The 72089-nt window shown below is 34.0% G+C and overlaps 3 protein-coding genes and 2 long non-coding RNA genes across 10 annotated transcripts; 2 read left to right on the top strand and 3 right to left on the bottom strand.

The window, feature by feature from the left end:
- Positions 1-9252: 9252 nt before the first annotated feature.
- Positions 9253-12486, top strand: LOC148787856 (uncharacterized). 2 transcript variants are annotated; one of them, XR_016065755.1, is made up of 4 exons: positions 9253-9635; positions 9845-9953; positions 12065-12204; positions 12340-12486. It is a non-coding gene; the product is annotated as an uncharacterized LOC148787856 (long non-coding RNA). The 2 variants fall into 2 exon arrangements; XR_016065754.1 differs by having other exon boundaries at positions 9253-9953.
- Positions 12487-12627: 141 nt separating this feature from the next.
- On the bottom strand, positions 12628-18609 carry LOC105164391 (heavy metal-associated isoprenylated plant protein 30). Its single transcript, XM_011083035.3, has 3 exons — positions 18280-18609; positions 14604-14679; positions 12628-13107 (listed from the first exon to the last, which is right to left on the bottom strand). Exons 1-3 carry the CDS (start codon positions 18427-18429, stop codon positions 12785-12787), a joined length of 549 nt encoding a protein of 182 aa, XP_011081337.1. The 5' UTR covers positions 18430-18609; the 3' UTR covers positions 12628-12784.
- A 4366-nt stretch (positions 18610-22975) lies between these two features.
- On the top strand, positions 22976-27613 carry LOC105164392 (uncharacterized). Of its 3 annotated transcripts, none has more exons than XR_848022.3 (3): positions 23125-23619; positions 24032-24235; positions 24978-27613. It is a non-coding gene; the product is annotated as an uncharacterized LOC105164392 (long non-coding RNA). The 3 variants fall into 3 exon arrangements; XR_848021.3 differs by lacking the exon at positions 24032-24235 and having other exon boundaries at positions 23214-23619; positions 24978-26316; positions 26396-27613; XR_002287310.2 differs by lacking the exon at positions 24032-24235 and having other exon boundaries at positions 22976-23619.
- Positions 27614-45573: 17960 nt separating this feature from the next.
- LOC105164393 (uncharacterized) lies at positions 45574-46135 on the bottom strand. The gene has a single exon (XM_011083036.3). It carries the CDS (start codon positions 45890-45892, stop codon positions 45689-45691), a length of 204 nt encoding a protein of 67 aa, XP_011081338.1. The 5' UTR covers positions 45893-46135; the 3' UTR covers positions 45574-45688.
- A 15266-nt stretch (positions 46136-61401) lies between these two features.
- Positions 61402-70298, bottom strand: LOC105164394 (protein NTM1-like 9). 3 transcript variants are annotated; one of them, XM_088881910.1, is made up of 6 exons: positions 69594-70298; positions 67982-68286; positions 63329-63628; positions 62822-63217; positions 62202-62552; positions 61402-61984 (listed from the first exon to the last, which is right to left on the bottom strand). In XM_088881910.1, exons 1-6 carry the CDS (start codon positions 69748-69750, stop codon positions 61727-61729), a joined length of 1767 nt encoding a protein of 588 aa, XP_088738036.1. In that variant the 5' UTR covers positions 69751-70298; the 3' UTR covers positions 61402-61726. The 3 variants fall into 3 exon arrangements, with proteins under 3 accessions (XP_088738036.1, XP_011081339.1, XP_011081341.1); XM_011083037.3 differs by having other exon boundaries at positions 63314-63628; positions 69594-70288; XM_011083039.3 differs by lacking the exon at positions 67982-68286 and having other exon boundaries at positions 63314-63628; positions 69594-70289.
- Positions 70299-72089: the final 1791 nt, after the last annotated feature.

The raw sequence follows: 72089 nt of genomic DNA, 5'->3' as shown, positions 1-72089 counted from the left end.
TTTTCTAACGATTAGTTTTCAACGGTTACAAAGGCCGTTACAAAAGCCATTACAAAAAAACTTATATATATTCATTTCATTTGTTATAAAAATTCTTATACTAACCGCACATACTCCCAACACTTTGATTTTCGTGTATATACATTTAATTAGCTTGTAGATTATTACTCGAATTTTGGACCATCAACTAGTGCTAATCATACTTAAGTTGGTTGGTCAGGTGACAGAGACTAATTTAATACTTTTTGTGTTTAATTAAATTAATTGTAGTTTATTTTATTTTAGTTTTATAATTTTTTTATTAATCTTATATCATATTAATTATATGTATTATCCTAAATAGTGTAGTACTATAATATTTATAAATTTGTAGGTCGTCAAATTAGAAAATTAATTAAAGATATATATGTATGTGTGAATACAACGATATATATATCATCATGTTACGAGAATTGAGGAGATAGATATATAATAAGAACCTCTCAGGGAGAGCAGGTCTGACACCAAAGTTTGAGGATGGGTTTAAGATTTTCATAGAATGAGCAAAGGGTATGGATGGAGATAAAATAGGAGCTCTTAACGAAATGAAAAACACGAAGTTCAGAACACCCGATGATGTCAGTTATCACTTGTGTATTCGAAGGTTTTTGCGAAGGTGCAGGAGTACTTTGACGCTGTGATTGTCCTCCAGTGCTGGAGGAGCAAACCCCAGTTGCGCATTTTCCTCCCCTTTTTAATCGGTAAGTTTCCCTTTTTTTTTTTCATATTTTGTTGAATTTATTTGTTGGGGTAATTTCTAAATATATTTGTTGGATAATTTATAGGGATGGAAATTCAACCCAAACCCGAAAAAACCCGCCCCATTTCGCTTAATTACGGGTCGGGTAGTGAACCCCGACGGGTCCGTGAGGACCCACCCCGAGCCCACGCCATATATTAAATTTAATGTGTATATATGTTTATTTTTTATTTTCGTTCTTTTTCCTTTGTCTTTATTCTTTCCCCTTCACCAGTCACCACTCACATCTCTCACTCCTCATTTCTGTCACTCTCTCTCTACCCTTCTTCTCTTCTACTTTGTTGTCTTCTTCTATATTTATTTGATTATTGTTGTTGCCGTTTGCCGTTGCTAATCTCCCTCCTCGCTCGCCTCACTGCTGCCGCTCTCTTCCTTCTCCCGCCTTGCTCGCCTCACTGTTGCCGCTCTCTTCCTTCTCTCGCCTCGTCGTCGCCATTCTCTGGTTCGCTGCTCGCCTTGTCATCGTCGTTCTCTGGCCCCTGCTCGTGTTTCTCTCTTCCCTTTTTCTTGTCTTTATCTTTTTTTTTTTCAAAATATATGTAGGAATCGGGCCTATCGAGTTTTTGACTAGCCCTAATAGGTTTTGTAGCTGGGCTTCGTAGGTCTTGGGTCCGAAGGTGTCATGAAGGTCTTAGAAATGTGTCCTCCATATGGAGGAGTAAGCCTGAATTTATAGGGGGTATTGCCCTACAAAGGGGGGCTCTTCACCTTTTTTTCATTCTCAGGGAGGAATGGATAAATGTCATTTGGATAAGCCATGATCTGCTTTTATCTTCCGTTAAGTGTGTTTTTCAATGCTTATCTCCGAGTTGGGGGGACTCTTTATCAGTAAGGAATCCTAAGCATTAGGGAGTCCTAGCCGCCAAGGAGTCCAAGGCTTTGAGGGGACCTCTCTTGTGTGCGAAGAGTCCCAGCCGTCGGGGATATCTTCCTTGCTATGGTTGATATGGTTCTAGGGTGGTTGTTCACCTCTGAGCTGATGAGGTGCCACGTAAGAGAGTAGGCCGCCACGTGTGTAGGCCTTTTGGGTCGAATGTTTTAGCGGGCTTTAATCATAGTTCGAGTTGGGGGATGTCATCGGCCTCCTCTCTTTGCCAATCTGTTTTTGGAGGACACCTGCCAGGTCCTCTTGGGCATGCATCCTAGGATGTTAGAGGAATCTTGTTTCTTTCTTCTTTTTGGATCGCTTGGGCTTGTTTGGACCAGCTTATTTTTATGTACATTAGTAGTCCCCCGCTCTAATAAGTGTAGATTTCAACACTTATTAGACTAAATGTCTTTAGAGGTGAAGCCTAGACAGTGAGCCCTTTTCTTTTGGAATTCCTACAGAGAATGTTAGTAGCATAGGCATGTTTTGAAAGAAGACTTACTTTGTGCCTACTTCGGTGTAGGGCTTTATTTTTCAACAAGAGAATATTAAATAATATATATATATTATGAATAGGTTTTGCACGGAGCAAAATTATTGTGCCTCCTTGGAGGAGGGCTTATTTGAGGGGGACCTCCTTCGAACAACATGTAGGAACTTCGCTAGAGGAAGAATAAGGTGTCCGCCGGAAGCAGGGCTTAGATGCCTTTGCAATGGAGGACTTAGGTGCTTGCAGGGGCAGAGCTTACAAGTTCCCTAAAGAAGGACCTAATTGCCTACCTGAAAGAGGGCTGGGGTGCTTCAATAGAGGACGACCTTTGTGCCTGTGTGGAAGACATGACTTTTTGAGATAGGGTGCCTGCCTGTGGGTAGGGCTTTAATTTGAGAAGTTTGGAAAGGATGCCTCCCTCATGAAATTCCTACAAGAAGGCACATGTTAACACATTGAAGGTTATTAAGTTCAAATGTTAAAGATACTCCTTGAGGGATCGAAGCTGTATATGAAGATCTATTCGCTGAGGGATTGTCTGCCTAGGAACAAGTCTTATTCCATGAATGATGTCTGCCTGGGGATAGGGCTTATTTTCTAAGGAGGACCTCTTGCTCTTCCAAGGAGACGTCCTGCGCATTAAAAAATTGAATTAATAGGAATATTAGAATCAAGTAATAATAATGATGGGGCCGATAAAGTTGGGCCTTGAATAGAGGTAGTAATCATGCGTGGATTGTCCTCCAAGGAGGTGTGGACTTCTTCTATTGTTCTCACGTGTTAGATTTGTGTCCCCACATACGGCGTCAATGATGCATCCAATAATGCACAAGTCCAATGAATCTGGACAATTATTTAAAGATTTGGACAAAAGCAAATACAAATGCTGTAGGGAGACCTGCAAAAGGCGTTAGCACTCCGATGCCAAGTTAATATTGAATTTGAGATTGGATAAAGGCAACAAGTAAATAAGTGCGATTAAAAATTGAGATATGGTGAATAAAATTGGTGAAAAGTGCAAGAACACGTGATCATGTGCTTAGAGAAAGTTTAGAGAGTAAGTGAGGTGTCAGGGACGTGAGGGATGTCGTCTAGAGTGTGAGAAAGGTGTTGGGAAGGTGTCATGGAGGTCTTAGGAATGTGACCTCCGTATGGACGAATAAGCCTATATTTATAGGGGGTGTCCCCCTACAAAGAGGGCTCTGCACGTTTATTTCATTATCAGGGAGAAATAGAAAAGGCCGTTTGGATAAGCCACGATCTGTCTCTATCTTCTGTTAGGTGCGTTTTTGAATGCTTATCTCCTAGGTTGGGGGACTCTTCATTAGAGATGACTCCTAACTACTAGGGAATCCTAGCCGCTAAGGAGTCCAGGGCTTTGGGGGGGGGGGGGGGGACCTCCATCGTCTACAGGGAGTCCCAGCCGTCAGGGATGTCCTTCTAATTGCTAGGGCTGATGTGGTTCCAAGGTGGATGCTGACCTTTGAGCTGATGAGGTGTTACGTGGAAGAGTGGACCGCCACGTGTGTTGGATTTTTGGGCCGAACATTTTGGCGGACTTTAATCATGGTCCGAGTCGATTGATGTTCTGGGCCTCCTGCCTTTTCCGATTCTGTTTTTTTAGGAACATCCGCCAAGGTCGCCTACCAGGTTTTCTTGGGCTTCCTAGGATGTTACGGACCTCTCGTTTCTTTCTTCTTTTGGATCGCTTAGACCTTTTTGGGTCAACTTATTTTTATGCACATCAATATTAATTAAGTTTTTATTAATTAATATACCTTCGAGCATACTTATTCTTACACAAGCTTATCTTTTTTAATCAATAATTTTATAATCATGCACATTTTAAAATAACAAAAACAATATTTTACAAATAACCAGTTTGATCGATTTATTTATTTATTTATTTTTGATTCTCTTTTGTATAACTAAGTACAAAGAAATTTAGATTATGAACACACATTCAATGCTCTTCCATAGCTATTATATATATACAACACATTCAGAAAATACATCACATAACTATACTCATTATATTTTTATTTCAAATTCAACGATATACTAAAAAACCCTTTTAAAAAGACTCATTTCATCATATTAGGAAATCAAATTACAAGCAATCGCAGTGTATAATAGGTGGGATGCAACTGTATACATAGATGTATGTATAGCATTTAAGAAAGACAGTGCAAAGAAGTGGCAGCAGATCCCAGAAAACAACGAAAGCAATAATAACGAGGGAAATGTATGTGGGGTGGGGGTTGAAAGCAACAGGTCAATAGGGATATAGCAGCACAATCCTCCACAACTGCCGTAAAGATGATGCATTATTTGTGAAGAAAGGGAAGCAAGAAAGAGGGAGTAGTACTGTGTAGTGGATATTGATTTCATTGATTGAATTGTCCCAATTGAACCCACTATCAGAGTTTGCAGCTTTCTCTCCCTCATTTAATGCTGAGTTCACACCTCTCATTCCCCACTTTTATCACCTCCCAAACCTCAGTGCTCCGTCGCTCTCTCCATCCCCATCCCCTCTTTCTCTCCCTTTTCGTCTCTTCTTTTTCCCACTTTTGTCTTCATCCATCCCCTAACCCCTTTCTATTATCACTTGCTTCAGTGTTTTCTTCATTTCATTATACGTTTAATTCTATCCTTATACTCATTTGATATTTTAATCTTATAATTTATTAATATTATAAAATAATTCTTCATTTTTTTTATTTTGCGATTTCATAATAGAATTGGGGTAAAATTATATTTTTTTTCCTGTAACTTTAGTTCGTTTGTACTTTGGATCCTATAGCTTACTCCATATACACATTTAGTTCTTTATTTGACGAATTCCGTCCTGAATATTTCACATTTGATTTTTTTTTTTGGAAAAATTTCGTCCTATATTGACAGTTTAAGTCGTTATGATCCATAGTTACAAGATAAAAAATTAGATTTATTACAGTGTGAAGGTGAGAAAAATTGTCAACACGGAATGTGAGATGTTGAGAAATAAATCTGTAAAAAGAACGACTAAATGTGTAAGTGGAGTAAGTTACAGGATCAACAGTCCTCACGACCTAAAGTTACAGGACCAAAAATATAATTTTACCTATAATTGACCAGAATTTTTAAAGTTGAACAGGGGTGACATCATAATTCTGGCGCGAATTTAGAAAAGATGAATGACCATTTTATAACCTAACAAATTACAGAACTAAAATTAATTATAGAGTTATAAATGCAATTAAGTGTATTTGCTTTAACACCTTCACATTACACACTTATATTATATCTACATGTGTATTGTATACTACTTCACTTTTAAATAATAATTAAGTTTAAACATTCTTTTTAATTTTACAAAAGTATCCATACATTTTCGTGTGACACCAATATATGAATATGTGATACGAAAGTGTGATAAAAGTTCAAAAATTACTACTGTTGGGCAAGGATTTTCTTTCACATCACACACTGATGTTACGTTTATTCGTGTATTATATGCAGCTCGACTTTTAAATAATAATCTAATTTTATTATATTTTTAATTTTAAAAAGAACACGTTCAATCATATATTAATATATAATATATAATATAAAAATATAATGGAAGATTCAAATCATTACTGTTCTATTATATTTAATTCCTAATGTTGAGTACCAGAAACTCTGTTTTCTTACTAATTTACTTTTTTTTTAGGGGAAAATCAAAGTGCATCAAGACGAAATGTTGAAATCATAAAAGTGATAAAAGTTGGTATCATTTGCCGTAAAAGAAGTGCCTTCAGTGAAGGCACCTGCAGATCACCTAAATTATGAGCAAACTTATATATGTAAAATCTCTATAAATTAATACTTTATAAATTAATAAATTTTTTAAAATAATAAAATTTTTCGATTCCAACTTGAACTTTTGTAAAAAATCATCAAATTCAATAAAATAATAAGATAATAATTTTTCAGAAAATTCCCTTATAAATATTAGATACCATTAAAACTCTAAATTAATAATTCATAAATATTATAATTATAAATATTATGATAATTTGCTAAAATATGAAGTCTGTAGTGCTTTACGCATTTGATCATTCATAGATGATTTTGCGATGCCTTTTAGATGAAAAGACATGGTTGGGTATTATGAATTATTTTTTTTTTCATATTGAGATTTATATAGTATATGTTCATTCATCACGCATGAATATATTTAATTGGCTATAATAGTTATTTAAGTGCAACGAATTAATGTAAACATGTATATTTAAGTAATTTCAATGAATTGATACATGCGTCTATGAATATAATACTTAATTGTATACAATGAATTGATATTATACATGAACATATTTAATTAGTTACAAAAAATTGATTGATGCATGAATATAATCAATGAAACATATATGAATTCATTTATTTTCAATACATATGTACTAAATTTGCTGAATTTAAAAAGTCTTTCTTTTAATTACTAAAATATTAATTTATCGATAAATTAATATCTCTCTAAATTAATAAAATTTCATGATCCCGAAATTATTAATTTATAGAGGTTTTACTGTACTAGAAAGATAGGATTTCGGTGAAAGTTTGTTAACAAGTAGTATTAGTGCTGGCTAAATTTGAATAATGTACAAAATTAGGGGAAATTAACATTTCTTGACTCATAAGTTAGGCTCGTTTCACTTTGGTCTTATTTATTTCAGGATTAACACTTTTAGTCCCGTAACTTAAAAAAATTAGCATTTTTGGTTCTCCTCCACTTTTTTGTCTACAATTTAAAGGTGTAGCGCACGTGTTTAGCATGTGATCGACCATCCTAACTTGAGCTCTGATGGGGATAAAATGCGAACAAATGAAGCTACAGTCGGCGGGCCTCCGCCCGCACACCACAGAATTATGTTTGTAAATTTTATTTGTGAATAGGTGATGTATAATTACAAATGCAATCTTATAGGATGTATTTGTAATTTATAAAAGTAGGGGGAAAAATGCAAACACCCCCTTGTGATATTACAATGAGCAAATTATCCTTTTATAAAAAAAATTAACCAATTTGCCCCATATTTTTTAAAATGAAGCAATTTACCTCCCTGTTTAGGGGGATAAATTGCTTCATTTTAAAAAATAAGGGGTAAATTGCTATTATTTTTTTTCATAAAAGGGTAATTTATTTATTTTCAATACTATGGAATGTAAATTACATTAAACCCTAAAAGCAGGAGGTGCTTATGTAATTACATTAACTATCTCAAAAGTGTCAGTGTAATTTATCTTATATATTTTATGAACACGCCGCACGAGTTATAAGAGGGTGTTTGACTAAATATTTTTATAATATCTTGTAAATTCATATATTGTATAAAATGTTTATATATCTTCTAAAATATTAGATCCTAATATAATAAGTACTTGAAGTGTTTGTATAAAATAAGAGGAATAACAATTTATAATTAATGTGATCATTAAAAATTGTAAGAGTTTGTTAATATCTTCAAAATTAGTTGGAAACTACACTTATGTTATAGCCATCAAGTATCTTATAAACTGTCATGAAAAACTTATAAGTTCAACCAAACACACTATCAATTGTGTCAAGGTGGGTTAAGACTATAATGTATTTTATAGCAGTGATGAAAGAGTATGCTGGATATTATCTATTAGATTGATTGTTGATCATTTGAGCATTGGAGGGCTTGCGTTGAAATAACCGAATATCCTCCCCCACAATATTATTTCATCATATAAAAGCATGCAAAAATGTAAGAAAAGAACTAGCAAAGTACCTAAAAGAATATTAGTCTTCACTGGGTCAAAACCTGGTTAAACTGGTGAATATCGGCCAATGTAGCATCAAAATTGATTTTCATATATATATATATATATATATATAGAGAGAGAGAGAGAGAGAGAGGAAGTTGGTGGTGGAGGGGAAAAAGAAGGAAATGGGAGGTGGAAAGATGGAAAGGGAGGCGGTGGTAGAGAGAAGGAAAAGGGGTGGCGGAGGGTGGGGGTGAAGAAAGAAAGTGGGTAGGTGGGGAGTGGAGAAGGAAAGAGGGTTGGTGGGGGAGATATTGGATGAGTATTGTGTATCATTGGCGGCAGATATTAAACATCTATACTATTTTAATGGGTTGGTTACAAAGTATGAAATCGATTGAAATGACTTGTCTGTCTCAGACTTGAGAAACCATGATTGTTACATACGTACAATGGTTGTATCTCGGATGTGGCGAGAGATGATCGTGTCATAAACATGATCATATGTTGTAAACCTGGTCCAGTGCAGTCAGAATGTATTGAGAGGGCGGCGGATTTTGATAAGAGGATCTATTCCATATCAGTATATGATAGCAGTATCTCCTATGCACTTGGAGATACATTCATGCTTTTAAAACCTATAGCCACGAGGATTGGTTAAATAGGAAATGGTTTCCCATGTCGATTAATGGAGCGAACGTAGTCTTGAGTACTAAGCGTAGATGTCTAGTCCAAAATAGGAACTAACTCTCAATTCTATGCCCTAAACTAAGGCTAGAATACGGTAGACCAAAGGACCATATCCATATGGGACTCCAGAGCCTAAATATTTATACAAATATTCACCTAGTAAGTGTTATGGACCTTTGCTAAACGACCATTCATGATAATGTATGTTCCTGATTAATGGTTGATCAGGAATAATTAATTAAATTAGATTTAGTTAGTCAATTGTATTAGACACTAGCTAGTCCAAGTTTAGCTGAGAGTAAGCTTAAAGAGCCATACACAAATCACTGAAAAAATGGAGGAATTAATTTTAAAAGACATAAATTAACTTAATTGATTGAATTGGATTTATTTTGATTAATAAATTAGATTTATTGATTAAGAGGAAACGGGCTTATGTCTTTAATTGGATTAATTGACATAGACTATCCTTAGTTGAGTTTTAATTAAATTAAATTTGAATTAAATCAATTGGACTTTGGACTTATTTTAATTTATTTAAATTAAAATCCAATTCAGTACTAAAATAGGACCCAATACCATAGTTGACTTCTTTATATGGAAAGGAGAAGTTAGACACTTCCTTGTAAGAAAACTAGAGTTGGCCAAGTTGTGCTCTTATAAAGCACAACTCTGCCATATGGGATGTTTCTTCCATATCGTGTGATTTACATCATATCATATAGAAGATTGTATAATTAAGGAATTGAATTTTGACTGATTAGGTTATTCATATTCTTCCATGATACACAACACAATTGCTCCCCTCACACACTACTCTACTCGCCCGTTCCCTCTGTCTCTCACTATCTCACTGTCTTGTTGTCTTCTTTGATCTAAGATCAAGTGAGGAACTTGAAAAGATAAAAGAAAATACACTAATTCATAGTGTGATTCCTTAGATCATATTTTTTTTAAGGATTGATTTCTTCTAACAAGGAGATCACAAACCTTTCTCGGTATGGTGTGGATCGTCTTTGGAGGATCTCTATGTTGAGGTCTAGACCATACATTTATGTATATTGCAACTCTCGTTTATATTCATCTATAGCCTCGATTATGTGGATTCTATGTTGTATGTTTAATGATGCATATGTTGCACTGAACACCCAGGAACAATCAAGGGAACACTCCTTGGTCGGATTTTATGAGTTTTTATTATGTATGTTTTTATTGTTTCACGCTTCCACCGTGTATTCCTGGACAGATCGACACCCTTCAAACTAAGAGGGGTTCTATTCTTGTACCCTCCGTGAAAGAGATTTGAATTTGGAGAAAGGAGCAATGCTTGTAGCCGATTCCAAGAAAACGTCAAGGTAACCCTTGGTTTGGATTATGCCCTTCTCATTTTATTTTATCCATAGCCCACGCATGAATAATGCTTGTTTATAATCTCCGCGTTTTATACATCGATAGCTTGAGAACATCAAGGGTACACCCCTTTATTCAATTTTTAAAAATTTTTATTTCATACTTCGCCCGATTCTCAGGCCAATCCACTCCCTTCACCAAAATCGTCGAAAACTTGTATTAACAACGAAATTTCGCCAGAAACTCCATCCCAACAAAGGCTTTTTCTTTTTTCTCTTTTTGTAGTGATATATCTATAGTATTTAGTAAGTGTGAGGGGTAATAGTAATTTGGTCGAAAAAGTATCTATTAACCAAAATACCCTGAAGGATATTTCTTTTTACACCAAATGATCATAAATTTAAGTTCTTTTTTAATAATATTTTACTAATGTACCTTTAAAATTAATTATTTGGGAAAATATCAATTATGATGATCAGTTATTTAATTATTTTTTTCTTTCTTTAATAGAATTAAATAAAAATAATATAATCTTAAATTATGGACACACATCGAATATGCTCTGGTCGCTAATATATATATATATATATATGGTTACAATTTCTAGGCTCTATTTATTCTAGGCTTAGTCCAAATTTCCCGACCAAGAGCAACATGAATTCCAAGTGAATATCCACTGGGGCTAGGCTGTGGCCCAACATACACAGAAGTGAGCCATTTAATCTGTGCGAAGGGCCTTAAAAAGGCATGATTTTTCATCATCATGCTCAGGTATTGTTACAAAGTTGGGAACAAAAGTATGTGATGCGGGCTGCATGTCTTTAGCCCAATTGACCCGTTGTGCCGAGGTAGGTATTTGTAGCCCAATTTGAGTCTTGGCCCATGACCTTTGTCCATAGTTTTTTTCTGATGGTGGAAAGCCCATTTGAGTACCTTATTTATCCCAATAGATTCAAGGGGTGTTCGCAGTAATTTTTATTTTAGTGGTGAGAATAATAATTATTTTATTAACTGTAGATTTGATATGATCTGCTTATAACTTCTAATTTAAAAGAATATTTATAATAGTTTTTTTTTTTTTCCGAGGGAATAAGGTATAAAGAAAGTTATAAATTAAGGACTAGTAAAAGTTTGAAATGTTCGAAAACATTTTAAAAGTAAGAAAAAATTGAAGTTGAAGTTGAATTGTTTGAAAAAATAATTTAAATGGATTTATGGCAGAAGTTGGTTGGAATTTGCTTATAATTTTTAACTTAAATCTCAATTAATAAAACTAAATAATTCAGAAGTGTAAGTTGTAAAACAAAATCACTCTTTTGAGCCCATTTTATGCAGTAAGTTGTGTTGTTCCGAAAAACAGCAGTAAGGTCTCTGGCCTATTTTAATGGGTGTTTAAGGTATCTGTTGCTCCGAATACTTCAAATGATCTCTTAGAAATGTTTTGGATCCTGCAAAACAAAATAGCATTAGGGCCTTATCAAAAGGGATTCTGGCGATGGCTCTTCAAGGCTCATATAAGTCACAAGTTTAAGCTCTTTGAGAAAAAAACTGTAGAACATTGGGGTAGCAATAATTATACGATATATGTCGGTTAGGTTGTACGATTTCATGTGCATTCTTAATCTAAAACATCATCTATGGTATATAGTGGGCCGTACATACTAGAAATGAACAATGGCAAATGGTGGTCCCCCAAGACAAGCAAGTGCTTTTTTTATTCAAGAATGTCTGCCCTTTTCACCAAGTACGGAGGTCTCATAGATTCTTTGGGTACTTAGTGAAATAATTATATATGTAAAGTCCTTTGATAAGGTTTTCGAACATACTGTTGCTGAAGGTCTCCTGGAGAATACTTTATGATATTTCTTTAGGTATTAAAAATTTTTGGTTAATATTCAAGGTGTCTAATGTGCCATTATAAATATCCACACATCAAGTTGATTGGTAAGCGCTTATTTTAAACCTTTGTGTATACTCGCTAAATTAGGTTATGTAGTGTTTGGATTGAAGGAATTGTGATGGGGGATTATTGTTGTTATTGAGGGAAATAACATAAATACCTCTAAGGAGTGTTTATTACAATTTTATGTTGAAGAGTGGCGCCCTCCTGATTCAGGTCAGGTCGGACAACCCAGCTCAAGAGACCCATTTCTTTGAGCTATTGATTTGCCTGACAACACATAAGGCGAGATCACAACACGTGGCTCAAGCAAGCAGACTCTTTCAGACCCTATAAATACACTTCATTTAGGCAAGGTATTTATTACAACTAGACTCGTATTAAATACATTCATATCATTTTCTTCTATCTCGATTCCAAAATTAACTTGAGCATCAAATGATCTTAGATGGGGGCTTCTCAGCAAACCTAAAGATTTGCTCTTTTCTCAGGTCCCAAGTATTATTCCGAAGACGATCGAAGTGACGAACGACCTCAACCCGAATCAAATTGGACCTAAGGATGTCAAATCAATCAAACCTGTTTGGATAAATTCATGCAACAAAAGATTTCGAATCCTCAAACTTTCATTTTAAACTATATTTTCTGATATTATGATGGAATCCAAATATATTTAATATGGAGTTATTTGAATTCCTTATTTCAAAATCCTCCTATTAAATCCAAATCCTTTCACTTAAATGTAGCCTTAATTTAAACAGTTCAAAAATAAAAAAATATAAATTATAACATATTTTTTTCCGCTTATTTTTATAATATATGTTGAAAACCCGCACGTTAAGCCAATTGAGGCATAGGGGTAGCCATGTTAACCACAACTCAAATTGATGAAGACGCTCATGATACACACTTTATCTACATGAACATTAGATTAGATTACATGAGGCGACAAGCATTGACATTATCGTCGTTGAAGAAGTTGCTAACTTTGTCATCCCCGCGGTGGGTGACGTGAAGAGAGCCGTGCCTGTCCGCGGTGTTGTAGCCGTGGCGCCAATAGTTGTAGCTCTCTTTGTATTCACTCGTCATGTCCTTGAAGTAGTGGCTCGACGACGTGAAGTAGAGCGGCGGGTTTGGATACGGCCAGAACTCCGCCCTCTTCCCCGCCCGCCTCACCGCCTTCAACACCTTGTTACGATCAACGTATCCGATCACTCTCACCTTCTCCATCTCCAAGTCCACCTCCACCGAGTCGATCCCTATTAATTCAATCATCAATCACGTGTGTATATATAGTCTGATTTCGTGTGATTAGACATAATAAAATTGTCTATCATATATAATCACACGTCTGATTCACCTCATTGTAGCAATCCTAATTTATGGCATAGTGTATCCCGCATACAAAGTGGGATACACTATCTCATCAGTTAGTTTAAGGTAAAATTACGAAATTTCTTTATATGCCGTTTCACTCTTCACATTAATTTTTTCTTGCTAGTGAAAATACATGCATGTTTGAAAATTTTACTTCAAATTATGACAATTTAATAATAAAATATAATAAAACAATAATACCGCATTTTTTTTTATACTTTTGAGAAATATTTGAATTTTGATTAGATGTTAAGTTTAAGAAAGTAGAATTTTTTATACTTTTATAATTTTTTTCAAAATTATTAAACCTTCATATCTCTCTTTTTGTTATTGAATGTCTATTTTAAACGTCTGTTATATATGACTAAAGATTAAAAAAATATATATATATTCCACAACAATTATTATTGTTAAAATTATATTTCAATAAATAAGAGTTTCTTTTTCTTTTGTATTAATTATTCACAAGCAATGGAGTAGAAATGAAATAACTTAAAAAAAACAACAAGAAAGTATGATATTAGTAGCAAAATATCAATTGACAATTTTAAAGTTATCACTAAAATTATATATTAAGTGAAAAAAAAATTATTATATCACTATATAATTATTAATGACAAACATTATGTATAAAATTGTCAGTAAATATAATTAGTGACACGTCTATAGTGACAACACCATACAGCGACAATTATTATTTGTTTTCACTAGGTTGTCATTATATACAATATGTGTTACTAATTGTATTTAGTGACTTTGTGCACATTTTTTTATTACTAATTCTTGCTAATAACAATTTTTAAAAAATAATAGTAACTATTAAAAAATCATGAAATTCATTATTGTGACAAAATAAATATTCTTGTAGCTAAGTATATACAATTAGAGACAATATTAAAATTGTCACTTGATTTTTTTCACTAATGTTCTTTCTTTTTGTAGTGAAATAACGTATTTAATCATGCTTTATAATCATTTCAATCAAATACCATATCAGATTATCATATGGGACATCACACATATACAATACGTGAAACCAAATACTATATAATGAATGATTGGATTAATTATCCGTCAATATTTCATCCCATCTAATCCTATCATACCTAATTCTATCACACGAAATTGATTGAGAAAACCACGGATAAGCCATGTGACCATCTTTATTTCAGAACAGAGGAAAACAACCACGCATATTGTCGTCAATTTCCTAATAGAAGTTGGTAGTAGAACTGAAAGTGAGAATTTTATAAGTTACAGGATTTTTTAAAAAATTACATGAGAAGTGGAATTAAAAGTATACAAAATTTAAATTATGGGATGAAAAATATAAAAAATTTTCATATATATTTAATTAGAATAAAAGTAAGTAAGGTACCTCTAAGTTTGCGAATGGCATTTTTGACAACTCTTTCGCAGCCTGTGCAACACATCCTGACTTTGAGGTCCACAGTCTGTGAAACATAACTAGGCAGTATTTAGTGGAAGGAAAGTAATAATTTATATGTATTTATATAATACATAGATATATGTATATATATATATATTGTAGATGGTTTGGTATGATGGTAAAAAAAATAAATAAATAAAATACCTCGTTGTGTTTGATACGGACAAAAGAAATTACGAAAAATGAATTAAATTTTTATAATTTTACAAACTAAGTCTTTCATCGTCACTATTTTGTATTAAAAATTAAAAAAAATTCTAAATAATTATAAATTACTAAAAATATTAGAATTAAGACTGGAAAAGTCATTAATAAATATACATCAAATAAGAGGTTTTTTAAAGACTATTATTTCAATTGAAGGGAGCATTTTTTTATAGATAAATTATTTTTATATATAGGTAATATAATAAATAAAAATAAGATTTATAGTTTTGACCTTTTTAACCTTATATTTCTACTAAATTGGACGAAAATAAACTTGGGTTTTCGAGGATTCCACATATATATATATATATATATTCCAGTTTTACTACCCTTTTAAATTGTTCTCTCTAATTAAAATATATATCTTATTTTAATTATATATTTATTTTTACTTTGCATCAATTTCTCATCTTAACACAACAAGCTCTTAGTATTTTATCCAATAAATATATGAATGACTTCCACATATGTCTTATTTTAAAAAAATAAAAATATCAATTATCTAACTATTCAGACAATAATATAAAACCAAAGATGCTGTCCACTAAAGTGAACAAACATAATTACATATGTATATGCTAATATGCCTCCAGCTTTCTTCTTATTCCATTTGCATTTGTTCCTTTTGCATTTTGGATTAATTCTCTACTACTACTATATTACATACCTTTTTTAATTAATTAATATTATAATTACCCTACCCAGCCCTTGAGCTATGCATGGCATATATATATATATATATGTTAGATGCTTTTATCTACCTAGCTCCTATATATACATATAAAGATGCATATATACGATGTTATGGCATGAGGTCTCTGTGCGCATATAATAAATAATCTTTTACGTATTAAAATAATATAAATAAAAATAAAATATATAAACAAACACACCACAAAAAGGAAAAAATACAAGCAACCCCTTGTGATATTGCAGATGAGCAAATTACCCCTCTATGAAAAAAAAATAGCAATTTACCTCCCTGTGTTTTAAAAAAATGCAGCAATTTACCCCTGTATATAATTTTTAAAATAAAGGATTTACCTCTTTAGACAGAGAGATAAATTGCATCATTTTAAAAAACAGAGGGGGATAGATTGCTATTATTTTTTCATAAAAGAATAATTTGCTCATTTATAATACCACATAGAGGTAAATTGGATTAAACCATGTTTCAAAAAAAAAAAACTGACTTAAAAATATTATCAACACAATGAAAAAAATTGATACGACAGTGCCTCAAGTTATTATTTAAATGTAAAAAATATTTTTTTTATATTAGTATAAATATATTCTAATCTCCCATCACCAAGGAATTGAATACCATCTTTGCCATGCCATCTTTCAAATTCTGCGTGCCATGAAAATGTATCTATCCCACTCTATTCGGATTTTCATAATTTTAAGATGGTGCGACACATATAATCACATAATGCATGTGTATACAATACCTTCTTCGTATGTAAATGGCATATAATTTATATACAACATTGTTATATATGTAGAAGGCTTTATTGCAATTTCGGTTCTATATTTATACGGTATTTAATTTGACGCTTTGATCCTTAAAAAAATGAAACTTGTCATTTGGTCGATTTCGTGATTTAAGAACATATTTTGCTGAAAATATTTAATTTTATAGTATTGCCATGTGCAATTCATATGTCAACTTCAGTTTGAAGGCATACGTAACTTAAAAATATGGTTTTTTGGCTGACTTTTAATTTTCTGTAAAAATATGTCCTCAAATCGTGGAATTTACAAAAATAATGGACCAAATCGTAAGTTTTATTTCTTAAGGATCAAAACACTTAATACCTATAATTACAAGACAGAAAATACAACAAACCATATGTAAAATGCAATATAAGATGAAAACCAATTTACAAGATAGAGGATATTGGGATTGTTAATGCAATTAAAGCTACAAGTAGATTATAGTGAAAGAGGGAAAAAAACTCACAAAACACAAAAGAACGTAATTAATTAAGCGTCTGAACTCTGAGAACAGACGCACGGTTTCTTCTTTATAATACACACACATTCATCTCTACTCAAGCAAACATTCAAAATTTGAACTCAAAATCTCAAAAGAGATCTTGCGATTTGATTGGATTATTCCCTTGCGCCTTGTTTACTGGGACGGATTTGATATGTTCATTTATTTTTTTCTGGCCTGCTTGACAAAAGTCAGACCGGTCTAGTATAAACAAGAAAAATAGGTGGATTTAAATCCCACCAAAGGTGGTGGGATTTAAATTCAGAGGGGCTCACTTATTTTGGATAAATATTTTATTTCCATTTGTGCCATCAATGCTCCATTTTTGACAATTTTTTTTTAAACTTGGCAAATTTGCAAGCTTTCATATTCTTCCTATTCTCACCATCGTCGGCGCCGTTGACACCTCTCCCATCCCATTCATCTCCCATTGTCGCCACCTCCCTCGCCTCGCCTGGCAGTCCATCTCCATCTTCCCCGTTTCCTACCTTGCTCGCTCATCCGCCACTGCCCTCCATCTCCCCACTCCTCCCTAGTTCCGCCACCTCCCTTGCCTCCTGGCGTCGCCCACCTCACTCCTCCATTTTCAACCACAGCACCCCTCTCCTCCGGTCCGCCATCTCTCTCTCTCTCTCTCTCTCTCTCTCTCTCTCTCTCTAAATATATATATTTATATATAACTTTTACATAAATTATATTATATATTACATATTTAACTTTTATAATTCATATAATTGTGTATATAAATTTATATATTTGTGTACATGAAAAGTGCCAGTTAATGTATATTGTATATAAAAATTAATATTGCATTTTAACCAAAAAGTTAATATAAACAAATTTATAAAATAAAATATATTTAGTATGGTATTTTTTAACAAAAAAAATTAATTATGAACAGTCTTAGTAAAATAATGTCAGGATTTTCTTAGAAAATACAAATTAGTTCACATCTCAATCTCAAATTGGTCTAGACTAAATATTATATTAGTCATACCCATTATTTTATCAATACACATAAACAAAAAAAAAAAAAAATTGTAGCACTTAAAATAATTAATTTTAACTCAATCCCAATACGTAGTCCACTCTTATCCTATCACACATGAATCCCATCTCCCATAGTAAACACCGCGAAACAAAACAAGTATCTCTAAGCATAAAAATATGAAAATCTAACTTATACTTAAATTACTATGCATGTGTTCACACACACATACAAAGTACACTGATACCTACGTCGTCTTGAAAAACATCATGTGTGTCAGAAGTTGACACATTTCATCTTGGACTATTAGCTATGAAATATAACAAGAAAAACAAGAAGTTGAAACTTCAAGTAGAGTAGAAAGTAATTACGTCAAATATCAGGAGAGCAGAAGATGAAAGTAATACTACCTGCAACGACAGCGGACGGTGGGACGTAGGAGCGCGGTGGTGGTAGTTGTGTTTCGGCCTTTTGGTGGCGCTATGATCTTGATAGCCAAAGAAACAATATGCTAGAGCCGTTACCAAAGATCCAAATAGTCTCTCGAGTAGTTTAACCATTTTTGTTTTCAATATGAACGACAGAGAAGGAGAGAAGTGATGAAAGAAAGAGTGGTAATTGTTGCAGTTCAAGAAATGGTAGTAATAGGGATCCTCTTAGCTCCCTTCACTTCTAATGTCTTTCCTCAACATATATTCCTCACTAAGGTACCTCCTTCTCTGTACTCTGCTATATAATATAACTATATGTGCACTGTTCTTTTTAGATATTTTCTTCTTGCCCCTTTTCTTCCTTTCTTATTCTTTGAAGCGAACTCTAGTCTGAACCCGATTCGACTAAAATCTAAATAAATTATATGATAAGTGTAATACACTTACTTCGTGATTAGTGTGCAGTTGAGGAAAAGTGACCAATCACATAGCAAATGTGATACACTTTCTTTGGATAAGAATTTTTCATACTGGGATTAAAAAAATTACTGAAGAAATTAAGTACTGGCGTAGAAAGTATTGGGAGTGTTTGCAACTGCACTTATCAACTTATTAATGAGAATGACGAAGTTTGTGTTTTTAACTTATAACTTCTTTTGAACTGTTCAAATTAAGCCACAAGTTATAAGCAGCTCATTACTCTGCATGTGATTGGAAAAATTGTCTGCACTAAGTTATTTTTACTAACACTTAAACTTAACTTTCTTTTTTTTTTTAATTTTCATTTCTACTTTTCCAACAATACTGCTAACCTTCTCTGTTGTTTAAACTTTGTATAAAACTTATTCCCACCATAAAAGTAGGAGCTGCTGAAAAATTCTAACTCGAACCTTACTCGATCAAACTTGAACCAATCATATGGCAAAGTACAATACACTTGCTGTGTGATTGATGTACAGTTCAGATAAAGTGATCAATACACTTACTTTGTAATTAATTTGATCCGATCAAGCCTAGTTTGGGCAAGAATTTTCTGAACTACTGTAAATAACTTTTAAGTTTTTCAATATATTCTTTCCCATTATCTTAATTTGAATTTGGACAACCAAATAAAATGACCCCTTTTGTAAGAGTAAGGGAATGGCATCAAAGAGCCAATGCATCGATGCTTATTGTGATGTGTATCAAACCCAAATGGCTGCTGACAGTGAAAACATGCGAATATTAATGTTGGAAGGACTTAAGGAATTAAAGATGATGAGTACTTAAATGCAAAGGAACCAAATATTCTGAAAAATCTGCTTTTTCCCACCATCTTTCTTCATCGTCTAAGTATTATTGTACCATCCATATGCAAAGATATATTCCCACACGCAATTAATACGCTCTTCTCTTATCTCTATTTGATGTTATTGACCAATCATGATTTCTGCAAATTAACTCCATTGGGGCTTGTTTGGTTCTATGATTAATTTTTTTTTAATATATATATAGATCGAAAGATAAGTCGAAATATGTGTGTGTTTTTTGAGATATTTTTAATTTTGTACTTTGTATTAATGTAAATTAAAGAAGGTAAGTTTGAATTCTGGAAAAATCTAAGCAACCACATGTGATACTGTAAAAAGCAATTAACCTCCCTATATTTTTTAAAATGAAGCAATTTACCTTCCTAGACAGTGGGGTACGTAAATTACTTCAATTTAAAAAGCACTGGGAATAAATTACTATTTTTTTCATAAAGAGATAATTTATTCATTTATAATATTACAGGAATTAAATTGCATTGAATCCAATTAAATTCATTAAAATGAGGATTTTGTAAGAATATAAATAAATATTTAAGAATGTCTTTAGTTATGTTTTGGACAATGAGAAAATGAAAACAAAGAGAGCCTTTTTGAGTTCCCATCGTCCAGACACATGTCACATGCTCTTCAGGACGATATTCTATCTATTTATATCTAAACAAAATAATTCAATACATATATTATGTCTTCAACTTGTGATTTTTTTTTTCTCTCTCTCTCTAAAAGACTTTTGAAAATAAGATTTTATTTTTCAAAAATATTATTTTCAAAAGTAGCCTCTCAATAATTTAAGTAATGATACGAAACACTAACTTTCCGGCACTTCTTTCCGAATTATAATTAATAACGTAAAGATATACAGAACTTTTATTTTTCTAAATTACATTTGAAATACTCCAAATCTCACCTACCGATAGTCTTTTAATATTGTCACGATATTAAATTTTAAATCTTTTTTCATTATAAAAAAATTAAATTTTAAATAAAATGGTCGTTTACCATTACTGTTTATTTATAAAAGAAAAGTTTCACGTGAAAAATTTGGACTTGAAAGAGGTGTATTAAGATGTTAAAAATTAAGGATTAAATGTAATTTACCCCTCCCTGCCCCCTCGATGATATGTTAAATGGACAAATACCTCCTTATGAAAATAGAATTAGCAAATTACCTTATAAAAAATGAAGCAAATTAATTAACTCCCTATTAATGATTTAGGTAGGGGGTAATTTATTTTATTTTTCAAAACACAAGCGGTAATTTGCTATTTTATTTTTCACAGAGTTTTTTACTCATTTCTCATATCACAAAGGGTAAACTGCAATTTTCCCTAAAAATTAAACCATTTCCCTCTCTAACGGTTTAACCTTTTAAATGAAGTGATCGTTTAACATGATACCACAATCAAACCGAAAGAGAGGTTCTAAATTCAAATTGTATTGCCACCCATTAAAAGAAAAAGTTACACCTGCAAAATTTACAGATGAAGAAAAATATTAAATCATTTTTCTCTCTAATAATTTAAATTTTTTAAATGAGATTGACGTGGAAATAAACGAAAAATTCCTCAATCGATCCCTTTTATTTTGCCCGGCTTAAGAAGATATAGACTAAAGCATCAAAGGATGGATACCACATAATCGTTTTCATCTGAATTTTTCTAGCTAAGGAAAGGTTCTTTCGAAAGGTACAAATTATATATATATATATATATATATATATATAATGAGATATGTTGAGTGAGCAAGAGAGGGTGGGATGGTACTTGATTGTATCTGCACTATACATGGTGGAGCATGGAAAAGTGCGACTTTATACCCATCACGGCCTGGTGGGCCGATGCATTGTAAAATTTAAGTATAAAAGTAGGAAACTTTAGAGACTTATAGGTAGAGATAGCTAGCCCACAAATTATTAATACATGATTTCTTGTATAATGGGGAGCACCACAAGACTGGGGCCTCATCCTTTGAGTTTTATTATTGTTTCACTTTCCTTAATTTTGGCAAGAGATAATTGTAGTCAATCCACTATGATAAATTTAATTTGACACTTGGGTATATTGATTCTTTATGAAATTAAAAATAATTACATTAATAAACCAAGACTAAAAAAATGAAACATACTTAAAGAATAAAGTGTACTATCTTGAAAATATTTTAAGTTAATTTTAAGGTTATCGTAAAAATGTATAACCCGAAGTTGCATTATCGGATGCATAAAAGCTCTGGTAATTTTCCTATATGGAAGATGTGCTATTTGCAAATTGCAAATCCTGTGTGGGTTTTTTCTTTTTATTGGTTTTTGAGGAAAAAATGGGGCTATTGTATAATTATCGTATTTTGTCGATAATTGCATATATATAGTTGATACTATTGGGGTCCAACTGCACTACAAGGATGAAAGGACCTTTACGAAGAATCAAAGATTAATGGGGGACTAACTTGTAAAATATAGGTTAGTACTTTCATTTTTAAGTCAGTAATGTGTTTATTGAAGAAATGAAAGGAAAAATTTAAATTAAAATGAGAATGATGGTTGAAAGTGATGTTGAAGTGAAGAAAATTGTATGGAGTGCAAAAAATAAGGTGAAAATAGCCTAGAAATAGAAGGAGAATAAGAGTTGAAGTGTGATAAAGTGTGTTACCAAATGATTGCAACAAGTCCCATTTTATAAACGTTTGTAGAGAAAGATTCGGAGGGTGGTAAGGGTGAATCCTACCACAGTCGATAGCTACCTATATTAGCAAAATGACAAAAAAAAATAGTTTAGGATTTGGACTTATTTGAATGGAGATGTGACACTTTAAACTAAAGCTTGCCCATCCTATACAAGATTTTAAGATTCTATTACTTGCAAATTAAAGAGTTAATTCTAGTTAGATTACTTGAAGTTAGCTGGAGATCTTTTAGTATGATGTGTGCTAGGGTATCAATGACATGTTGTTGTGTCGTCAATTATTGTGTGTTGGCTCATCTTATTGGATTGGGCTCGCTTCTGGGGCCTACCAAGTTAGTAAGGATATGGAGAGTCATGGGCTTATTACCTTACTTATGGGCTTGTAGGAAGTGGGGCACGCTCCTTATTTTGGACTCTTAAGAAAAAATATTTAAGGGGACATCATCACTCCCCCCAGTCCAGGAGTGTAACACTTGATGTTGGGATGCTGTAGTAGAAGGAAACAGTCTTGCAAAAAAAAAAAAAGATTTTTTCAATCTACATTTGGCCAGTTGGGAAAGTCCTATTGGTTGTTTTATGCCTCGGCCCAGCTTTGTTGTTTGCAGGAAAGTCCTTTCGGCTGAAGACAATTTACACATGCAGATTAAGAGAGATTTGTATATATCTGCAATAAAGACTACTGATGATTTCCAAAGATAGAGGAGAAGAGAGAGTGGGTTTTGGTCATTTAATTGGATTAAAAGACATGGACTTTAAAATGATGGGCTTATAATTAAATTAGATTTAATTTAAGTTCCATCAAACATGGGCTTGAGTTTTTGAAGCCTTATCCATCAAAAACCAAGCTCATGATCCGGTTTGACACCTTGTCTTGGAGGGAAGGCATTAGATATTTTTTGTAGCTTTTTTGAGCTAAAAATTAGCTAGAGTTTTGTGGGTTGAGAGGTAAAAGAGTTTAGATAAGCTAGGTAAACCCTACTGCGTTAAGACTAGTCCAAAAACACTTATCAACTCTCTTATCTTTCACACAACGCACACAATCAGCATCTCCTCTATCTAACCACATTTTTTCTCTCTACTTAATCTCTCCATGCTTGTTCTTCTTCGTTCTTTTGAATCAAACAAGAAACGAGAAGAGAATGCAAATCATTAATCTAACAGCGTGTGTTCCATTCTCCCTTTTCACTTCTTGTCTTGCCAACACGAGAAGGAGGTGATCCCCGGTGATTAGAGTGGACATTTTTGGAGGATTTCAAAATTGAAATCTGGACAAGAATGGATCCGATTGCAGAGGAGTCAACGCTAGAAGCATATCGAAGAAAAACGACAAGGTTAAGAATCCGGTTTAATTTCTTGGATCCTCTCAATTTTCTTTTATAATTTTTGGCCTATTATTTTACTATTTGTACACCTAACTCTTGAAAAAGATCAAGGATACACCCTTTATTCGGGTTTAATACACGTTTATTTCTTTTAATTTTGCTTTTTCCCGCTTTCGATGTGCTTTCTTGGCCAATCCGCTTCCTACAAGTTGTATATGAACTCAGTTCAGGGTATAGGCATTGAATTCAATATGTTTATAGTTTACCAGCATGCTTATGTGTTTCATTGATTTTGAAAGTATGATTTTATTGTTTTTATTGCATATTTAGATTTAGAAAATTTTGTGTTTAATTTTTCTTTTAGTTTGTGCATGAGAAATTTTTTAAAATTGTATACTTTTTGAAAATTCAAAAATTATAGAAAAAAAAAGACGTAGCTGAACTACCAGCCGACACAAACCGACTTGCACGCCGTCAAGCATACATGCGGGTGAAAGCCTGTGCATGCTTAGCCTACCAGTGCACGCGGCATGGGACTACATGCCGGGCCCATGTGCAGCAGACAATGGTGTCTATGCGCAAGCACGCCTGGCAACGTGGGCGGTCGATTGGACCAGTTTTTCTGGTATTTTCTGTATATTTTCTAAGAAGATTAATTTTAGTTGAGATTTGGTAATGACTTTTCAAACAAGAATTATTTTTCATTGGTTGCGCTTGTGTCCATTTCTATTGCATTATATTTACATATAATTTTTTTGGTTTGGATATATGATATTATGTGATATTAGATGTCATATATGTTGTGTGATACACGATCTTGTGATTTCGTGCTTATTTGTGTTATTAATTGGATTAATATGGGATGATCATAAAGCATTTAGGTTTGTGGAAAAAAAAAATGACGAACTAGCTTGAAATATAGTATGAAAACATTTAGGTTTGATACCAATGAAAATATAGAACTCGCGATCAGAGCTTTATCATGGCAGATATCTTCTAGACTTGCTTTTATGGTGGATTTGCAATATGTATGCAATGATTTGTATGTGGTGAAGGTCCTTTTTTATTGGCTAAACATGACTTAAGTAACTCTGGCTCACTTCTGTTGTGCTTGAACACCATGGGTTTGAACATAGACCCATTAGCTGAGGGGCCATGCTCAAATATGCATTGTCCAATTATTGATCCAAATAGAAAATTTTTGTTTACTTTGGATTGACATATGAAATACATAAGCCCAAATTTTGGATAGACTTGTAAATTTATTGATTTGAAAATATGAAAAATTCAAATTTATTATTAACTTATATTCTGAAACCCAAAATTTGTAATTTATTCTAAAATATGTTATCGCTTAATTGGTTCAGGTGGTTTTTGCAATGGGTTAGGATGAGGTCCGTCGGGGTTTGAGACGAGGTCATAGCAGAGTGAGTAGGGTGTCTTGGTTTGGTATGGGTAAGTGGAAGCGAGGTATGGTGGCAGATGAGTGACCATTAAAGAGGGCATTAGTAGATGAATTAGATTTGCAAGAAGCATCAAATAATATTCTGATGCCAGAGGCTATGTCACATCCCCGCCAGTCGCCATGAGTGTGATAAGTTGGAATTGCCGAGGCTTGGGGGTGCTTCAACAGTTTGTAAACTCGAAGATTGGGACCGAGAATTTCGTTGGCTCTTGTTGTTTGTTTATGAAGCAAAATGTAGAAATTATAGACCCGATCGGGTACCTTAGAGATTGAATATGTTTTGAAGGGTGCCATCAGTAGGCAGATATGGTTCAACTGAGATCCTTTTCTGTAAATTATACAGATGTTAATGTATTGGCGGCTCCACATTCAACAAATTGGAGGTATAAAGGATTCTATGGAGAGCCTGATGTGACACAAGGGAAAGTTATGTGGGAATGACTACAACAGTTAAGTTCTCAATTTGATGCTCCATGGCTTTGTGTCGGGGACTTTGATGAAATTTGTCTTGTCATGAAAAAATGGGGGTAGCATGTCCTCAGTGGTAGATTGATGATTTTCAGAACTCTGGACAAGTGTAATTTGTGTGATTTAGGCTTTCATGGTCAAAGGTGTACGTGGTGTAATCGGTCACAAGGAATGGAGACAGTCTGGGCAAGGTTGGACAGAGCGTGTGCCAACCCGAACTGGAATTGTTCGTGTTTGAATACTACCATTACTCACTTCGTAACATCATATTATGATCAATCGATGTAAGTAATCAAGTAAGATTTGGGAGAAAATAATCAAGGCCGTCGAAGGAAGGTACAGTTTTGGTTTGAGGCTAAATGGACACAGTCAGAAGAATGTGTAAAGGATGTGGAGGAAGCATAGGTTGATCAAGTTGGGATGATCCTGGCAGTAGGCTATTTCAAAAAATTTAGGTGTATCGTTTGAAGCTTCTTCATAGAGACTGTTTTGTGAAGCCCCTACAGGATCTTATACGATTAGAGGAGCGGTACCGATTGGGATAGAGGAGCACAGGGAGGATATTCGAAAAAGAATTGAGACCATCAGGTAAGAGACATACTGAAATGGCAACGATAGAGCAAGAATCATTGGTTGGTCAATGGAGACAGTATGCGACATTTTTTTCATACTTATACATCTACTTGCCATGGGCATAGTACGATTGTTCATCTAGAAAATGAGGCAGGGGTATGGAAGGAGAATAAAGATGACATACAGGGGATTCTACTGAGGTATTTTAGAGGAATTTTTTATTCTTCTTGACCATCAAATTTTGTCATAATTGAGGTGCTATCGACTATTTAATAACAGGTAACCTTGGAAATGAATTGGGCCCTTGTTGCACAATTCACTGATGCGGAAATCAAGAGTGTTGTTTTTGGTATGTTCCCACTTAAGTCTCCTGGCTCCGATGGTATATCTTCTCTATTTTTTTCAACAAAAGTGGTTTATTCGTTGTGATGTTATATCTATTGTCCTTCGTATTTTAAATGAGCATATCCTGTTGCATAAATTCAATTATACCTATGTAGTTCATGTCCCCAAATGTGATATCCCTGAAACTATTTCCCATCTTTGTCAAATAAGCTTATGTAATGCCATTGTCAGAATAGCATCAAAGTGTGTAGCTAATAATCTCAATCTTATGCTTGATTCTATCGTATCCAAGTCTCAGTCTGCTTTCATTCCTGGTCGTTTGATCACTGACGACATATTATCAGCTTTCAAGCTCAATCATCATCTTAAAACATTGTCAGGACGCACATGACGTTAAAGTTAGATATAAGCAAAGTGTGTAGGGTGGAGTGCCCATTTCTCGAGGTGTATTGCTTAAATTAGGGTTCAATCATAGGTTAGTCAATCTTATTATGTTGTTATTCACTATTGTGTCTTACTAACTTTGAATGGTGAAGTTTTTAGATTTTTCATTCGGAGTTAGGGGGATCCTCTTCCTCCCTATCTTATTATATTTTGAACTGAGGCTTTTTCAAGTTTAATCCAGGCATTTGAAAGAGGGGGCCAAGTAGCTCCACAAGCACCACCGATTTCCCATATTCTATTTGCTGATGACACGGTGATGTTTTGTAAGGCTATGGGGATCATATGAGGTAGATTAGGAGGATTTGGAGGTCTATGCACTGGCATCCGGACATGTCATCAATTTACAAAAATCAAATGTGGTTGTGAGTGGTGGAGCAGATGAAGCGTGGAAGAGGGAGTTAGCTGCAGTGTTAAGGGTTTGATTAGTTGCACATCATGACTGATATTTGGGGCTTTCAGCAGTGTGGGGTAAATCTAGTGGGTGGTGTTTCAGTATATTCAGGATCTAGTGTAGGATAGAGTAAATGAAATTTGAAACTCATGTCTCAAGTTGGGAAAGGGGTGTTGATTAAGGTTGTCTTGCAGCCGATGCCTACTTATGCTATGTCTTGTTTTCAGCTTTCGAATTATTTATTGTATAAGTTAGAATCAACAATGACAATTTTTTGCTAGCATAACAGGAGGGAGAGAAGAGTTTATTGGGTGGCATGAGCTTAGTTGTGTCATATGTGGTGCTTCAAAGTCACGGATAGGCGATAATATCGATCGGTATTGTTCCACATTGGTCACCACGTATCGGGACATTATCGGATGATACGAAGCAAATGTATAACATAATGCTTAAAATTTTTTTAAAAATTAGTAAAATTATAAAAATTATTAAGAATCACAAATACTATAAATTTACAAACCAAACCGTTTATAACATGAAATATCGATAAATTAATTATAAAAATGCTTAAAATGAACATGCATAGTAAAAAGAAAGCGGATCGCCGATCGTATTCAAAATGATCGCCATCATCAACATCAACAACATTCCTCCTATAACGTTTTTTATTTCAATTGAAATTAATTTTGATAGAGTTTTTAATGAATAATTCAATATATTTAACAAAACATATTGAATGTATATTATATTTGAAAATAAATATTTAATTAAGAAAATGGTAAAGAAGAGACAAAAAGAAATTTTAAGCCACTTTGTCAGTATCACTCTCGACAAGAGTTTTCACCATGAGCTGAAGAAGAGAGAATTTCTCACTCATTTGTTCTATTCTCTTACATTTCCTAATCAAACTTTGAACCTATAAAACTTTATCTTTATCTCTTTTTCTTAAGCTTGAACTGTCATTATATCCCTCCACAATGCTAAAAAATAATTATCTTATCTCCCCTTCTGTAATTTCTTGCTCTCCCAACCATACTTCAATAACTTCATTTTTAACATATTCACACCGATAAGATCGAATATTTTAGGCGGTATTATCAGATACAAGTGATAATATTATTGTATCAGTGATAATATGGATATTATCGGCAATACCAAATCATCTCTAATTATATAGGGTATTGGATGTTTTTATCGGATCAGCACTGGCCGATCCAGATACGTAGCAGCCGATTTTCGATACTCTGAACCATGGACTAGTGCTCGATCAGTGCGGGGTTTGGGGTTTAGGTCCTTGTATGAGTTTAAGTTGGCTCTTATGGCACAACAGGGGTGGAGGCTTCTAACTATGTTGGATTCTTTACTAGTAGGATTCCTTAAGGCTTGGTATTTTCAGCATAGGAGTTTTTAGGATACAACGTTGTGGTCTTGGTACTTTTAGTGATAATTCTGCAATTATCACAATTTTATAGTGATTTAATCTTCCTTTTCAAGCCAAAACATTCCTAATCATATGATTTTATTGCATATTCGGCCAAAAGGGAAGATATGAGGCAAAGATGGCAAAAATCAAGTTAAAATTGGAATTGAAGGCATAAAAAAGGATAAAGGAGATTACAAGACAAATTCTGCAGGATTGACTAAGCGTGCCAACGCTTAGTGGAGTGGTCAACTCGGATGAAGAAGGAAGACGAGTGATTTCCGCAAGAGAAAAATGAATGAAGTGCTTGGATTTGGAAAGGATTCCTTAAAACATGTTATTTGTGATTTATTTACCTTTTTAGAATTAATTATGTATTTATTTCCCTCCCCTGCCCCCCCCCCCCACGTCTAGATTCGTAGGAGACTTTTATTATAAATAGGGGGGTCTCTTCATTTGGAGGGGGTTCACTAATTGGTGGAATTGAATAGAATATCTTATTTTCATTTGCTTATTTTTACTGTCTCTTTTACTTTTAATTTGTAACAGGAGTTAATGAAATTTCACTTTTTAGTGTGTTCTTCCATTAATATATCCGGCTAAATTCCTTATTTTCTGATTAAGGTATGGTGATTGCTTGATTCGTAATGTGTTGTGAGATCTAATATGCTATTTACACTTGTTAAATGAATATTCATATTATTCTCTGTGTTTTAATTACAAACATCTTATTTTTGAATGATATGGCCAATTGTTTATTATCAAGAAGGTTTGCTTAGCTAATTGGACTTTATAAATCCGTGTAATTGTTTATTTAGTTTAATGCTTAGTAGCAACATAGCATGATCAATTATGTCGTAGTAATTAGATATGTTATGGGGAATGCATTATCTAGTTTAAACGAATTATCCTCGTAGGAGTTTGTTGATTAGAATCAGACTTTTTTAATTCTTAATGCTGTTAATAGATTAAATCTTGTGGACATTTCCAGGGTTGTCTGTTAATTAGGGATCTAATCAATAGTCGTACCTTCGCTGACGAAAAGGTAAGGAAAAGTAAGGTGTTAGGTCGTACCAACACTATAACTGATTTATTCATTTATACATGTGTTGTTCTTGCATCAATGATCAGCTCACAAGAATCAAGCATAATCCTAGCCTTAATCGAAAAATCTCTCTATCGTGTCTTCACCAGGTAATTTCAATTATTTTCTTTCAATTACTTCTTTTTATCATCAAATCTCCCCTATTACTTTCTTTTTCTTAAAGAAATCAACTTAAAACCAGTCTCTGTGGATCAACCTTACTCCCACTTTCACAAGTGTAGTAGAAATTATTTTTTGTGATCTTGACACCCAACATTTAGCAAGGGAGTTTTTGCAATGCGAAGTATCCTCGGGGCACGGAGGTTGTTGAGGGAGGGGTATAGGAGTGTGGTTGTTAGGGGCATGGATAGAAGAGTGGGGTAGCGCTGGCAATTTAATTAGGAGGGTTGGTTCACAGTGCATAGTGCATAAAACCATACTATGAGCATGCAGGAGAGAGACAAGCCATCAATATTCAGAAATTCGCTACAGCTAAAGGGTGACTCGAGAATTTTGTGGGCTGTGTTGTACTAATGGAGTTCCGACATTTGGGAATTTGGAGGGTAGAAAGGAGGGGATTGATACTGTTTGCATGGTGTGTGATTCATAGGTGGAATCTTTATGTCGTGTTATAAGAATGTTCAATGCTGAGGCCGATGTGGGCTATTTCGCAGGGTCCTTGGAGTACTATCCAGCAGTGGCAAGGAAGCGCCGAGAAATGGTTGTTGTGTGTCATGAATCAGGTTCATGAAGAGAAGCGCTAGAGTTTTTCCATAATGTGCTAGGTTATCTGGAAACGGAGATGTGAGCGAGTGATGGGAGACAAACATCAGCACTATGTGTGGTTTTGTTTTTAGTTTGTTTTGATGTGTTTTATAGAGATAGAGAGAGAAAAACAAAGATAAATAAGTATAAGTAAGAGATAGTGTGTGGATTTATTTTTGGGGGTAATATAAAATAAGTATGGTATGTTTGATGTTGGTTAGTGGGAGACCTTCAGCTTAAGCAAGATATGCATCACCATAAAGTTAAATCAAATAGGATACAGATATGCCTTACAACCACATTAACTTAAAGTTAATACTATCATGTTAAGTAAATTATTCAATAACAGCCAGGAAAATAAGCATATGTAGTAATGCCATAAACATACACTACCTTATCTTATTACAGTGTCGAGATTAGAAAATGAAAAGACCATCAAACAAATCATATAAATCTGAGACAGAAATCACCGAAGAATTAACACTACAGATTTCTTTGTCATGAAGTCTAGATGACTAATCAAAAACTATACCTTAATCCCAGTAACCTGTGTATGAGGGCTTTTTTAAGTAATTGGTATCTTTTCACACATCATCAACTAATTGGTTTATTAGCTCCCTCACGATTATAGTAACAAGTCCATTGTCTTACCCAACCTTTAAGTTAGATGCTTCAAGTTTCAACTTAAAATTGATAGCTTGATATATTGCAAAAGATGTTAAATCTAACAACCTTCTCAATGTAAAGTACAAATGCATAAACAAAAATGTAAGTAAAACATATTACTATTGTAACTTGCATAACATACAATGTTGCAACAACAAATTGAATCTTCTAGACTCCTAAATCGTAGATGAGGTATAACGAAGAATCAATCTATAAAATCTACACAAATTGTGGAGTGAATTCTTACTAAAACTGAATTAACAATAAAAAAAAATCGAAGAACATAGAACTAACAAGTCAAAGTAATTCATCATGTCCAACAGACGTCAACAGGAAGCAAAACCAAATTAAAGATTTTTCATCTTAAAAATTTGAAGAATACAACATTCAAGATCACGATTTGTGAACGAAAATAAGATACATACCTTAATAACAAAAAAATAGTAAAGTCAATGTTAGATGGATGGGAGAACTCAACCAACAATGAAAGCCTCTAATCAACTAGTGTGTAAACAACTGCATTACATTAGTTTACTTCTGGCAGAATAAGTTCAACAGACTACTCTTACAATGTTTACCAATAAGCAAAGAATGAAAGTGCAAATTTCAAACAGAGTTGTAACATATTATATAGAGGGAGGAGGAAAGTACAATTCACAGGTGAAATAGTAATTTTTTTTCAAAATATCAGTATCCAAGTGAGACTCAATAGAGCAGAAAAAGTAAATTCATATCCGACAAACGTCTCAGAAGAGTACAAATCAGACGTAAAGTTACTGAAAAAGTTATTCAATATCAGAAACGCCACATGCATTGGCAGCAATTATTGATAGCAAAACAGTAGCCATTAATAATTGAATTAAACTTCAATTCTAAAAAATTACATAAAAAGTGAGGAAAAATTAGCAAAATGCAAGTATAATCGCGCCACCTTTTGAGATCATCGGCAAATCATAATCGAACATATTAGTCGTTGGGTGGAGGAGCATCAGTCGCCATTCTATGAAAAACAAGCGAAACAAAACCACTTCTTAGTCAAATCGAGTTGACTCGAAACTTGCCGACAGGAACAAAAAAGAAAAATAGAATCTTAAGAAATCTACCCATACCGTTGATGAAAATGGATGGATGAGGGTCTATTAGACTCGTCGGACGATGAGCAAACTGTTAATATATCTATGGCCCATGACCTAAATATGTATTGGTAGGCCCATATGCACGACCCACTTGTACCTCGGCCCACTCGGATGGCCCTCGCCCGACCCGGTGCTTGACCCTCTAACCCGACCCAGGTTCTTACACTTATAACCTATCTATCTCTAAACCTAATCAGTTTCTTCTCCCCCCTTTTCTTGCGCCGCTGCCAAAATCTCTCTCTCTCTCGACTATGGAAAATGTTCTCCTTCCATGTCCATCACCGATAATGGTGGTGGCTTTCCTTAGCCAACTCAATGGCTTAAGGAAAGCCACCCCTTAAACCCGCTGTCTCAATGGCTCTCGGATTCCCCTTTATATTTTGAGTTAACCCACTTGCAAGAAACAAGAGAGAAAAACCGAGTAACTTCTGTGATACCCTCTTAGTGTTTGATAAAAGTTCTGAGTGAACTTAGTGAGCGTGTGTGCTGGTTTTCTGTTGTGTTCGGACTTAGTGATTCGATCACTCTCTGTGAGGAGCAATCGTGGGCCGAAGGTTTCTGTGGGTGCGGTGCCTGGTGACCGTGACCCTTTTCTGACTGAATCTGGCTTGTTCCTAAGCCACCTTCAAATATTACGGTTTTATTCTTCTATTCGGTTATCTTTGTGTAATTTGTTTACTATTATAATCTGGCCTGTAAGATTAAAGGAGTTGTGTACTCCATATCTCGTGTAATAGTTGGTTAGGCATTATTGTTGATAAAGTATACCACTCGGGGTCGTGTACCCTACAGTGGTATCAGAGCACTGTTATGATCCTCTCCGCGCCGTGGTGGTGGTAACTCGCTTGAACCCCTCCTCTATTTACTTTTTTTATTTTTTCAGCACTATATATCTGTTTGATAACCGAGGTGCTTATCCCCCTAACTACCCTCCTGGCCGGACCCTTGAGGTCGTCGGGTATCTGGACTGGGCGTTAGGCTGGAAAGGCCTTGGTCCTGTTTATTTCTCATTCTCTTTGTGATTTGTGAGATTTACTGCGATAACTGCTATATCTTGTTCTCGTCACTTTTCTGGTTTAATATCTTGATCTGTGATTTGAAATCGTGATATGTGATCATTATCTTGACCTGTGATAATCTGAGTTTTCTGTTGACACTATTGACTGTCTGATATCGTGATTGGCAGATTAGTTTTTTATCAACTCTGACATATACTGATCTTGTGTGATTTTTTTTTTCTAATTTGTGATCACTGTTTTCTAAAGCTTTTACATAAAATCAAAACCTCTGTTTTTCTTAAAAACCGTAACCCCTACCTCAAATCTTCTTCAAAATGGCCGGATATAGTTTACAACCCTTTGACGGGAAAAGTGATTTTTCTATCTGGCAACAGAAAATGAGAGGTATTTTAATCCAACAAAAGGTCTTTAAAGCAATTGACGGAAAATACACTGAAAATGTTTCCGAAGAAAAGCAATTGGAAAATGATGAGTTTGCCTACTCATCCATTATTTTAAACCTCTCTGATAATGTTCTTAGAAAAGTGGGAAAACAAAAAACCTCTAAAGAGCTTTAGAGAAAATTGGAGGATTTATATACTGAAACATCTTTACCCAGTAAGCTTTTTCTCTTAGAAAAGTTTTTTCGTTATAAATTGGATCTTTCCAAAAATATTGATGAAAATCTTGATGATTTTACCAAGTTAATACAAGACATCAAACTTACTGGTGATGAAAACATTGATGATTACACTCCTATTGTGCTCTTGAATGCAATTCCTGAATCTTATTCTGACGTAAAAGCTGCTATTAAGTATGGTAGAGATAGCATCAACCTAGATACAGTGGTTAATGGTCTTAAGAGCAAAGAAATGGACTTAAAAGTTGCTAGACCTAGTCAGAATAATCATGAGGTAAATCTTGCTAGAGGTAGGTATAACTTCAGAAACAATGGTTTTAAAAACAGAGGTAGAAGCCACAGCAGAGGTAAAAGTAGAAATGGCCGTAGTAAATCCAGATCTAGAGAGTACACGCATAAGGATGATAAAACAAAGGAAAGACGTTGTTATAATTGTGGCATTAAGGGTCATTATATCAAAGATTGCAGAAAACCCAAACGTGACAATAGGGATAGAAACTTTGATGATCAAGAAAAGGTGAATATTGTCTCTCATGAAAATAGTGAAGTCTTTATGGTTTATGAAGCAAATTCTGTGCATTCTGTGAACAAATTTGAATGGCTTATTGACTCTGGTTGTACTTTCCATATGAGCCCTGTCAAAGAAGTTTTCTCAAACTTTCGTTATGAAAAATCTGGTTTTGTTTCTATGGCAAACGAAAAGAAATGTGAAATTTTGGGTCTTGGTGACGTCTCTTTAAATTTCAAAGAAGGTTATAGGTTAACCCTAAAAAATGTGAGATATGTTCCTGATTTGAGTCACAACTTGATATCTTGTACTGCCTTAGAAGAGGATGGTCTAGAAGGTAGATGGGGCAAAGGCCTCATGAAAATCATGAAAGGCTCTCTTATTGTGTTTAAGGCTGAAAAGAAACGAAATCTCTATCTATGTTCTGTTACCTATGACTCTATGACTGCTTCTGTGAATGAATGTGATATGACTGCATTATGGCATAAACGACTAGGACATATGAGTCTGAAAGGTCTTGGTTTTTTGAAAAAGGATGGAATTTTGAATGACAAAATTGAAAACTTGGATTTCTGTGATGATTGTGTATTAGAAAAACACCATAAAGTACATTTTCCAACTCCATCTCAATCACTCCCTTCCATGTCTTCATGCATTTTAGATTATGTACATGCCGATGTTTGGGGTCCATCTAGTGTTCCTACGCATGGGGGTAACCATTATTTCTTGTCCATCATTGATAATTACTCTAGGAAGGTGTTTGTCTTTCTTATGAAACACAAGTCCGAAGTTTTTGAGAAATTTACAAAATGGAAAGTTCTTGTGGAAAATCAAACTGGAAAGAAAGTGAAAACCCTTCGGACTGATAATGGCCTTGAATTCTGCAATAAAGATTTCTCAAATCTCTGTGACAAATTTGGTATAAAGAGGCATAAAACAAACCCCTATACCCCACAACAGAACGGTGTAGCTGAACGTATGAATCGAACCTTGCTTGATAAAGTTAGATGCATGCTTATTAGTTCTGGATTGCCTAAATCTTTTTGGGGTGAAGCTATACTTACTGCTGCTGATTTGATAAACTTATCCCCCATCTGTACCGTTGTCTGGTAAAACTCCTGATTTTGTGTGGAATGGTAGAAAATCTGATATCTCTTACCTGCGAAGTTTTGGATGTTCTGCGTTTGTTCACCAAAATATAGACAAACTAGAACCTAGATCTGTTAAGTGTGTATTTATTGGTTATCCTGAGGGGACAAAAGGGTATAGACTTTGGGTTCGCAGTCAACCGGGTTTTAAAGTACTTATAAGTAGGGATGTCACTTTTAACGAGAATTAGTTTCCTTGCCTTGATAAAACCCAACTTAGAGAAAAAGAACCTACTCTCAATAAGGTGGAGAATCAAATAGGGGATAACCAAGAGGGGGAAGGGAATAATGAAAATATAGCTGAACAAACGACTGATAATGAGGATGTAACCACTGATAATGAGACCACTATTACTGAAAACCCCCTAAATGACTACCAACTCACTAGAGATCGAGTTAGAAGAGAAACTAGGATCCCTACCAAACTCAGAGATTTCGACACTGCTTTGAACATTGAACTGTCTGAACCCACAAATGTCGAGGAAGCTATGAAATCAAAAAAATGACTTAGTGCCATGAAAGAAGAGATGAGCTCATTAAAACAGAATAATACATGGACATTAGTTCCTAGGCCCAAGAACTCCTCCGTAGTTGATTGCAAGTGGCTTTTTAAGATTAAACAAGAAAACCCCATTAAGTACAAAGCTAGATTGGTAGCAAAAGGGTTTACTCAAAAAGAAGGCATAGACTATAATGAGATATTCTCTCCCGTTGTGAAATACACCATTGTTCGTATTATTCTTGCACTCACTGCACACTACAACTGGAAACTGAAACAAATGGATGTTAAGACTGCTTTCTTACATGGTGACTTAGATGAGCATATTTACATGAATCAACCTGTTGGCTTTGTTGACAAAATCAAATCCGATTATGTGTGCCTTCTCAATAAATCTTTGTATGGCTTAAAGCAATCTCCTAGACAATGGAACAAGAAATTTGATTCCTTCATGCTTTCGTTAGACTTTAAAAAGAGCCATTATGATCATTGCCTATACTTCAAGCATGTTGATAGTACTCCTATCTTTCTTGTTCTATATGTGGATGACATGCTCATAGCTAGTCCTAGCCTGCATCTCATAAACCGTTTGCAAACTGACTTACACAAAACTTTTGAAATGAAAGACTTAGGTGATGCAAAACGGATCCTTGGCATGAACATTGTTAGACATAAGTCCTTTATCTTGTTAAACCAAAAGTCGTACATCCTATCCATTTTAAAAAGGTTTTCGATGGAAAATTCCAAGCCAACTTCTGTGCCCCTTGCTGCCCACTTTCAACTTAGTAAAAATCAGAGCCCTCATACTGATATTGAAAAAGCTAAAATGGAAAAAGTTCCTTACTCAAATGTGATAGGATCCATCATGTTTCTCATGGTCTGTACGAGACCTGACATTGCATATGCTATTAGTTGCTTAAGTAGATACATGTCAAATCCCGGCCCTCCTCATTGGGAGGCCCTAAAATGGCTTTTGAAATATCTGCATGGCTTTGAAAACATAGGCATACATTTTTCTAAAAGGAGTGAAAACACTCAACTTGTTGGTTTTGTTGATTCTAATTATGCCAATGATCGGGATAGCAGAAAAGCCACTACATCTTATATCTTTACATTTTGTGGTTCTTGCATAAGTTGGAAATCCCAACTGCAACATATAGTTGCACTCTCTACTACAGAGGCAGAATACATTGCCACAACGGAAGCATTCAAAGAGGCTATTTGGTTAGATGGTCTCATAAAGGAGATTGGCTTCTCCAATGAAAAACTCACGGTATACTCTGATAGCCAATCCTCAATTCAGCTGTGTAAGAATCCCGTGTTTCATGATCGGACGAAGCACATAGATGTGAGGTATCACTTTATTCGAGATATCGTCAGTAAAGAGGTAATAAAATTGGAGAAAATTAAATCCAAGGACAATCCTGCAGATATGGGTACCAAAAGTCTTCCTCTTGAAAAATTTCATACATGTCTGAAAATACTGCATTTATTCCCTGACTAACATGAATTTCCGAGTCATTTCGCTGCAGGTACGTCCACGGAGAACTTCTTATGGCAATGATGAAACAAACAGATTCTGCATTATAACACCATGACCACTTCCCTTTATTGGGTCTTGGTCCAAGGTGGAGATTGTTAATATATCTATGGCCCATGACCCAAATATGTATTGGTAGGCCCATATGCACGACCCACTTGTACCTCGGCCCACTCGGATGGCCCTTGCCCGACCCGGTGCTTGACCCTCTAACCCGACCCAGGTTCTTACACTTATAACCCATCTATCTCTAGACCTAATCAGTTTCTTCTCCCCCCTTTTCTTGCGCCGCTGCCAAAATCTCTCTCTCTCTCGACTATGGAAAATGTTCTCCTTCCATGTCCACCACCGATAATGGTGGTGGCTTTCCTTAGCCAACTCAATGGCTTAAGGAAAGCCACCCCTTAAACCCGCTGTCTCAACGGCTCTCGGATTCCCCTTTATATTTTGAGTTAACCCACTTGCAAGAAACAAGAGAGAAAAACCGAGCAACTTCTGTGATACCCTCTTAGTGTTTGATAAAAGTTCTAAGTGAACTTAGTGAGCGTGTGTGTTGGTTTTCTGTTGTGTTCGGACTTAGTGATTCGATCACTCTCTGTGAGGAGCAACCGTGGGCCGAAGGTTTCTGTGGGTGCGGTGCCTGGTGACCGTGACCCTTTTCTGACTGAATCTGGCTTGTTCCTGAGCCATCTTCAAATATAACGGTTTTATTCTTCTATTCGGTTATCTTTGTGTAATTTGTTTACTATTATAATCTGGCCTGTAAGATTAAAGGAGTTGTGTACTCCATATCTCGTGTAATAGTTGGTTAGGCATTATTGTTGATAAAGTATACCACTCGGGGTCGTGTACCCTACACAAACTATTGGTGGTAGTTTGATAGCGGTCGGCATTCAGCCGCTGCATCGAAGCTGAAATCGCGGGGGAGGAGATTTTAAGGGCTTCTAGCGATGTTGATAAAAATTGAATCCAATCGGACCCAAATATTCGCCATGTTGAGAGGAGTCGAACGATATAGGTCTTGATCGGGTCATTGAAATTGTGTCAGAAGAAGAAGAAAAATTTGAGAAAGAACATAGATGAAAAATGAGGTGAAGAAGACGACTTGTGATTTCGTGCCTACAATTGCTGCTTAATTTTTTGGACCAAAAATAAATAAAAGTACTGTTTTAAAATACTATAAAATATACCCAAAACTATCGAGATAAAGTAGGCCAAACATAATGCATATTTTAAGATGGGCCAAACACATGCAGGATTTGCTCCAAATTTGGTTGAGGGCTACTGTGTTGTTGGACAATTACAAATGTATGCAATCTTGGTGGTTTGAAATTGGTTTGTTCATTTTTCTAGTTTAGTATTTATTTTGTGTCATGTTATTAGTTGGTTTAGTAAGTTTTTTTTGTTGTTAGGTGTGGTTTTGGCTCGTTTGGGCCATTCCATTTTCTGAAATGGTTGGACATGATGTATTTTTTATATTGTTTTTAGTTTAATTTAGCGTTTAATGCAATTTACCTTCATATAATATTGAAAATGAGCAAATTATCCTCATATGAAAAATAAATAGCAATTTATCCCCTTCCCTCCCCTTTGTTTTAAAAAATGAAACAATCCACCTCCCTGCATAAGGAGGTAAATTGCTTCAATTTTAAAAATATGGAAAGATAAATTTATACATTTTGAAAGATAAAGGGGTAAGTTATTATTTTATTTTTCATAGGGGATTATTTAACTATTTTCTATAACACAGGTAGGTAGATTACAATTTACCCGTTTAATATATCATCACTTGATAATAAAAAAAGAAAAAAGAAAATTGTTTCCAACAATGATAAATCTATAAATCTTGACCGTAAGAAGACCTAATGAGTAAATTTTATATTTGGTAGTAAACAACTGTTCTTGTTCCTCCAATTACACTAAACTTCCCCAATTATTCCATCAGTGATCTATCATAGTAATTAATAAGGATAAAGTTTGGTGTAATTATATATAAATTTTATATAATTTAGAAAATTTTATTTAGCACTTTGAAAGTTTACTTTCGTCTAATAAATAACTCTTTCAATTGATTAAAATTCATTGAAATTTCTGATATTAACATAAAAGTTAAGAATAAAATCTATATTTACCCCCCAATTGACTTATTATTATTTTATTGTAGGTCAAATAAATATATTTATTATCAGATTATCCTCGTACGTTTTCACAGGTTAATTTATGTGATCGGACATATTTTCTCTTTTATAAGGGTAGTTTAGTCATTAAAAAATTATTTGACTAATAATAAGTCAATAATAAGTCAATTGAGGGATAAATATCAAATTTCATTCAGTGTTATTTTTTTTTTAATATCAATAAATTTAGTAAATTTTGACTAATAGATGGACTTATTTGTTAGACAGAAGTAAATTTTAAAGGTGCTAAATATAATTTCTTAAATCCAAGAGATTTACGTATAATTACACCGAATTTTATAGAATAGAATGTAATTATCCCTAATTAATATACTATAATTTTGCGTTCACCAAATTTTGAAGAACTACGCTCTCAAAACAAAAAAAAAAAAAAGAAAAAGAAGAAAATCGAAGAATTACACTAAAACGCACTGTTTGGTGAAACCTGAAGACCGTTTCAGGGGAATCTTTGAGAATTTTTCAAATCAGAGGGATATATTTGCAAATAGAAACAAAATCGAGTCCACGCCAATTTTGGCAGCATCAGCGGCCGGATTATATGCATCCACTTAGATAGGATAAGATTGCAGAAAGAACTTTGCTCAAGTAAAGATCGCATCACAACATAAAAATAAAGAAAGAGGGAAAATACAAATTTACCCCTGTAATTTGAAAAATGAGGAAAAAATCCATATTAAAAATAAAATAGTAAATTATTTCCTGTGTTTTAGAAAATAAAGCAAATTACTTTCTATCTAAACCATTTATAGGGGGTAATTTGCTTCAGTTTTTCAAACACAGAGGGTAATTTGTTAATTATGTTTTTAACAGGATGGGGTATTTGCTCATTTCACATATCACATGAGGATAAATTGCATTTAACTCTAAAGAAAAATGCAAATAATCATGTAATATTGTAAATGTGCAAATTATTCTTTTTTTAAAAAAAATAACAATGTACCGTTTCATGTTTTTTAAAGTGCAATAATTAACCTCCACGTAATTTTTTAAACGAAGTTATTTACCTCTTTAAATAGAGAGATAAGTTATTTTATTTCAAAAAGCATAGAGGGAAAATTGTTGTTTTCCGTAGAAAAGTAATTTGCTCGTTCAATATCATAGGAGGCAAATTGCATTAAATCCCAATAAAATATAATATTAATTTCCTAAAAATGTATATATTTTTTGGAAAAACCTAAAAGTATATATTGAATAATAGAAATTTAATTCTATAACAATATAATTATTAATGAAAAAATTATCGCTATAAACAATAAATAACACATAGAGCAACAATAAATACCAGTATATATACTAATTATTTTTTATAATAATTCTGTGCACGAGTTTTATGACTAATTTGTTAAGGACAATATTACAAAATAAATATCATTATTAGAATTATAAAATTTATTATTATGATAAAAAAATAATCTTGACACTAATTATATATAATTAATGATAATTAAAATTATTTTTTTTATCGTTTATAATGTGTTCTACTTTCTGTGGGAGCTCTGTAGTACTATATACCTCTTTTCATTTTTATTTTTATTATTGTAAATTACAATGAATTCTCATGAGATTTAATATAATTTCAATACTCCATCACTATTTAAAAATTATTACACTTAATTTTAATAGTTATTTAACAATTAACCCGATCCATTTGTCTCCATTAAATTTTTAGTTATTTTATGTGGTGAACGATTAAAATATGTTTATGGACTAAGAATTATTATTTTATTTATTTTTTAAATTTTATGAATATTTTTATGAATTAAGTGAATAATTTTTATATTAAAATTTAAAAAAAAATTAATTCACCCTCATTCGATTTTTACCATTTTTAATGTTTTTTTCTAACCAAAATATAATAAGAATAAAATTTACAACTCTAAACTTCTATCGAAACATTATATAATTTAATCAAGCATTACAAACGTATTTATAAATTTTTAAATAATGAGAAATTATTTATAATTACACTAAATTTTCAAAAAAAATGGTTCTAATTTATCCTTTTCATTATTATCCTTTATTAGAAATAATTGCTTAAAATAATACTAATCATTGTTATCTTCATCATCATATGATGCCAGGTTGAAGCTTGTAATGATGCCACCATATTTATATATTGTCCCACCATGATGGGATTGGGGTTTTGGTGGGGGGGTTGGGATATTATGCACAAAAAGCAATTTGAAAAGAAACAAATAGGGAGATCAAGAAGCATCTTCCTACATTATTAATTGCGTACCATGTTATTATATTGCATGTGATGTAAAATTTGGTTCCTAGAAGCCACTGCTAGCATCAATAAAGTCTATTTCAATTGGCGAAGTTGAAATCTTATGACTTTAGAAATCATGGATTTGAACCCCACTTTATGCATAGGATGTTGTTTCTACTGAATAATATGTGTTGTTTCTATCGTAATTGTACATATTGATATTATTAATTAGAGTGCGATTGTTCTAAAACCTTTCTATATTTTGAAATTTTAACTAAAAATTCATTGTATTAAAAAGATAAGCAAAAAACTCTCTGTTTTTTTAAAAATTATGAACACTCACCCCTTCTATTAATTAGGTTTGACGGTGTTACAATTTTGGGATAATTACATTTACACCCCTTAATTCATGGTTTGTTTACACAAACCACCCCTAACTTTTAGATAATTACACATACTCTCACCAAAATATCATTATTTCTTACAACACCCACACCTTACTTTTTTTGAAAAATTACACACACACACCCTCTAATAATGTTAGCATCATTATACAAACTATTCAAATTTTTTGACTGTCAGGAATAATTTTTATAATTATGCGAAAAGCACGGATCATTTGTGTAAATAAACCATAGGTTAGGGAGTATTAATTAAATTTTTTTTTGGAATTACCAGTTATACTCTTGTTATGAAAACTCTTGATCTTTAATACTTAAAAAATCAATTGTCTAGATTTAAAATGATCTAAATATATTTTTTATTTTTATAGACAAACAATTATATATAATATATATATTTGATGAATAATACAGTGTATATATATATATATATATATTTACACAACCTGTCGACGGCGGTTGCCCACTCCGTTGGGCCATCGCTGTAACCCAAATTCAAGTCGATGGTGATTTGTGATGGGCGGCAAAGCGTGGGTTGCGGCCGGCGGCAAGGAGACGGTCAATTTTTTTTTTTATTTAAAAAAATGAGTAATTAATATATTTTATTTAAATATATTTAAATTAAATAATATATTAATTTAATTAATAATAATTAATATTTTAATATATCAATATCTAAATTTAAAATGTGAATTTCAATATATTTATCTTTGTATGGTGAGTTTTTAAAAAAAATTTAACTTTTAAATTTTTTATATACTTTTAGGTATTTTGATATTAAATTTAATATATTTTATAAATAATATAGTTTATTAAATATATTTATATTAAATAATATTTTAAAATAACCAATAATATATTATTTATTAAAATATATTTATATGTTAAAAAACAAATAAAATGGATATTTACACATATAAAGTAACCTAAAAAAGGCCAAAAACGATGCTCACTCTCATTTTCAGCATGTGAAATACACTCTTCGTTAAAACCTAAAAATTGGTTAAAAATTGAATTAATAAAGTCTCTTGTTTTTTTTTTTTTTTTTTGTTGTTTTAGAAAAAAGTTATAGCAATGCCACAATTTCAAATTTACTTGTCAAAGAACCTGTGAAAATGAAAATCTTATAATTCAGAATACGATTATTGTAATAATTTTTATCAAATATTTATATTCGACCAAAATAATTTTATTTTAATTAATAATAATTCATCATTCTTACTAAAAAATAAAAATAAAAAACATAAGAATCCAGTTCCAGTATGTAAATAATCAGAAATCCAATATACAGAAAAAACAATTAAATCAAATGAACCCAAGCATCCAAGCATTCAGGCTTCATTGTTTAAACATGTTTAGCGCTTCTTTTGCCCACTCCAAAAGAATCCAATATCTGTATATACAGCAGTTTATGCACATCCAATGCTTGAATAAATAAAATATTAAATAAATTACAACGATCTCTCCTGAAATTTGGCATAATTATGAATATTTCTCGTTGTTTAAAAAATTACAAATACGCTTTTAATGTTTGATAAAATTATGTAATCCTTGAATGAGAGTAGAAAATTGTCAAATTTTAAACACTGAAATAGTCCATAAAAAAAATAAAAAAATATAAAAAAATAAATAAAATTATAATTTTTAATCAACAAAGATATTTTGATTAGTTTACCACAAAAAATGAATAAAAACATAACAAATTGGACTAATGGTTAAACGATCGTCAAAGTCAGGAAGTATTAGTAATTCTTCGAACAACAAGAAAGTATTCATAATTATGTCAAACCTCAGATGAGGTCATTGTAATTTACTCTAATATATATATATATATATATATATATTAATAAATACATATTAAAAAAAATTGATGTCCTATTCCGTTCAATTGACCGATAAACCACTCGATTTCGATTTTGGTTTCGATCGATTACTAAATTGTGCGCACCCTTGTTATAGAATGCTCAATTGGTGTCTATTAAAGGAGGAGGATACACAGATAACCAACCAATGAGTGAACGTCTGTAAAATTCATGCTACATTCGGTGCTCCGTGATGCATTGAGTGTTTGAATAATTGGTGCGTGCTCTTCTTTTTTTTAGAAATAGAGGAAATTTCAGTCACCGGACTATTAAAACTATTTCATTTTTCAAAATACAGAGTAAATTTCAATCGTCAAACCATTCAAACTATTTCGTTCTAAAAGAATAGAGTAAATTTCAACCATCAAACCATTCAAAATAGGAAAAAAAAATACAATTTACGCCATATGATATGAAAAATAAGTACAAAAAAGTTCCTATAAAAAAATAAACCAAATTACATGCAAATTACCACTTATCTAAATTATTGATAGGGTGTAATTTGCTTTATTTTTAAAATACAAAAATAATTTGCTAATTCTATTTTGACAGAGAGGTATTTGCTCATTTCACATATTATATAAGGTAAATTGCATTTAAGCCCTTCAAAATATTTAATGTACCATGCATAGTACATAGCTATTCATGTTGCAATATCTATTCAGCTAATGAATTACCCACGAATTGGAATGTGAGAAAAGGAGAATTTAGCGTATCACTTTGTCAGTAGAGGGAGATGCCAGCATTCGAGCACTGTTGTATTATAACTATATTCTCTTTATGAAATTTACCTTTTCCAAGAGAAAAGGAGAATTTACAATTAATCGAAACTTTATTTTATCTACAAATTATTAAAAATACTACAACACGACTTCCCCCAAATTCATCTACCCAAAATACCTAAAATCAGCCGCCTCAACTCTCTTCAACTATACTATTACCCCTAATCTTTTAGTCCATTTTGAATAAATTTAATTTTATATTGATAATTTTGATCCCTTTTACACTTTAATAAATTTCATTTTTAGTCTTATTACTGCGTGTTGTTGGAGTAAAAGTTGTTAACGTAGGATTAAATTTATCAAAAAAATTTCAAAACGTGAGATATTCAGGATCAGAATTATTTAAAAAGGACTATATTTGTAAATAGAGTAAACTACCGGACAAAAAATGTAATTTTACCTTAAATAAAACAGAAGATGTAATAAGCTCTAAAATAAAAAATCCAATGCCGCTAATTTGGAGGGGAACACAAAGAAGACGAAGAAGAACAAAGTGTTAACATAGAAATGTACATTTATATACAGCATAATAACTAGAGAAGAGGAGGAGGAGGTGGGGCGGCGAGAAGGCGGTGGGGAGTGTAAGGAGGAGAAGCGAAAGGGAGATTGCGTAGTATGAGGAAACGAACCCGCCGGGGAAACGGAAGAGGCGCGTCTTGCAACATGTGCTCCAGCACACGCGCCACCACCACCGTGTACTCCTCCAGCAGCTCCGCCACTATCGCCACCAGTATCATGCTTCCCGACTCTATTCCTGCTTCAAGACGAATGATGATGTTGATGATGAGATAAAGTCGCTAATTGTCTATCAGTTCTACTTTCCCTTAAATAGCTAATTATGGTTAGTAGAACAGAAGCGGATAGAGAAAACAGGGTGCAAATCAAAAACGCTTTTTCGGAAAAAGCTGGCTGTAATCCGACGGCGGAGAGAGAAAAAGTGTTTGGAGGAAGAGTCAATACCTTGGGCTGATTTTGGGCTTCCACGTGCCCTCTCAACCCCACTAATATTTAATATCTTCTCTGCTGTGCTGGTTCTTATCTTGTCAAAGGCTAAGAACAAAAATGTTTTATTTGTTCTCGAACATACTAAAATATAAATTTAATGTTTTTGTTGTTTTCGAAGATACAAGAAAACTTGTTTGATTAATATTTTTAAATAATTTTTTATTTTCATTGGGTTTTGTGTGCATTAAAAATATATTTTTTGTATTATATTTAATTATTACGGATAATTACACTCTCTCCCTTTAAAATTTGACGTAATTATATTTAATTTTTTTTGTTTTAAAAGTTACATCAAGTATTCTGAAGTTTAGGAAAGACTTATTTGTTAGAGGAAGCAAAACTCTGGTTACTAGATGTAATTTTTCAAACTATGGAAGGTTTTTGTGTAATTACACAAAATTTCAGAGAAGAGAAGTGTAATTATTCCCAATTATTATGACTGAAATTAAACACGATGTAGAAAATGTTAATTAGCCACTGTTATGTAACGACTATTTGTCGTTTTTGTAACTGTGGCCAAAATATTAGTTTTGCTAAAAATTATCGCAAGTCTTTTGGTCATTCCTAAAACAGGGGTGAATTTTAATTAACTGTGGTTAACCTTAGACTTGTGCATCGATTTTATCTATTGTGGTAAATAGTATTGATTTAACTATAGTTAAAAAATTTAAGTCCAATGATTTATGGTGTATGAAATAATATTTTTTTTTATAGTTGTAGGAAATAAAAATAAGTTTGAATTAACGTATTTTGTGGTAGGTTTTCTTGCTAAAAGGACAAAGGGGATGAATATGGGGTAATTATTTAAAAATTATAGAAAAAATAGAAAATAAAAAATGTAAGGTGATTTGAAAAGGTTTAGAAAAGTAAGTGGCACCGTGGTCACAAACCATATGGTGCCACAATTTACAATTAAAAAGAAAAAAATTTCCTATGTCACCGCAGTGACAAAGTTTTTTAAAAATAAAAAATTTAATGAGCCATCGCGGTGGCAATTATATTTAAAAAAAAAATAGAGAATGAGCCACCGCGGTGACACTGACCGCGGTGGCTCATATTTATGTACCGTTACACTGTCACACCGCGTTGAAGAAGCACGGTGACAGTCAATTTTTCAGTCTCTGACACCAGCTATCTTAGCGCAGTGACAATCAGCTTTTCTGCATTATTGTCTGTGACACCGCGATTGCTTATCGTGATTTTTTTAGCTATATAAATCAGACTCTACTCTCACATTCATACAAACTGAAAAATCAAACTCAGAAGCAGCTTCAAAAAATTCAACATTCAGTTTCTTATCCCATACACTCTCAAAATCAGCCTTCGAAAAATTCATACACTACTATACCTCGCAATTCTTCTCAAATTTCTTCACTTTTTATTTGAAGATTTACAAATGAAAAGGCGTATAGTAAGTTATTTATTAAATTTTAGTGTTATTTGTTCCATTTAAATATCTTATTATATTATAAAAAAAAATTATATTGATGTGTATTTTATTTTGTTTTGAAGATATGGCGAAGCAAAACAATGTTGATATTATTATATATTTTGGAGGTCAACAAATCAATTCGAATGGTTCTATAAGTTATGATCGTCCTCCACTCGGATTCATGCAAATTTCTCGTAGTACTACATTTGCTGAGTTAGAGTTAGTTTTGTATGAAGAAATTGGTATGGATAGGAATAATTTTAAATTGCATATATTCTTTAAATACATAACATTTAATTTGGCTAAAGGAATGAGATGTTGTTGGCAATTAAAAAAGATCGTGATATGCAATTTTTTTTAAATCCAGTGAATGGATATGTATCAATTGATATTTTTGTCGAGTTCTGCAAAATGCTGTACCAGATGACTCAGCTGTTGGTGATTGGGGAACGTATATATCTATGATAACCCAAGGTTTGCCGAGCTTACCAGTAGTAACTCAAGAAATGGGGCGGTTTGGTAGTAATGAAGATTATGCAGGTCTATCATTATATGCAGGTCCATCGTCGTATGCAGGCCCATCATCATATGCGGGTCCAGCTGCATATTCAGGTTCATCTGATTATGCATGTCCATCGGATTATGCAGGTTCATCTGCATACAATGATGAAGATGCCGAGTTTGAAGCTGATAGTTTGTTGAACACTGAGCAAGCTGACTCAGAACCAAATGAGGTCGAAGTAGAAGACCAGATTGACCAGAATAATGACGATGATGCTGATGTAAGCATACCTGTTATGATGGATGTTCTTGTTGAGAATGCACAAGAGCATTTTGATTTGAACATGCCTGTCGTGCCTGACCGAATGAACCTATATTTGGTCATTCTATTTTTCAGCACAACACATCCAGAAGTCCCTGCTGACTCGATTGATATCCCTACTGGTAGGTGGGGTAATTTTTATGACTCAAATACTGGAGAGCTCGCCAACAGAATGGTGTTTAAAAGTAAGGACCATTTAAAAGCAAGTGTACAAGATTATTCGATCCGATTTGCAAGACGAGAATACCGAGTGGTGGAGAGCAATAAAAATTATGGAAAGTCGCTTGCAAATATGATAAACAGACTGGGTATTGTTGGATGTTAAGGGTCATATTCAAATCAAACATGGGATTATTTAAAGTTACCAGGTATGTCGGACCACATACATGTCTGATTAACGAGATTTCTATTAACCATGGTAACTTTGGAAAGAGTATGATCGCAACACATCTGTTGGGTATGGTTCTTCAAGACTCATCGTACGATATAAAACATGTCCAGCAGATTGTGAAAGATAAATTTGATTTTGAAGTCCCATATCATAAGGCCTGGCATGCTTTGAAAGCCGCTAGAGAACAAGTGTACGGCACTTGGGAGAGTTCTGTTCAGAAGTTGCCCAAATATATGACGACATTGCAAAATTGGAATCCTGGGGCCGTTGTGGAGTGGTTGCATTTGGAAACAGACAGCCAGAGGCGGTACATGTTGAATTATATTTTTTGGGGTTTCAGACCATGCATTGAGGGATATCGCTATTGTCGTGACGTTATAAGCGTAGACGGAACACATTTGTACACGAAGTACAAGCATAAAATGCTGGTAGCAGTAACTTTAGATGCAAATCAGCAGGTTCTGCCGTTAGCGTTTGCACTCGTGGATGAAAAATCGCTTGCGTCATGCCGTTGGTTCCTCCGAATGCTTTCCAAATATTTGTTGCCGTCTGAGGATGACCGAGTTTGTTTGATTTCAGACAGGCATGTTGGTTTGATCAATACTATAAATTATGTACCCGCATTCAAATTTCCTCAGGAGTACATCAATTTTGTTTACGGCATGTCTGTTCGAATTTTAACACCAAATTCAAGAACATCCAGTTGAAGGATATGTGCTGAAGAGCAGGGGTAGAAGTCAGTCCTTGAAAATTTAATAAAATAATGGAAGAGATAAAATCATTGAATGAGGAAGCATACGACTGGCTGGGGAGAATTGACAAGGCTCAATGGATGTTGGCGCATGATGGTGGTTGGAGAACGGGTATCCTAACTACAAACATTTCGGAGACGCTTACCAATAATGGCTATTGTGCAAATAACATTATCCCGCTCAGTGCAGTATTTCTTGCAGTGCTCTACACGGTGTAATCGTATGATCAATGCAAATCAACAATGGGATGATTTTGCTTTCAAGTTGTTCGAGGCCCGACAGGCTGAGGCAGTACATCACATTGTTCAGAAGTTTGACAATAACCAACAATCTGCCTCAGTGCTAACATTGAGCTTGATCGGGCAGGGGCCCCATACTTATATCGTCAAATTGAAGCATCATATGTGTTCTTGTGGCAAGTGGGGTACACATGGAATTCCATGTTCACATGTCATTCAGGCATGTCGGCATTTTGGGGTTAATGCGTCAAATTTTATTCCTCAATATTACAGTATACAATCATACAAAAAGACATATTAAGGGAGGTTTGAGCCTGTATACGGTGAAGAATATTGAGATCCGGCGGATTTTGAACTTGTGCACAATCCCACAGTGCGAGCTCGTCGAGGCCTGGGTAGAGAAGTATCTACTCGAATACCGAACAAAATTTGTTATTATCATTGTTGCAAATTGATGAACTAGAGTGCTGCATAATCGAACTGGAGTTATTTTTCTTTCATAAAATTTGTTATTTATCATACATAAGTTCATATGAATAATATACTATTCATAAAATTACATTAAATAAAATAGAAAGACAAATCATTCTCAATTTTTGTATGCAATATTCTTATGCTTTCCGTATGTAATACATAAACTCTAACAATGCCCTCCAGTGCCACAACGTGGACGTTTTCTGTTTCTTCGAGGAGGATTATCATCTCTTTGGTCACTGGGTGTATTCACATTGGTGCCTTCAAATGGAACCGGTGATGCAACATATTGTCTTCGAGTTTGCGGGTTAACATTATGTGTAAACGTATCATCAAATGATGGCATGTATGGAGCATATGGAGTGTAAACACTCGATGGACCTGTTTTCTGGTAAAAACTCAATGGTCCAGCCTCTGTGCAAACAGTAGATAGCCCCACCTCGGCATGTACACTTGAACGGCCAGCCACTATGCATGTGTTGCCACGAGTTGTGTCAACCGGTCCGACTCGAACACTTGGATACCGTGAACTGGAAAAGTTCATAATTTCACGTCCGATCGTACGAGCTCGCGCTCGAGTTTCTCTTAATGACTGTTGATCATCTCCAAAATTTTCACAGTCTATCACTAGCTACTCTATTCTATTATACTGGTAAACAAAATCAAATTAGCAGCGTAATCATGATGCTAAAATAAATAAACATTAAAAAATACAAGGTGCTTACCACATATTCCCAATCGCGGGTGTCAGTTGGTCGATAGCCCGGTGTGTTCGTAGACAATGTGTTATGTGAAATCTGAACCTGAGTAATTTGGTGATACCAGTTCATATAGTTAGGAACGGTATCATGACCACCTTCAATAGCGGGTCCTTCCACCACCAGTGATTGCACATCGTTCCATTTCGCAACATAGTCCGAGTGAAACGTTGCCCAGTCCATGTCATGATGTCCCCGCCTATCTATTGTCTGTAAACGTCGTTCACTGATCAATGGGTTTGGGGGGATGTCTTGCACATAGCCAAATTGGCGGAGAACCCTCTCTGAGTGATGCATCTCCACCAGCGAATAAGTGATCAATGGGCAGGTATATTCCACGGTGTGCGCATTGTATAAAAGAGCAATGCCCCAAGCTCGAGTTCATTTTCATCATATGGATTCTAAATAAACTACAATACCATATAACGCCAATCAATATACTTGGAACAAATGCCTCAGAAATACACTAAATGTAAAAATCAATCGCAACAGTATACCTTATTTACTTGCATACGATCCAACACGTTCCTTATTATACGTAGAGCATTGTGCACCGTATGAGTATGAGATATATGATACGACCACCTAAAATCAAAATTAAGAAAAGTAAGTAAAATCAAAATTCTTTATAACTATATTAATAAATAAAAATGTTCATACCGTGCAGCATATGGAGGGCTAGGCAAAATGTTTTCAGGGTCCATTATGGTTGGCACTAGAGTTGAAGTTTCATTCGAGGGAATGGGTGAAAGTGTTATGATGCGAGACCATGCCCATATCTGTAATAATTGCATAGCACCGCCAATATTAGTTTTTCCCTCGTTGTGATGCTGTACACAGCTCCCGATATAGATAAGGCAATACTGCTGAACCCCAATTTGAGGTATATTCTTCGTGTATATTTTTCATATGCCATAGATACAACAATGACACGATGTTCCCCATAACATAGGGCACAACACCCCACCGAGAATGCACATGGCACATATACGTGCCTCCTGTAATACAGCCTCAAATGGGCTACCTTCATCATATGTATTTTCTAGTAAATATTCATGTAACACTATTAGTTTATTCTTGACCATCTGAAAGCATATTCATTTGGCATAAAATCCAACCATTGATGACAATAATTTTGCCACTGCTAAATATTATACTTTGTATCTACCCCGATAATAAGATTACATTCCACCAGGAGTCCCCAGATGATGGCGATATCCTGCAGTGTTACAGTTGCTTCGTCAACTGATAAATTAAAAGTATGCGTCTCGGTGCACCATCTCTCTATTAATGCAGTAATTAAGTGGGTGTCAATTTCAATATGCCCACACTGTAAAACACCAAGAAGCCCCATATTCTGGAGTACTTGCAAAACACGAGTGTGGCGTAGGACTAGTTGAAGGACACGAAAAAAAGCTATGTCATCGCGTCGTATGGATAAAGTTGTATCTGAATTTCCGGACACATCTTCTGACCGATGATTTAACTGCCCATACAAAATACTTGTATCAATAGGGCCAAAATTAGCCATACTCACTTAAAATATTTTTAAACAGAAAGTTGTAAATGTTATGCAAGAACAAGAACAAGAAAAATTGGCCGAAGAGAAGAAGAACAGAATGAGAATGCGGAGAGGGAAAATATTTAAGTTGTGCTATGAGCACTTCCATTGCGGCTCACACTTAAATAGTGTAAGCTGCAATGTCACGGGCCACACTTGTTAAAGTGTGGCCAAAATAAATATTGAGCCACCGCACTGTCTAAGCGCCGTGGCTCAGCACCTGATTACTAAAGCCTGCATTTTTGCAAGCTACAGCTTTGATCACTTTTTTTTTTTGTTTTCTACTGCTTTATTTTTTTTAGTTAAAATAATCATGTCACCGCGGTGGCGCATTAAATTCTTTTTTTTTAAAAATATAAATTGTGGCACCACGGTCAGTCACCGCGGTGCCACTTACTTTTTAAAAAGTTTCTAAATCACTTCAAATCTTTAATTTTTTTCTGTATTTTTTAAATAATTTTCCCAATGAACATGCGTTTGAACTAAAACATGTGGTCCTTTGTAACAATTGTTTGTATGAAAAAAATGTGTTTAATGAATTTTTTGAAATTTATGATCCAATTCTCTAAAGATAATCTCATAAGTTTTTTAAATAATATATCCATACTATATAAAAAAGAAAAACTATATGCACTCATAAATGACAGTTAATGACACCGTCGCACCAATTTTTTGTAATGTTAAAAACCCTTAAACAAATAAAATAATTAATTTATTCGACTTTCTAAATTTTGTATCGACTGATAAATTAGTTCTCTTTCTTTCTTTTTTTTCCTTTTTATGATGTAATATATTAGTTTAGATATTTTATTTTTACATCGTATGTTTTAAACTGTAAAAAATTATTTATTATATTAAGAGAGAAATGGCATGCCGCTGGTGTTAAAAAATAAAACCAAAAACCAAAAAAGAAGAACACTATAAAAAGCGGTGGAATTCCATCAACTAGGCAATGTATTAAAATTAAAGGACAATTGGAAGATAAAATCGTTGATTGAATGCAATGCTTGTTCCCTCCAATGGAATTGAGAGGTCCTCCTATTTATAGTCAAAAGCATCCTACGAATCTAGACATAGGGGATGGTTAAGTACGTAATCAGTTCTAAAATGTTAATAAATCATTCTATTACATCAGCCAAATATTCAAGAGATTCTTTCCAAAATTGTAGGGAATCATTCCTTTTTCTTCCATGCAAATCGTACCTTTCCCTTTTTTCTTCAGCGTTAACTGGAACATTGAGCGTGGGTAGTTTAGTCGGCTTCGCAAAGCTGTCAGAAATTATTTTTTCCCTTTTTTAGTGCCTTCAATTTCTATTTTTAGCTCAATTTTGCCATCTTTACTCCATATCAAGTCTTTTGAGCTGGAAATGCAATAAATCCATATGATTAGGAATATTTTAGCTCAAAAAGGTAGGTAAAATTATCATCAAATTATGATAAATTGTGTAATTATCACCAACATACTGATTTTTGATAGTGATTTATCGGAGTCCAATAGTACCACGCAAGTCGAATGGTCTTTTGAGTATCCTAAAATAATTAAAAGACTATGCAAAGTAAGGATTATAACTTTGGAATTTAAGTTACTAAGGGTATTGGAAGGAATAAAATAGATAACTTTAACTAATAACTTGAATGCATCATAATTGTGCAAGGGATGCTGAAGATATAAAAATTGTGTGCAGAGAAAGGAAAACGAGTGGAAATTGAGTAAACTTTGTTGGATAAATGTGTTACCCCCTAACTTACTTGAACCCTTATTTATAGAAGATTTTGAGAAAAATAGAGAAGCAGTTGAAAGTAAACGAGATATTGGAATGTTTATTTTATTGGAATGTTTAATAAACTAACAATTGTTATTAAAATAAATCAACACAAATACAATGGTGAATTTAAACACATAACCTATGTTCATAAGGCTCAACTTTACTAATTAAATTAGGCCTCAATAACAAAAGTAAATTCAAACTAAAAATATGAAAAAATTGAAATTTAAAAAGATCAAGTAGATATTTTGCTCTAATTAGTTGACAGGCCAAATTGACCCTCTAATAAGGACATGATTATGTTGGTGGGCTAGCCTGTATTAGATTAACAATCCAGATTCATCTAATATTTAATTTCTCTCAAACTAGAAATAAAAAAACACATATATAAAAAATGACATCTTAAATCTTATATAGTCACTGAGTTTTATATAAACAAGGAAACCTGACAAATTTTAACTTCTACAATGAATATACACTCGTCTAGACGCACAGTAGCGGTGTTGAAGTATAATTTGATATTTTTAGAAGATTGGTCAATATTCATGGTTAATGCACTTAGGTAATTGTATTACACTAAATCAAATATGGCATTAAAAAATATGAACTAGGCTAATTTGAAAGTTTTTTTGTGCTCACAAAAGAAAATTATGAAATATGGTGTCTACAAATGAAAGCAGTACTTGGTTCCCAAGATGTGTGGGAGATTGTAATGGGGAAGGATACTTTGTCAAAGACAAAGGAGAAGGATCAAGAGGCTCTGACCCTCATCCATCAATGTTTGGATGATATGATGTTCGAAAAACTGGCAAACGCTATTACTTCAAAAGAAGCTTGCGAGATTTTGGCTAATCTATCCAAGGTTTTGATGAAGTAAAGAAAGTTTTGCTTTAATCACTAAGAGGTGAGTTTTTTTTTTTTAATAACAAAAACCACCTAGAGGTGGGGGGAGCTTTTCGGAGTCCCCAGTCCTTCTATATTAAAATTCACAAAATAATTACAGCGGGGAGAGCCACCTCCCTAAAATTTATAGTAAAGCCATAAATAAGGAGTACTACTCCCTTACAAATAGAGCAACAATAAACAAGGAGTACTACTCCCTTACAACAAAATATCCGAATATGTGTCGAAGAAAAATTATGGCGAGTCAAAAAGATTTTTGTTATCCCACCACGTCGTGGATCGCACAGCACCTGCAAATAAAGTTGTACAAAAATGCCAAGTCAGAGTGTGTGTAATGTTCCAAAAGGATAAATAATGAACATAAGTATTAACATGCAGATCATGTTTGTATGACTGTCAGCCTTTGAGCCTGTGAAAGGGGTTCATAAGATTGGCAAAAGATATAACAAAGGAGTGCAACAGAGGTGACAAAATATAGGTCCCAACGTCAACCATATACAAAGAGGTGAGTTTGAAGCTTTGAGAATGAATAAATTCGAAGCAAATTCGGATTATTGTTCAAAGGTAAAGGATGTTATGAATCGGCTGAAGAGACGTGGAGATAAAATCGATGATGTATGTGCCTTGGAGAAAATACTTTGTTCCTTGACTTTCAAGTTTGATTATATTGTGTGTGTCATTAAAGAAATAAAATATCTAAACTTAATGACCATTGAAGAATTGGAGGGATCTTTACAAGCCCCTAAAGAAAAAATCAAGAGAAGATAAGAGGAGCCATTGGAGCAAGTTCTCAAATCTAAACTACTTTGACAAAGAGTGGAGAAAGTAAAAGTTATTTCAAAGGATGTGGACGAGGATATGAATGAGAAAAAGCATAAGCAAGAGGCCAAAATAGACATGAAAGGGGAGTTGGAAGTAGTTCCAACAATGAAGAAAGAAGCCAGCTATCAAAAGAAGCCATGGAAGAATAAAGGGATAAGTGGGCAAGGTTATTTTCAACAGTCAAATGAAAGAAGATATAACAAATCTAATGGGAGTGCTACAACTATTATAGACATGGTCATTTTGCTTGGGAATACTAAGATGCAACTGAAGATATGAAGAAAAATATAAATCTGGTTGATGATAATCAAAAAATTGAAGAGTCAATATTGTTGCTGACAATTAAAGTAGAAGAAAAGGACAACAACAATTTATAGTACTTGAATAATAGTGCAAGCAATCACATGTGCAGCAACAAAGATCAATTTGTGGAGCTTGATGAGAAGGTGCAAGTTAATATTTTCTTTGGAGAATCATCAAATATTCACATTTAAGGGAAATAAAAAATTCTTATTTTGCCAAGAATGGTAACCATAAATTGATTTATGATGTTTATTACGTGCCTAAATTGAAAAGTAATATTTTAACTTTAGGTCAATTCCTTATGAAATTCTCATGAAGGATAAATGTCTTCAGTTGAGAGATCGAAATGCTAAGTTGCTTGCAAAGGTGTTTGAAGGTTCATGTGCAAGATGTGGCATGGCAATGGCACAAGAGATATGGTATTTGAATTTTGGTGCCCTACGATAAATTGGAGAAAATATGATGGTGTAAGGGGTACCCTTCATAAATCATCCCAGTCAATTGTGTGAAGTATATCTTGTTTGCAAACACACAAGGAAGAGTTTTTCAAAAGAAACAACATTGAGAGCAACCAAACTACTTGAACTTCTACCTATGAATGTGTGTGGACCAATTAATCCATCTTCATTTGGTAAGAGTAAATATTTTGTACTCTTCATTAATGATTTTAGCAGAAAGACCTGGATTTATGTTTTGAAGCAAAAATCAGAGACTTTTAATACTTTCAAAAAATTCAAATCACTTGTGGAAAAAGAGAGTGGCTATGAAATCAAAGGCTTAAGATCAGATCATGAAGGAGAGTTCACTTCAAAAGAATTCAATAGTTTTTGTGCAAATAATGGGATTCATCATCCCATGACTGTTCCTAGATCGCCTCAACAAAATGGCGTAGCTAAGACGAAAAATAGAACCATTCTTAATATGGCGCAGAGTATGCTAAAAGAAAAACACATGCCAAAAGAATTTTAGCTGAAGTAGTGTCATGTGCGATCTATTTGTCAAATTGCTCTCCAACATTGATTATTAGAAATTCAATTCCTCAAGAAGAGTGAAACGGGATAAAGCCTAATGTAAGCCATTTCTGAGTCTTTGAAAGCATTGCTAATGTTCATATTTTACACCAAGAACGATCGAAGCTTGATGATTGAAGTGTAAAACATATGTTTGTTAGATATGATTACGATTCCAAAGGCTATAGATTGTTCAATCTGATTAATGGCAAAGTAGTAGTAAGCCGTGATGTTGAGTTTGATGAAGAAGCCGTGGGAATTGGGAAGCTCAAGAAGAAAAATCTTATCATTTTCTTTCTTGTTTTGGAGAAAAGCAATATGACATGCAACTTGATTAAAAATGCTACACCAACCCCTTTACAACCTCCATCTCTTGCTCTTAAAAAAGTTCAAACGGAAGCCCACTAAATTTGAAAAGTCTTGATGACATATATGAGATATCTAATGAAGTTTCTTTGGATAATGACTCATTGAACTGTCTATTTACAGATAGTGAACCTTTAATTTTTGATGAAGCTATGCAAGATAAAAGATGGAGAGGATGAAAAGATCAAATCTATCAAGAAGAATAATAGTTGGGAATTATCATGTCCTCCTAAGGATCTAAAGCGATTGGAGTTAAGTGGATGTACAAGATAAAGACAAATGCATGAGTATAGTAGAAAAATACAAAGTAAGACTTGTGGGAAAAAAAACTATAAGCAAAAGCATGAAGTTGATTATGTGAAGTCTTTGCAACCGTTGCTTGAATGTAGACTATCCGTTTACTCATTACAGTATCATCTCAAATGAAGTGGAACACCTATTAACTAGATGTCAAATGAACTTTCTTGAACGGATACCTTGAACAGGAGGTGTATGTTGAGCAACCTTTGGGGAATGTCATTGATGGACATGAAGATAAAATCTTAAGGCTAAAGAAGGTTTTATATGATTTATAACAAGCCCTGAGAGCATGGAACAGTTGTATCAATAAATAATTCCAGGAAAACAATTTGATTGTTGCCTTAATAAATATACATTTTATATTAAAATTCATGATAATGTTGATATTTTGCTCGTTCGTATTTGTGTTGATGATCTCATTTTTACTGGCAATAATCCGAGTTTGTTTAAAAAATTCAAGAAAGAAATGTCTCTTGAGTTTGACATGACTGATCTAAGTCTCATGTCATATTATTTAGGTATAGAGGTGAAATAATTGAAGGAATGTATTTTCCTTTCTTAAGCAGGATATGCAAAAAAAGTTTAATATGATTGATCACAATCCCTTGAATACACCTACGGGTTTGAAGTTATCAAGTTTGGAGATGAAGAAAAGGTGAATCCGACTTTATTCAAAAGTCTTTTGGAAAGTTTAAGATATTTGATATGTACAAGACCAGAATATCCTTTCTGCAATTGGGGTGATAATTCATTTTATGAAAGCTATTAATTTTAGCCATATATAAGCCGCCAAAATGATTCGTCACTACCTAAAAGGTACGGTTGACTTTGGATATTCTAATCTCCGTCTAATAATTTCATTCTTAAAGGTTATTGTGATGGTGACTTTGTGGAAATATTGATAATAGGAAAAGTACAACTGGTTTTATATTTTTCATGGGTGATTATGCTATCTCATGTTGTTCAAAGAAGCAATGCATTGTGACTTTGTCAACTTGTAAGTCTGAATATGGGGCTACAACTTCTTGCACATGCCATGTTGTTTAGGTTAGAGAACTGTTGAAAGGGCTTCACTTATCTCAAGTAAAGACGACATAAATTTGCATTGACAACTAATCGGCACAAACAATTGCCAAAAATTCAGTGTTCCATGATTAAAGCAAGTACATAGATACAATGTATCATTATATTAGAGAATGCATTGGCAATAATGTGGTGGAGCTCAAATATATGAAGATCCAAGATCAAATTGCAGATATTTTCATGAAGCCGTTAAAGGTTGAAAATTTTCGAAGATTGAGAGAAAGTCTTGGAGCACAGCAGGAAATTTCAAATTAAGGGGGTTGTTGTTAAATATAATTTGATATTTTCAAGAAGATTGGTCAATATAGTTAATGTACTTTGATAATTGTATTAGACCAAATTAAATATTGGCACAAAAAATTATGAACTAGGCTAGTTTAAAAATTGCTCTGTGCATCTATCAATACCTACTTGTAAGTTGGCATTTTGCAAGATAAGAATTCTATAAAAATTCATTTTAAAAGTTGTCTTCTAATACTCCTCTTTGCTCTTCCTTTCCTAACAATCGGGTCCTTGTCCAACAAAAACAAACAATTAATGAACTATTAATCCTATTGAGGCTAATCGATCAATATAAACGTGCCGCAAAACGATAACATGCTACTTAATAGAAACATAAAAGAGACTTTACCTTACAGAAAGATTGGATCTTTAGCGTTTTCTACGTCTCCCATGAATGATCCTCGTCCGATCCTGCAAGAGCAAAGAGGGTTGCTCCCTCTATTAAATCCACACAACACTAGCTAACTCCCTTTTTCAGTTTGCTAGAACTCTAGAGGTTGGATGCTAGAATATGTATTAAGGAAGAGAGTGTTCTAGTGTTTCTCCATGTGAATGAAATATCAAGCCCTTGAGAGAATTTTTGGTGAGTGTTTCTTACATGAGACAAACAAAAGAGAGATTGAGCGGAAAAAGCCAAGTTGCCGATTTTCTTGACTTAAAAACCAGGCAAAAGTTCGGACACCTCCTTATGACAAAGAGGTTGCTTGATCTAATTCTCCTAGTGGGCCTAAATGAGCTCCAATTTAACAATAAACTTTAGTCGGCAATGTATTATTGAGGTTCGCAGAAGGATTCGATTTCATTGGCCCAATAAAGACTTTCCAACAGACATACAGTGGGCAACGCGAAAATGGAGGCGCAAACACATTGTCAACATTGCTTACCGAACACTGCTCGCATCATGTGTCTACCACATATGGAGGGAGAGGAACCTGAAGCGATTTGAACATATAGAGCGAACACCGAGTACCATGGGTATACTGATTGTCGATGACGTGAGACAGAGGATCATTACCATTAAATTAGCTTGTTCGGTCAGTACACGTGCGTTATATAGACTATGGCGTATCCCTTGGCCTGTCGAGGGAGAAACCATTTGAGAATCACATTGTTGTACTGTACTATTATTTACTTAATGAAAATTCTATTTACCCAAAAAAAAAAAAAAAATAGGGCTATGAATTAATTGATCCAATCAATTTATTTCAAGCCCAATGTCAATCTTAATACTTAGATTTGGTCCAGACCCAATGTCAAATCCTTATTTAATATTTGGACTTTGTCCAACTATGAAGTAAATGCTCATTAATTTTGTGGGTTCGGCTTTATTAGATTCGATCAATTTATTCCAAGTTGGGTGTTAATTTTTATTTAATTCTTGGATCTAACAATTCAATTAATCTAATAGATAATTACATCATTCTCTCTTAATATCTGATATAATTACATATAAATCTTTTATAAATTGAAAAGTTACATTTAATATCTTGTAATATTTATTTTCGTTTCATAAATAGATCCATCCGTTGGTCAAAATTGCAGATAAATATAAATTTTCATTCAATTCTTTTTGCTAATATCAGCAGATTTGATTAATTTTGACTAACGGAAGAATCCATTTATTATAAAAAAACAAATGTTTGGGATACTAAATTCCTATACCAACATATAATTAAATTAAACCTTAGGGAACTGTATAATTATCCTTAAAAGATAATGCTCCGTCGTTTGGACCGCCGGGTTGAGGACACGAAAATCTTGTTTAGTTTTATTCTTAATTTTCATCTTTCAAAAATATTATTACCTCTTCCGTACATGTAATGACATACATTTTTCAGTCATTAACCTGACCAAATAATACTACATATTTACTATGATGCATTGATATAACATTACAAATTATAAGCTTCATTTAAATAAAAAAAAGTCACACCAATTTGACACTATTAACAATACAAAATATGCAGCACCTCCAATTACCCCAAACACATTTTTATTCCCACATGAAAATCCATACACTAAAAAAAACTTAAAATTTGACATGTAAATAAATTAAACACAATCTTGAGTCCTAGATGGATAATGATAATGAAAAGAGATGGGCAGTTTTCCATGCCAGCCCAGTAAGATTGTCCAAACAGATTTGTGAAGTGTGTGTATGTGAAGAACTCTGGATCCACATATATCTCCTACAGTCAACTTCTTTCTACACAATTAGAATTTATACAAGCATGGATTCATCTGACCACCACCTCACTATATAATTACAAGAAGCTATCAGATTATGAACAAGAATGGGACTTAGAATTCATGGAAACTAGGACATTTCCACAGCCCAATGGAAACCACTAACAGAATTATCACAAAATAGATGCGGACAGCATACGTTTTTAAATAACTTGCAACTCTACGGAGGACAGTCGATGTTGTTGATAGCATAGATGCCATCTTTGTAATGCCATTTTCGTCAACACGTTTTTGAGTAATCCCCTTGTTCTCATCCTCTACTCTATCTTCTGGATGCTGAGACTCCCAAGTTTTAGTGGTATCTTCGTCGTCCTGCGTTCAGCAATTAAGGAACAACAGATGAGGAAAATCATATCGTCCTTCTGAGCAAATTGCATGGTTTCTCAGCAAATAAAGATGTAGGAATAGCAAATTAGTGTGTACGTTTATTTCAGCAGTTGTCGTTCTCACGTAGTTATCATTGCTTACCTTGACTTTCATGAGTTAATTTACGAGTGCATCCTATTCCGAATAAATCAGTGGAACTCACCTTGGTGATAAGTGACTGTGATTCTTGTTCTTCACTGCTGCTGGCATCTTTGGATTCTTCATAACATATGGGGTTTGATCCACTTTCCATCAACAGACGGATTCTCCTAGACGTAGTACCCTGGGTAGTAGAGTTAAGTATAGTTGGTTGATTCCGTGGCTGACGTGATCGAATCTTGATTCCAGTTCCACTAACATGAGTATTACCATCTTTTGTTTGATATGAATGGTAAAATGAATCATCCAGCGAGCCGGAAACTACATCAAGGGACGAGACATCTTTTCGAATGGCATAGTGAGAAACCAAATGATCAGCGGACGACGCAACTTGGAATTGTGGAGATGGTTGCCCCTGCAAGACAATAACATCAATCTGAGCATCGATATGAGACACTAGGAACTGGAACAACCAGCACTAAAATTATTTAAAGAGTGAAAGAACACACCAAAATATCTAAAAACAGATTCGTTTTAAGCACAAATGAGCATTTAATTTTGATTAAGCAGGGTAGAATTTGATTATCAGGAACAAGGTCACACTAGATCCTACATGACGACGAATTTAAAGGACACAAATTAGAACTGAAACAAATGCAAGATACCAGATCACATCCTGTTTACCTGTGCTTGAACCATTTCCGTGTCTGTCTCCCCATACATTTTACAAAGATCCGCTTTACATAATGTAATTGGTGTGTGCTCCAGAGCATTAATCTGCTCAGGGATGAGGCCTTCGCTGGCAGCTAAGGTCTTATCGCTAGTTAACTGTTCATGAAAACAGCTCCCATGATTTTGAAGGCCTTCCAACAGCTCTGATAGAGAGACATCCTGTTCAGATGTCCCATCTTGAAAATGCAATCCATTGGGATCATTGCCAAAGTCATCAGGGAAGGGAGAACCTATGCAAGCTCCTGAGTCGGTGTAATTGAGAGACAGCAAGGGATCTAAGGCCTTGTCATCAAATTGATTATATGCAGCTTCATCGGACAACGGAATTTCTCTTATTGGAGCATACACCTGCATAACACAGGGGGAAAAGGTATACATAAGAAGTTGAACTTTGTTGTTTAAATAAGGCAGAAAGATGAGAAATATTGGCCCATAAGAGCATACATCTTCCTCTCTGACCTCCCTATCTGTTTTTTCTCCTGAGTGATCGGCTATATTGGATTCACGTATTTCTTTAGGTGTTAGGATAGCAGGAGTTGTATCAGCCTCATCTTTCCACTTCATTTTTACGTCCTCTGGTTCCTTGAATATTTCAATACCAAGGCCTGCAGGTTCTGTGAAAAGATCAGATGATGATGCTTCATCTGGAGATGATTTGCTAGTAGAAGGAGATGATCCCGTAGGTTCAACTTCATCGTACTTCGAATGGTCTAGCTTCTCATCTGCCTTGTGGAACAAGCGACATAGAACATAGTCTCCCTGTACCATTTGACAAAGAATTGACAACCTTTATAATGAAAAATTAAAACCATGCAGGTCTGCCTATCAAAATAAGAGGCAAGAAGATAAAATTTGCAAATTCTTATTCTTGGTCATTTTCTCGTTTATCCTATTCAAGTTCTTTTCGCAGTAAGCCTCAAGAATCGGACCATCAGCACCATAGAAAAAGTTAACAATTTCCCCAACCTCAGCTCATAAATCAAAGAAAACAGAAAGACCAGGCAACAATGGAAAATATTGTTCATGATGCAGAAGTAAACATGTCTCCACATGATATTATGATGCATCAGATACACGAGCTACTACATAGTCTTTATGATGCAGAGAATCTCAAGTTATATCAATTCTTTATGATGTAGAGGCTACACATTCTTTATAATCAGGCATCTAGGAATGGTCTAATATTATGAACATAATAGGGCCTACAGAGCCATTTTGGTGGCATGTGCAAAAGAAAGAAGCCAAATTAGACGCACCGATATTATCAAATATAACATTGGGCCTTCTAATTATAAGATAGTGAATTTTTGGATCCACCCCTTGAGGTATTACATATTGTGAAGACAATCCCAGGCTGCACCAAGTCTTTGCAGCTAACCTCTTCTTTTAAGTTGATTATATCATAAACAAGATGGAAAGGTTGAATGACATTCTAGCCATTATCCCCCCATGGCTAGTTGGAATTAGTTTACTTTTAGCTTGGTACTTTTACATGTAAATACTAAAATGACTAAGATGGGAAATCCAATGACGTTCTCATGCATATAGGAAGAAATCAACCAAACAATTTCGACCTCATCACGACACACAGAATCTCATTGCATGAATTCCAAAATTTTCATGACACTAACGAAATTATATTTGTCAAACTAAATTCCCATACTTAATTTCAGTGGCAATTATATGGATTAGATACTAGATAGTAGTACATGAAGCGAAGTTTAGAAATTAACTTACAGAAGTTAATTATCAACATTACAGTTTTCATACAACAACAACAAATTTAACTCATTTATCTCAGCTGGTATGATTGATGCATAATGAGAATTGATAAACCAAGAAGTTCTGGGAGGTGTGTGTATATACACAAACATGTACAGATATATATTTAGAGTTTGTGTGTGTTCAATTGATAATAGTCCGTGCTCCTTAATTTTCAAAAATTAATTATCGGAATCGCCACTAAGAACTCCCAAAAGTTTCATGATCCACAAGAACTCATGGACAATCAAATGGCTGCTAAAAATGTTTCTTCCTTTTTTTGGTCCACGCGAGATTCCTATTCAACCGTCATTTACCACTATCCTTCTGGAAATTTTAATGTAGATGAATGGTTTGAAAATAATAGTCCTTGGTATGCTACATTTTGGAATTATGTCCTGAAATTTTGTGGGAAATTGTGGACGAGATTTTGTGATGAAAATTTGTCCCATACACAAGAATAATGATATTACACTCTGCATTTATAGCAATGAATAGGAATGCACTTTTAGTAATTAAAATGTAAGAGTTTAAAACTAAAGAAACTAATACCTAGCTAGCCTTACAAAGATAAGAGGAAATACCAAACTCCACGCGCTATTTTATCCACTAATTAACTGTCAACTTAAGAAAAGGGTGTTATATCCCAAAATTTCATACATGAAAGCATGATTAGGCATCACTACGTCCCCAATGAGAAGTCGATGGGAAAAAGTCATATGATAGTAGCCGCAAAGTCACGCCAAGAATAAGATTAAGTTTGTATTTTTTATTGCAAATTATGTAAGAATTATTTTAATGGATTATATTTTCTTTCTGGGTGGAACTAATAGGACACTGGTACCATAAAGAAACTGCAAATGGATTGTAATCCAGTCAGCAGAAAACAGTTACAAAGAGAAAATCAAGATTCTAACTCAGTGCTTATTCACTTACCCTACATTGCTAATAAAAGTATGAAAAATGAGTTAAAGTTCTTGGAGTTGTATGAAAAACAAGAGTATAAAGAAACATAGAACGTAACAGGAATGTTCAAGTGATCTCTAAATAACTGCTGGGCTTCTAAGAAACAATAAATGAAGTAAGAGCTGGCAAGGTGACAACGTTCAAGTGAACTTGAGAGAGTATACAGAAACATAGAAAGTAACAGAAATGTTCATGAATTGGTCAAGGCAATATCTGCTGAAAAACATTACCAGAATAAACTTGCACCTTACGCCTATTCCTTTATGCCACTAGAAGCAACAATCCAAAGAACACCAAAACTAGCATTAAGCTGGACCCAGAGGACAGAGTAATAGCACTCTAACTATACTGAACCTAATCTACCACTAAAGTGGAACACCAGAATTCACGTGGTAAACCAAGATAAATACTGGATCCCTGTAACAGAGGGTAGATGTTTCTTTCTCTTTAAATGTGTTATGAGATATGAAACTATTTCAAAAGAAAATGCATGCATCTTCAACTTTTTCATGAGAATCAGCAAAGATGAAGTCCTTCATAGTAGAAAGTATGCAAGCGAAGAGCAGTGGAAGTTCAATGGAGTACATTATTAACAGGATATATTTGTTCTTGGTGATGTATAACCTCAAGCAAGCAACAGATAATAGTTGAAAAGCAAAATCAAGTTGATAAGAGTTGTATAGCAAAGAATGATCAAAAGTCCAGTCTAGGAATCTGCATATTCACCTCATGGAATCCTCAAAGAGAGACAATGACAATGAATATATAGAGACAGAATATGATTCTATAATGAATTATTAAAGAGATATTCGATGTGTGTTTACACTGAAACTATATAAAATTATTTCAATTTGATTTCTGGAAGGCCATAACTAAAAGTAACAATTGATCCCCACAGTAAGCTGCTTTGATAATAAATTTTAAATTATTATAATATTCCCTTTGTTCGGTTTCATTTCTAACCAATTTTCAAAGCAGGCGAAATGACGCTACCTATAACGTATTAGAGGCTTTCACTGGTTTAAAGTCAATCCACAACTCATACTATAAGAAGCACTAAAATCAACCCAAAACCTACCAGGGTTAAATGCAATTTACTCCCCTATGTCATGTGAAATGAGCAAATACCCCCCTGTTAAAAAAGAATTAGCAAATTACCCCCTTGTGTTTTAAAAAATGAAGCAGATTTCACTCTATAAATGGTTCAGATAGGGGGTAATTTGCTTCTTTTTTCAAAACATAGGGGGTAATTTATTATTTTATTTTTTGTAGGGGTTTTTTTGCTCGTTTCTCATATCACAGGGGGGTAAATTATATTTTTCCCAAACCTACCATACCCCCTACTCATATATTATTTATATATAAAATAATAGAATACCAACTATCAAGACATGATTTGTCATTTGACATTTACAGTAACTTTTGTCTCAAAAAATAATATTAAGAATATTTTCATTTATTTTAAGGGTAAATTACAACGACCTCCCTTGAGGTTTGGCATAATTACTAATATCCCCTAGTTATTTGAAAAATTACAAATACCCCAATAATGTTTGATAAAATTATGTAATTCTCGAATAGAGGTATTAAATTGTCAACTATGCTCTTACTGTATTTTTTTCTTTTTTAAAAAAATTTAAAAATTTGTAAGAAAATCAAATGTAGTAAATGAAAACAATTGAAAAGGATAAAAATATTATCCACTTAGTCAATAAAAAAAATAAAAAAATTTTAAAAATAAAAAATTATAATTCTTAGTCCACAAAGGCATTTTGGTCAGTTCATCACAAAAAATGGATGGAAACCTCACGGAGACTAACAGAATGGGCTAATTGTTAGACGACCATTAAAATCAAAGGGGTATTAGTAATTTTCCAAACAATTAGGGGGTATTTGTAATTATGCCAAAGCTCAGGGGAGGGCGTTGTAATTTACCCTTATTTTTAAACACTTCCCACCACTATCAAAGCATGATTTGACATCTTAGTAACTTTTATCCCCTTTAAAAACAATAACAAACATGTAATCATCCATTTTCATCCATTTTTAAAGCTCCCCAAAACAATACAAAACTCTGAATACATTTGCCAACACAAACTTCAAACTTTGTAAAACTCAAACTCACCTCTCAAAAACTTTCAAAACCTACCTAAAAACACTCCAAGAAAAGTGATTAGAGAAGATGATGTCAGAAATTTTTTTACAAGCACGAGTAAGAATATTAGTTGTTAATAGCCAAAGAAATTATTAAGTCACCCCAAAGTCATGCCCTAGAATAGGACAGCACTAAGTGTGTGTTTGTGGATGCATGTTTGTGTATGGGAGTGTGTGGATACACAACAGATAGAGAGAGAGACACAGGGAGAGAGAGGAATATCTATTGACCTGTCCAGGGCTAGAACCGTCAAGATCTGGTTCAGTGGCACGATACTCATGCATGATCCAATTCGTCCGTTCACCCTTAGGTGCACGACCCTTGTAGAATACTAAAGTTTTTTTCATGCCAATTAATTGGGTATTGGAACGACCAGAAGGCAATGACTTGCGAGATTTTATGGTACGATCCTTGCCGGTGGCCTTCCAATAACCAGCTTCTGTGGCCCTATTAGAGCGATGCCCATTTGGATATTTTCTATCACGGGGGCAGAAGAAGAACCATTCCTGGTCATCAGACTTTATCACTGACAGTGCTGCACAGCAAAAAAGCGAGAAAGGGAGAGAGACTGAGACTTACTTTTCACTTGGTTTTGCATGTCAGAGAAAAATAAACCATGTGGCCAATAAACCTAGAGTTCAATTATCCAGCATTAAAATCCAGCAACAAACTTCACCAAATTCAATTCACCCATATCCATCCCATTGTTATTTGGTCTGCTAAACCTGTCTTATGGTTACACCACATGAATTCATGAAGAATCAATAGAACAAAACACACAGATCCTTGGAAGTAAGTACTGTGCGAGAAGAAAGTTCTTCTTTGAGGTCATACATAAATTTTCTTCTCAAATGCACTTAGTGTAGACATGACATAAAACCAACATTCTTGATTCTGGCAAGATCTGCCGAGGAGCATTCTCTGTCACTTCTGGGGATGTACACAGGAGATCATAGAATATTTATCACAGACAAATACAAAGTCCAAATGGATTAGGATTGTCCAACTATAGAATATAGCCACTCAACTTACTCTGCCCTCAGCTCTTTCAAAAGAGTAAAGTTTCTTTCTGAACATAATGTGGTTGATTTGAGGACAATTAAATAGGCACTTCTGCATCCTCTTTGTCCAAATGAAATTCTATATGATGCTCATCACCTCAGCTCCGCAGCAATTCATTTCAGGATTATGTGAGTCCTACAACCGCCTAGGTAGGTGGTGGACGCGAAATTGCAGATAAAAATGTTATGGTCCACTTGCATATGACCTATCTCTTAGCCCACAAAGTTGTACTCTAGAAAAAAGAGAGCAATTCAAGATATTCTTTTCATATATATGTTTGTAAATTGAACATGTGTTGTTCTAGTTATATACCCTCTAAAAATTTGTAATTACTTTACTTTTACTAAATTGTATAAGATGATTCTCATTATCAGCAACAGACTCAGAGTCATACAGTCTCCGTCTTTCAGAACCAGGGAGAATAGAATAAATTCTATATTGAGACAGAATTTTACTAAATATACATATGCCTAAGATTTTGCCCATTTTCGTATGCGGAAAACGTCCAACAATGGAAAAGCCATGACATAGATTCACACAAGTTTCAAGCAAATTTCACGAACAGAATAAACATCATATAGGGGCAGACCAATTATAACTTACAAGAAAAAAAAAACCCACCTCAAAAAATGAGTGACAGAGAATTCACGGAGATATATACATATGCAGTGAGAGGAAGAAAAAGAAAATTATTCTTGTAAGAGAACAAAAGAATAACATATATTATCTTGCACATAAAAAAAAAAAAAAAAAAAAAGAGGAAGGAATAAGGCAAAATACCAGGGAGATCCCATGGCTCCCATTTACAGACATCAATCTCGGGGATGACTTGAACGGAGGAATGGTGACCGTTAATCTTGAGCCTGAGATAATGGCTGACGAGCTCCTCATCAGTCGGCCGGAATCTGAAACCCTTCGGCAACGCCTCCAATTTCATCACATTAGTCAAGAACCCAACACCCCAATTTTACCAGAAACGCAGTGCTTTAGCAGTAGAATTTGACTCTGAGGTAGAAAAGTAGAAAGGAAAAAAAACCACTGCGCTCCGCACCACTGTTTACAGTTCACTTTTCTTTTCCCCTTTTCTTCACGTGCGTATTAAAGGCGCTTTTCCAGACATTCTCTCTGGCCGAAGAACAACAACCGCGATCATTTATTATTACACCAGTATGGTGTGTGCCTGAAAATGTGAAATTGGATACTTGAAATAGACTTATTCTCATCTGTAACACTGTTAACGAAAAAGGAAAGATTAGAAAACGTGTCGCAGCTTCTTGGCATTGGGTTGGGCAGAAATAATTATACTCTCTATTTATGTGTGTGTACTGTGTGCATGTTACTCTTCACACAAAGCCCATCTAATCCTAGAAATCCCATTCACTCTTGCAATCATCGTATAAGGATTTTTTCTTCAAAAGGCGAAATCAGTATAATGATCGATCGCAGAGCATCAACAACAGTCAAACCGGAACCCTCAAGGCCGGCACTTGCATGGCGAACAAGTTTATACATGACCATAAGAAACAGGAGACCAAAGATTAACAATACAACGAATGTCAGAAACTAACGGGCCAATACAAGACCAGTCACAGGTAGCAGACTTCAACTTCGAGATAAATGGGAGGCAGTCACCCAACTTTTTGTAAAAATGTGAAATTGTACTTTTTTTTAAAAAAAAATTAAAATTATACTTACAATACTTTTGAAAATTTTTTATTTAAACATGATTCTCTTCCGTCAGAATTTGGACAGAAAATGTTGATGTTAGCAAAAAAAAATTACATAAATTTTTAATTTTGCCACACATTTAATAGTCCTTTGTATATTTTTATACTTATAAAGATATAAATGTAATATATATATATATGGAGTTAAGTTAATATTATTATATTTTTTTCTGATAAGTAAAAAATTATAACATGAAAATATTAAATGAGATATACAATTGAAAATTTATGTAAATATTTTGCTAACATTAGTATCTTTTGTCCAAATCCTATCAAAAGAGGATCAGTGTAAACAATAAATTCTCATAGGGGATGTAAGTATAATTTTAAAATTTATTTAGAAAAAAGTGTTATTTTTCATTTTCTGAAGGGTCTAAGGGTAATTAACCCTAACTACCTAAGACCAACTCCTTCGCTGCGGTAGTTCAACAACCTCCCTCACAGCCAACGCTTCCAATAATTCTGGACTTGCACATTTAGAAAATGTATGGGATATCGGGGCAAGCATTGACCCATTTGCATCTCTTGCCACAACATGAATTCTAGTTTCGCATTCTTCTGCAAATAATGCGCCACCGAAATTGATCTTGATCACCCCATTAGGAGGTTTAGTCCAATTGGAGCTAGGAGTCGTCGTTGACGTGCGAATTGGTTGCTTAATGGATTCAAAAAAAGACTGGAGAAGAGAGTCAACTGAGGTAACCACCTGGACAGGCCAAAGAAAAAGATTTTTCGTACATTGCTTGTTTCGACCCCACCTAAATAAACCAACAAGGACCAACAAATGTCCGAACTCCTTTGGGTTAAGGGATGAAGCCACATAAAAGATTCATTATTGTTATATTTTTGTGGCCCAAGTTTTGGAGACCCATTTACCCGGTTCACTCGGACGGCCCACTATCCGACCCACGACCCGTTCATCTCGATCCGAACTGCTCCACCACTTAATCGGGTAACCTTAGTTTTGAGTCCTCATATTTCTTCTCTCCTTCAATGCCGAACTTCTCAATCTCTCTCTCTTATCTTTTATGTATCATTCATCCTTCAAGTCTCCGGCTTCCATGGAAGTCTTCTTTAGCCAACAAAATGGCTTAAGGAATGACTCTATTGCTGTCCTTATCCAGTGTATCTTCATCCCTTTATAAAGGGCTTCTTCCCTCTCGGCTATAGATAGAAAAATAGAACTACTATCTTCTACTTTCCAAACTATCTTTGTGAATATGAGTGATTAAGGTCTCTGTGTCCAATAAAGAGAGAGATCTGTGTGATCGAGAGACAAAACCTGTTGTGGTGTTTTTCGAGTAGTAGTACAACCGTGAATCGGGTTGTCGGTGCGGCACTTTTGTGTGTTCAAAGGATCTGGCTTGAATCTGAGCCTAATTGATACTGCAGTATTGTTTTCGTTTGATTTGTTCATATCTTATTATTTTGGTAACCATTATAATTTCTGTAATTATTTTGATCTATTAAGGAGTTTCGTACTCTATGTTTGTTTGTAAAAGTTGGATAGGTATTTCTGGTTTAGCCGTTTTTCGGGCCTCTCATAGAG

The sequence above is a fragment of the Sesamum indicum genome, linkage group LG6 (genome assembly GCF_026168435.1).
Source record: "Sesamum indicum cultivar Baizhima isolate 11 linkage group LG6, ASM2616843v1, whole genome shotgun sequence".
In the NCBI taxonomy this organism is placed as follows: domain Eukaryota; kingdom Viridiplantae; phylum Streptophyta; class Magnoliopsida; order Lamiales; family Pedaliaceae; genus Sesamum; species Sesamum indicum.
This window is presented reverse-complemented; position numbering and strand designations above follow the sequence as displayed.

What these genes read in the sequence shown, in the direction of transcription:
- LOC105164394 (XM_011083037.3), bottom strand. Translation starts at nt 69,750, where the DNA reads ATGAAATTGGAGGCGTTGCCGAAGGGTTTCAGATTCCGGCCGACTGAT. An exon ending in GGAGCCATGGGATCTCCCTG is followed by an intron (nt 68,287 to 69,593) that starts GTATTTTGCCTT and finishes TTTGCTGTGCAG; the next exon opens with CACTGTCAGTGATAAAGTCT. An exon ending in GGGAGGTCAGAGAGGAAGAT is followed by an intron (nt 63,218 to 63,313) that starts GTATGCTCTTAT and finishes TGTGTTATGCAG; the next exon opens with GTGTATGCTCCAATAAGAGA.
- LOC105164391 (XM_011083035.3), bottom strand. Translation starts at nt 18,429, where the DNA reads ATGGTTAAACTACTCGAGAGACTATTTGGATCTTTGGTAACGGCTCTA. An exon ending in ACCGTCCGCTGTCGTTGCAG is followed by an intron (nt 14,680 to 18,279) that starts GTAGTATTACTT and finishes TATGTTTCACAG; the next exon opens with ACTGTGGACCTCAAAGTCAG. An exon ending in TGCCATTCGCAAACTTAGAG is followed by an intron (nt 13,108 to 14,603) that starts GTACCTTACTTA and finishes TTGAATTAATAG; the next exon opens with GGATCGACTCGGTGGAGGTG.
- LOC105164393 (XM_011083036.3), bottom strand. Translation starts at nt 45,892, where the DNA reads ATGATACTGGTGGCGATAGTGGCGGAGCTGCTGGAGGAGTACACGGTG.